At 31.6% G+C, this 72089-nt stretch overlaps 4 protein-coding genes and 1 long non-coding RNA gene across 5 annotated transcripts; 4 read left to right on the top strand and 1 right to left on the bottom strand.

Annotated features, from left to right (window-relative positions):
* The first annotated feature begins 9022 nt into the window (after positions 1-9022).
* On the top strand, positions 9023-12808 carry LOC115712402 (splicing factor-like protein 1). The gene is made up of 2 exons (XM_030640673.2): positions 9023-11562; positions 12437-12808. Exon 1 carries the CDS (start codon positions 9185-9187, stop codon positions 11525-11527), a length of 2343 nt encoding a protein of 780 aa, XP_030496533.2. The 5' UTR covers positions 9023-9184; the 3' UTR covers positions 11528-11562; positions 12437-12808.
* A 7120-nt stretch (positions 12809-19928) lies between these two features.
* On the bottom strand, positions 19929-21595 carry LOC115712393 (uncharacterized). The gene is made up of 2 exons (XM_030640666.2): positions 21141-21595; positions 19929-20318 (listed from the first exon to the last, which is right to left on the bottom strand). The coding sequence occupies exons 1-2, from the start codon at positions 21516-21518 to the stop codon at positions 20106-20108; spliced, it is 591 nt and encodes a 196-aa protein (XP_030496526.2). The 5' UTR covers positions 21519-21595; the 3' UTR covers positions 19929-20105.
* A 1579-nt stretch (positions 21596-23174) lies between these two features.
* Positions 23175-24669, top strand: LOC133032790 (uncharacterized). Its single transcript, XM_061107258.1, has 2 exons — positions 23175-23352; positions 23936-24669. The coding sequence occupies exons 1-2, from the start codon at positions 23175-23177 to the stop codon at positions 24667-24669; spliced, it is 912 nt and encodes a 303-aa protein (XP_060963241.1).
* An 11332-nt stretch (positions 24670-36001) lies between these two features.
* LOC133032794 (uncharacterized) lies at positions 36002-36811 on the top strand. The gene has a single exon (XM_061107262.1). The coding sequence runs from the start codon at positions 36002-36004 to the stop codon at positions 36809-36811; it is 810 nt and encodes a 269-aa protein (XP_060963245.1).
* A 16485-nt stretch (positions 36812-53296) lies between these two features.
* Positions 53297-54067, top strand: LOC133032743 (uncharacterized). Its single transcript, XR_009685327.1, has 3 exons — positions 53297-53376; positions 53495-53704; positions 53780-54067. It is a non-coding gene; the product is annotated as an uncharacterized LOC133032743 (long non-coding RNA).
* The last annotated feature ends 18022 nt before the right edge of the window (positions 54068-72089 follow it).

Genomic DNA, 72089 nt, shown 5'->3' on the forward strand with positions numbered 1-72089 from the left:
ATATTAATAATTATGTGGATGCCCAAATCTTTTATTTATTACCATTCATCTTTTTCTTAGTTTTTCTTTTTCTCAGTTTCTTAATATGTCACTCTTGTATTTGTATAAATAGGGGTTCACCCCATTGGAATAAACAACTCAGAAATTTTCATTCACTTTATCTTTCTCTCTTCATCTTCTTCTTCTTTCTTCTCATCTATTCTATATTATGTTATATTATTTTATAACACGTTATCAGCACGAGTCTCTGCCCAAGCTTCAAGCATGAGTCTCTATCTAAGACCCAATGTAAGTATTTTGTTAAAGTTCTTGAACTGTTTCAAAGTCACGATACACTAAATATATATTTATATATATACTCATCTGACTGAAATAATTTCAAGAATCTTTTTATTTTATTTTATTTTTATCTATATGTATGTATATGCTTTTATATGTTTATTATTGATTTCACATATATATATTATGTTCTTATCACTTATAATATTTACAATATATGTGTGTCAATGATATGATAGAGAAAATCTGTATAAATTATACATATATCCAGAAGATTATGTATCATCGATAAAATATTGCATATATCTTGAAGATTATGCATCATCGATAAAATATTGCATATATCCTGAAGATTATGCATCCTCGATAAAATATTGCATATATCCTGAAGATTATGCGTCCTCAATAAAATCTTGCATATATCCTGAAGATTATGCAAACGTAATATTCATTATATAGTTGATGGATATATAATGAAAGAGATGAATACATATTTATATATATATTTTTGTATTCTTTGAGGATAATGAAAAGTAATCTAATATCGATATAGATTTTGACATACATTTCCTGAAGTAAATGTTTTATATTTATCGAAGAAAAAAATGATTGTATTTATGTGAATACAACTAAAGAATCATTAAAAATGATTATTATTGATGCAATTTTATAGTGGGTTTTGAATACCCAAAAAGAATGTTAAGAAAATTGCATTGAAACATCAAAGTATAAGAATAACAATGAACACTAATGTTATTTAAATACATGAGGCATGTATTTATTGTTCATCATTCCCTGCATAGAATGATACGAATTGAAGTCAATTACTTTTAAAGATTCCTCGTATTAGTCATGTTATTATACATTGTTATTACTTGCAATGTTGGATCTGACATATATTAAAGATTAAATTTTGCATACATCTTGGAGACTATGCAAAAATTGGATTCATATATTCTTTGAAATATCGTAAAAGAAATTGTTGAATAATTTCTTATATTTTTATGGATGAACAAGTAATAAATTTTTAAGAAATTTATAATAATGTTCTACTTGTTCAACTTCATTCCCCAAAGTGAATGTAATGATTTTAAATAATCAATGACATTATTTACTACTCAAAAATTTCTAGAAAAAAGTGGAAACAACCAAAAGATGAGATACCACACACAATCAAAGTGCATAAAATCTATATATCATGTGTGGAATTGAATAATAGTAGTCGCGTACCTGTAGTACGAACACACTTATAATCAAGATAAAAGTATATTTGATTATTGAATAGAATGTAAATTGTACAAATTTATTGTACATTTAGAATATTTAAATATCATTCCCTGAAGAGAATGAATAACATGAAATTCTATTTCAAAGAATACAGATTTTACATATATTGATAATGCCAGAACCAAATTAATATATACATATTTTATTATTTCTTGAAATCAATAGTTTCAAACTATTGTTGGTACATGATATGTATATATAGTTACTATATAATTCAGTTTGCATATTCCCAACAGTGGATATATAATTTACTAATATTTGTTAGTGATCCAATATAATCAAAGTGATAAAGAATCACAAAATGATTATTTGAAAAGCTTCCTGAAGAAGTCTTACATACAATTGCTACTTTGAGTAGTAAAATATATTTGTATATACCTAGATGTATAACTTTTATCTAGTTATGAAAGTGATAATAAATAACTTGTTATATGTACTTATTGTACATTTAAATATATAATATATCAAGTCATGATAATTAGACTGATGAATAGTCTATTAATAAATTAGACGACTTGTTAAAAAGATACCAGGAAAAATGAATGATATATTATGGTTATATCTATTTGACCATTACAATAACATGATGAAGTTATCATGTATCTTTTAAATTATACACATCATTGAATTAATGATAGTGATTCCTGAAGAAATATAAAGTTTGATAAACATAATAGTGTCTCCTGAAGAGTGTATATGTTTTGGAGAATAATATAATTATATTATTCGTGTATATAAAAATGAAACTTGTAATGATTATGTTGTAGTGATTTTACATTACCTTATGAAAGTTTCATTGAAATACAAATTATAGTGAACTTGAAGTTCATGAATTAAATTATTTTTACATGATCAATCATATGCAATAAATTGTCAAAGAATTTGACTAAATTTTATTGAAGAACTAGAAGATTCTTCTCATTGTTAATTTATAAGGCTCAAAAGAAAAATGTGCATATATTTGTGTTGGAAATTATTTTACCAGGATCTTAGATCTACTCACAAGTATGTTGATTAACACCCTAAATATGAACTTTCTAAAACGATGAAATAAACACATATAAAGTTTAGTAAACCTTACATTGGGTGCAACGGAATATAATGACTCCTTCCGTTCAGATATCTAGCTCTTGATTCCTTTCTATAGCAGAGCATTATCAATATCTGAACCTGGATCTCTTTCTCTGATTCTTTAGTGCTGAAACTCCTTCTTGCTGAAAGTCTTTCTTCACGATCTTCCTCACTATGATTGAGGTATCACTTGCTGTGTGTGGGCACTACTCTAACACTAAGTAATTTTCGAAATTGAAGAGGAAGAAGAAAGAGAAAGGGTCGGCCAAAGATAGGGAGAGAGAAAGGCTCAGTTTTTCTGAATGAAAAGTCAGAAGAAAAGTGTGAAATTTAGTGTAAATTTCCTGAAGCCTTCACTATCTATTTATAGCATTCCACTAGGGTTAGGTTTGAATTATTTGGCAATAAAATAATGAAAATATCAGAGGGAAAACCCTACAAAAGTGGCCGGCCATACAAAGTGGATTTGGGCCTCACTTTTGCAATTGTGCAGTTTTATCTTTTCTGTATCTGATTTTCTCAAAAACGCCAATTTTCTAATTCAACCATTTAAATGTCAAATCTAACTATTTAATAACTATAAATAATTATTAAATAATATTGTCATTTATCATATTTATTAATTGAACCATACATAGTATCATAATTAACAAATATGCCCCTAAAACTCTTTCTTTACAATTTCGCCCTTACTTAGTGAAAAATTCACAAATAGACATAGTCTAATTTGAGAATTATAATTGATTAATCAAAACCAATTATATGAGTCTTACAAGCAATATTATCTCAACTAGTGCGGGGACCATGGGTCTATATAACCGAGCTTCCAATAAGCAGATCAAGAATTTATTACTAAAATTCACTAACTTATTAATTCTTCGTTGAATCCACGCATAGAATTTAGAATTGCACTCTCAGTATATATAGAATGCTCTATATGTTCCACCATATAGACACATCATTAGTTATCCATTGTTATAATCCTAATTTGATCAATGATCCTCTATGAATGATCTACACTGTAAAGGGATTAGATTACCGTTACACCCTACAATGTATTTAATCCTTAAAACACTTAACCCCGTATAAATGATATTTCAGCTTACGTGAAATGAGATCTCCACCATTTATTTTCGTTTGGTCAAGCTCGAAGGAGATCATCCTTTACTTACTATTCGCCAGATAGAAGCTATAGATTCCATATTTATGTTAGCGCTCCCACTCAATTGCACTACCGTGTTCCCAAAATGTACGTATCACCCTAACCTAAAAGTAGGCTTAACTAACAAATCAAAGAACACAAATAGCCTCTCGAGATTGAGCCTAATCATAACAGGATTAAGATCATTTGATCTAGGATCAACTAGGCGATATTGACTTGAATAGATATTACGGTAAGTAGTTGGAAATTATTTTACCAAGATCTTAGATCTACTCACAAGTATGTTGATTAACACCCTAAATATGAACTTTCTAAAACGATGAAATAAACACATATAAAGTTTAGTAAACCTTACATTGGGTGCAGCGGAATATAATGACTCCTTCCGCTCAGATATCTAGCCCTTGATTCCTTTCTGTAGCAGAGCATTATCAATATCTGAACCTGGATCTCTTTCTCTGATTCTTTAGTGCTAAAACTCCTTCTTGCTGAAAGTCTTTCTTCACGATCTTCCTCACTATGATTGAGGTATCACTTGCTGTGTGTGGGCACTACTCTAACACTAAGTAATTTTCGAAATTGAAGAGGAAGAAGAAAGAGAAAGGGTCGGCCAAAGATAGGGAGAGAGAAAGGCTCAGTTTTTCTGAATGAAAAGTCAGAAGAAAAGTGTGAAATTTAGTGTAAATTTCCTGAATCCTTCACTATCTATTTATAGCATTCTACTAGGGTTAGGTTTGAATTATTTGGCATTAAAATAATGAAAATATCAGAGGGAAAACCCTACAAAAGTGGCCGGCCATACAAAGTGGATTTGGGCCTCACTTTTGCAATTGTGCAGTTTTATCTTTTCTGCATCTGATTTTCTCAAAAACTCCAATTTTCAAATTCAACCATTTAAATGCCAATTCTAACTATTTAATAACTATAAATAATTATTAAATAATATTGTCATTTATCATATTTATTAATTGAACCATACATAGTATCATAATTAACAAATATGCCCCTAAAACTCTTTCTTTACAATTTTGCCCTTACTTAGTGAAAAATTCACAAATAGACATAGTCTAATTTGAGAATTATAATTGATTAATCAAAACCAATTATATGAGTCTTACAAGCAATATTATATCAACTAGTGCGGGGACCATGGGTCTATATAACCGAGCTTCCAATAAGTAGATCAAGAATTTATTACTAAAATTCACTAACTTATTAATTCTTCGTTGAATCCACGCATAGAACTTAGAATTGCACTCTCAGTATATATAGAATGCTCTATATGTTCCACCATATACACACATCATTAGTTATCCATTGTTATAATCCTAATTTGATCAATGATCCTCTATATGAATGATCTACACTGTAAAGGGATTAGATTACCGTTACATCCTACAATGTATTTAATCCTTAAAACACTTAACCCCGTATAAATGATATTTCAGCTTACGTGAAATGAGATCTCCACCATTTATTTTCGTTTGGTCAAGCTCGAAGGAGATCATCCTTTACTTACTATTCGCCAGATAGAAGCTATAGATTCCATGTTTATGTTAGCGCTCCCACTCAATTGCACTACCGTGTTCCAAAAATGTACGTATCACCCTGACCTAAAAGTAGGCTTAACTAACAAATCAAAGAACACCAATAGCCTCTCGAGATTGAGCCTAATCATAACAGGATTAAGATCATTTGATCTAGGATCAACTAGGCGATATTGACTTGAATAGATATTACGGTAAGTTTAATAAATCTAAGTCAAAGTTCAATATCGGTCCCTTCCAATGCATACTCCATGCATCCAACCTGAGCTTTACTTTAACTAATGCTCTGGAAAGAACATAGCATTTCTCCAAATGCAAGTAAACTCTTGTTGTAGATTATCATATCAGTAAAACCCTGTGTCTGATAAATCTAGGAAACTTTATTCACATAGTCATGTTTACTTTCCAATGTGTTGACATCACAATAAACAGGATCAGGTATGTGAAAAAGGGTTTCAGACGAATTCATACATTATGTACATATAATCATGAAATAAATCATGTGAACCATGCAACATTAAATGTTATTTCTGATCTATATTAATAAGTAAATCTGATTATATTGAAATGAGTTTTATTTAGGGCATAAAACCCAACAATTTGCACATAAAAAATATTTAAATTATATTTCTTTAACAATCTTGAGCCATTGTTAGATTTTTATTGCATAGTTTCTTATCGATGTGATAAGATTATATGATCATTCATTTATAAAAAGTGTAAATTTATGTATTTCTAATTATACACGTATGACTCATTCTTAGAAATGAATTAAGTTCATAAGGGTTGAACTTGAAATTGAAGTTTATTGCACTTAAAGTTCAATGTCATATAGTATATATGAGTTTAAATAAATATTGATTCATTGTGATATATTGAAATCCCTACAGGTATATTAATATTATTAGATATCATAATTTTTAAAAATTCTCTCGATCAGGGGGAGAGAAGCAGTTGGGATCGATGATAATTTTTGAAAAATGATCATTGCACAAAGTATATAAGAACAATATAGTTCAAAATGATGTATACCAACTGCAAATCAATATTATTCAAAGTTGAGTTAGAATGAGTTGAAAACGCCTGAAGCGTAAATGAACAGTATAGAAATTATTAATAAATGTTCATTTGATTTATCCTGAAGTTGTTAAATCTAGAGGTACTCATGGAGATACCTTAATGTTATAAAGTATTGATGATTAAAATGATAACCGTGACTAAAACGGTACTTGAAGAGACTGCCAAGAAAAGTTAGACATAACACATTTGATCATAATTGAATCCCTGAAGAGATTCTATATAGGTACCTATAAATGATAAACATATTTGAAAAATACGTAATTTAAAGAGATCTTTATACGTTATGTCAATATGGGAGGAAATTATCATTTATTGAAATTTTTGTTGACAATAAATATTGAATGTGTGCATATGCAATAAATTAACATGAGATAGTAAGGATCATAGTATTAGATTTGTCGAGAATTATCGACATACATTTTGTTTTTGGCCAAAATATTATGACGCAGTCCAGACAAATTTACTCTCATAAAGTGAAGTAAGAACTGTAGGTTGTGCAAATAAATATTTCTAATGAGAAATTTGCATATATGTATTTGTACATAATGAATTGTTGTACAAAGTTTGCATAGACATGAGATTGATTGAAGTAAGGCTTAAATATTGAGAAAATATAATCATGATTTGATTATAGCCTGGAATATATTTTATGAGAATTTATAAGCGTCACATAAATGTTGCAACAAAAGTTATTCATTTGGAGCTCCTAATATAGTGAGAATTTGAAATAAGTCTTATCTAAAAATTCTAGAAGAATTTAATACATGTCTTAAGTGATATAAATTCTAAGTCACGCGCACTATATGACAAAGATCTTTGCATGAAATAAAGACATGTAAGTAAATTATTGTTTGAAAAATATGTATGGTTGTCTATGCAGTATAAATACGTAAATTATACGTTGTGATAGACTCTTGAAGAGTTTTTGATTAATTGAAGAACAAACTTTTATTTCTTTTGTATTTCGAAAAATATTAATGTATAAAATTTGTTCATTAGTATTGAAGTCTTGAAGTACTTCATATGTATCAAGAATTATAGATATATGATCATTTGATATGGAAATTAAGATCATACAACAAGATGGAATAAATATATGGTCTTGGAGTACCATCATTGTCACAAATAAAAATTTATATTATCATTAATGTGTTATGTTCATATCTACTTGAAATTTTAAATTTTCGTATGAACAAAGTTGTGTACACACATGATGAATGATACAATTAGTTGGATAAAGACTAATGTTCCACGAACCCCTCATCTATAATTTAGAAGTCCATACATACTCTGAAAGAGTTATAGAAAATATATGATCAAAGATTATATATGGTGATATTTTAAAAAGTGATAACAATAATCTTATGAGATTTATTATCACCAAAAGAATTATGGATCATATGTGCATGAGGGGGAGACGTATTTATGTTGCACTCTTTTTCCCTTAGTTCAGGTTTTGTCCCACTGGATTTTCCTGGCAAGGTTTTTAACGAGGCAACTTGCAAATAATTATGAATATGAAATATATATTGTACTCTTTTTCCCTTGCTCAGATTTTGTCCCACTGGGTTTTTCTGGCAAGGTTTTTAACGAGGCAACTATAAATCATGTTAACATACTTGCATTTTGTGAAGCAAGTAGAGAATGTGTGTAAGTGAGATCATTGACATAGCATATTCGGGAAACATATGGATTGCACTCAATAAAAAAGTATCAACCCAAGCAATTCTCTATGGATAATACTGCTTGCATCGCTCAACTAAAAGGAGGTACATTGAAGGAGATAGAGTTAGAACACATTTCACGAAATTCTTCTTTATACGCTTCAAGAAAATGCATATTGGTGTTCAACATATTCAATCAAGTGTCAATCTTACAAACTTATTCACAAAGTTATTACCAACATCAACATTTGAGAAGACGGCAGACAAGATCGAAATTCGTTGATTAGAAATTCTCCACAAATACCTAAATGAGGGAGAGTTAGTTTACACTATACTCTTTTTCCTTTGATCAAATTTTTAGCAAGATTTTTAATAAGGCAGTTATTATGGACATCCATGGGGGAGTGTTATAAATATTAATAATTATGTGGATGCCCAAATCTTTTATTTATTACCATTCATCTTTTTCTTAGTTTCTCTTTTTCTTAATTTCTTAATATGTCACTTTTGTATTTGTATAAATATAAACAACTCAGAAATTCTCATTCATTTTCTCTTTCTCTTTTCATCTTCTTCTTCTTTCTTCTCATCTATTCTATATTATGTTATATTATTTTATAACAAATAAGAGATTTTCTGCTATTCAAAGAGAATATTGAGATAAAAAATAAAAATAGAAAGTATTTTTGGTGTGATATTGAAAACTGATTGAGCACTTAAAATGGAAAAAAAAACTTAAAATAATATAAAAGTAAATAAATGAAAGAATAAAAAAGTAAATAAAAAATAATAAACATAAAATTAAAAATAAAAAGGCAAATTACCGTATAGAAGGTGATTTCCCAAATCTTAATTAACTTTGAAAGAGCTTATTAATCTAAGACACGTGACTAAGGTAGCACGTGCTGATCTTGGAAGTATATAATAGAATAGAATATAACGTGTGAATATTAAACTTTTGAGATCCAAACATTTTTATTAATATCTCTCTTTCGTCTTCGATTTTGGTCGTTTTCTTTCTTTCTTTCCAAATCTCAATTTTAGGGTTTATCTTTACTTTCACTAACATTTTGGGGACAACACACCTCACCGCCATGGGTTTCTTGGACGAAAATCTTCCTGCTCAACCTCCCTTACCTGAAACCCTAGACCAATCCATTGAAAAGACCAATACCGATTCCGTCGCCGATGCGGATAATACCGCTACTGCCGATGCTGATGCTGCTCCTACTGAGCCTGCTCCGGCCGCCGTAAAGCCTTTACCGCCGACTCTGCTTTTAGAGAATGGCCTCGCGCACAGTGGTACAGGTACTGGTAATGGTACTGATAGGGATTGCTCTGGTGGTGAGGAAGAAACGACGAGTAAGCGAAAACGTCGGAGTAGATGGGACCCGCAGCCTGAGATTGATAACCAGACGGCTGCTGCTGCCGGTTCCGGTGCCGGTGGTGATTCAGGTAGCGGACCGCGAAAGAGGAAGTCTCGTTGGGCTGATGATGATCCGAAGCCGGTGATTCAGTTGCCTGATTTTATGGGAGGTATTGAATTTGATCCTGAAATTCAAGCTTTGAATAGTAGACTTCTTGAGATTAGTAGAATGTTGTCTTCTGGTTTGCCTTTAGATGATCGTCCTGAAGGGGCTAGGTCTCCTTCACCTGAACCTATATATGATAATATGGGAATTAGGATTAATACTAGAGAGTATCGTGCTCGTGAGAGATTGAATAAGGAGAGACAGGAAATTATAGCTCAGATTATTAAGCGAAACCCGGCTTTTAAACCACCGGCAGATTATAGGCCACCCAAGCTTCAGAAGAAGCTTTATATTCCCATGAAAGAATACCCGGGTTATAATTTTATTGGGCTCATTATTGGCCCTAGGGGTAATACCCAGAAGAGAATGGAGAAAGAAACCGGTGCGAAAATAGTAATTCGCGGTAAAGGTTCGGTGAAAGAGGGTAGGTTGCAGCAGAAGAGAGATTTAAAACCTGATCCGTCTGAGAATGAGGATTTGCATGTTTTGGTGGAGGCAGACACACAAGATGCGCTTGATGCTGCGGCGGGGATGGTTGAGAAGCTCTTGCAGCCTGTAGATGAGGTTTTGAATGAGCATAAGAGGCAGCAGCTTAGGGAACTTGCAGCCTTGAATGGAACAATAAGGGATGAAGAGTATTGTAGATTGTGTGGTGAGCCAGGTCATCGCCAATATGCTTGTCCTTCGCGCACTTCAACTTTTAAGAGTGATGTTCTTTGTAAAATTTGTGGTGATGGTGGTCATCCGACTATTGATTGTCCGGTGAAGGGTACAACCGGGAAGAAGATGGATGATGAGTACCAGAACTTCTTGGCAGAGTTAGGTGGGACGGTTCCCGAGTCTGCCATCAAGCAAACTGCTACCTTAGCAATTGGACCTGGTAGTACAGGAAGTAATCCTCCGTGGGCTAACAATAATAGCAGTGCTGTTAGTGGTGCTATTACTGTTTCTTCGCATCCAGGTTTGGGGTCATCACCTGTGATGAAGCCTAAGGAATATGATGATACTAATTTGTATATTGGATACTTGCCACCTACTCTTGATGATGATTCTTTAATCCGGTTGTTTTCACCTTTTGGTGATATTGTTATGGCAAAGGTTATAAAGGACCGAATTACCGGATTGAGCAAGGGTTATGGCTTTGTGAAATACTCTGATGTACAAATGGCCAATACCGCGATTACTAGCATGAATGGTTATCGTCTAGAGGGCCGAACTATTGCTGTTAGAGTTGCTGGTAAGCCTCCACAGCCTACTGTGCCTCCTGGACCACCGGCATCAGCACCATCTGCATTTCCTGTTTCTAGTCAGCCTATGGGTGCTTATCCATCCCAGCAATTTGCACCAGGTGGTCCCCTGGGAAATGCACCACCTCCTAGCTATTCTGGTACTCCAGTTCCATGGGGACCCCCTGTTCCATCTCCATATGCTGGTTACCCGCCACCTCCTCCTGGTTCAAATATGTATCCTCCTATGCATGGTCAACCTATGGCCCCTTATGGTGTTCAGTATCCTCCATCAATGCAGGCAGGCCCCCCTGGTGCCCCGCCACAGCCGCCTACTACAAGTGAAGCTCAACAGAGTTACCCTCCAGGTGTGCAATCCGAAAATGGTGCTTCTCAATCTTTACCAAGCAATATGTATGGGAACTCTGTAGCAACAATGCCACCCAATGGTCAACCTGCATACCCCCCTCCAGCTTCTTATGGTTATTCATCTTATTACACCAGCACTCCTCCCCCTCCTCCCGCACCCTTACCCGGTTCTAATACAGACCAATCTCAGAGCATTGGAAATGTTCCTTGGGCCACAAATTCCTCTGTTCCACCTCCTCCTCCTCCAGCAGAGAAGACAGCTTTCGGTGCAGATGCGGAGTATGAGAAGTTTATGGCAGAGATGAAATGATGTGGTTCCCTTTCCGGTTTGTCTTCAAGTGTCAGGTATGTGATTGATCGCAGTTCATTAATTTTAAAGTACGTTCTGTCATTTAAATATATTTGAATTTGACCAGCATTTAGGAATTCTCGAACCTATATAGTTAGAATTTTTTCTTTTCTTGAGTCTTGTTTTGATAATTAGTTCATCATATAAGAGGATTAGAAAGTTGTTGGAAAATTTCAGGAGACATTGTTTACAGAGTTACAACTTACAGCTGCCAGTCGTCACATCGTTTTATAGTTTTATAGAGTTACAACTTACAGACATTTGTCAGTCTGAAAAATCAACTAGAATTTTGAAAGACACGATGAAATTACATGATTAGATATATATAATCATGGCATTCTTGACATTTTTTATAAATGGATACGTACCCATTGATACCATGATTTTTTTTTTTATAATCATATTTGTGTTACATGAGCTGTTTGATTTTATCCTTATCGTTCTACAGTTACTTAAAAAAATATAATATCATAGTTTTTTTTCTTCCCCTTTTTCATTAATGCTTCACTTTACATGATTTCACTTGGTTCTTTTTCATAGTTCTTTTGTATACAGAAAACAGGTGATAAATTGATCAATGTAAGTATGTCTTCTAAAGGAAGTTTTGGTGATATTTATTTGACTGGTCTAATCTTTTTGTTTTCTCACATAATTTTCTTAATGTTTATCTTTTCAAAAATCTTTATATTTAATCACGAGACGATATACCACAGCAACGAGAAAAGAAAGTTTTAACAGTCTTTTATTTTTTTCGTACTTTGAATAAGTTGAAAGATGGTAATGAAATAAGCCATTCACGCGTTATAAAAACATCTTCTTGCTTATACCGTACTTAACCCCTGTTTGTTGAATTATGTATAACTTCTACAGGCCTGATGTTTCTTGGAGCTCTTGCCATGACTTAGTTGGAAGTTTGGGATTCACCTCTTTAACCTTCCTGTACTGTTGTGAACTTTGCAGAAACTCGGGGTGAAAAAGTGCAAGTTGAGACAACATATTATGTTGGAGAAGCAATTTTAAACCACATATTATTGATTATATATTTTTGTTTGATTTCTTTGTTGGACTTATTAATTTTGTCATGTTTTAGACTCACAGTTTCTTATGCTTATACCTTATGATGTGTCTGTCTGGTCCCTAATGTTTTCCTGAACTTTCTATTGTCTGGTTTACTGACACTCTCTTGTTGTGACACTAACTTTTTGTGGGTTGCTCAATTGATTTTGTTTGTTCCTTCTTTAATCTTAAGTCTCTAAATATGATGTTATCATAATCCCAATTTTTACTGTTTGAGGGTTCTAAGATTTCCCAGCCGCATGGTGCTGAAGCTGTGTCGCGGCTGCGGATGCTTTTCCCATGCTGCTTGGAAAGAAAGGCAAATTTGGTAGGTAGGTTAAGAAGACACATTTAACTTGTACCTTTCTTCTAAAGTTGATTATGTTCTCTATTTTTCTCATAATACATTTTATTTTGATGTGTCCTTTTGAGCTGTTTTGGTTGGCAGGTATAGAACTCGTTCATTTATTTGGTAGTCAATGATCTGAAGGGGTCTATCTCTCTCTCTTTGGTTGGCCTTCATTATAAGTTTAATCTACATTTTAATTGGAAATTCAAGAACTCATCATAGTTTTTATATATCACCTATATATTGTCACTGTAATGGGAGTTTATAAAACAAAAATCTATCATAACTCTACTTTTTGTCTTAATTTTCCCTTTAACATCTCTAATGGTTTTTCCCTATGCTTTTCTCCTCCTTAAGGTAGAGGGTAGTACTAGATGATTTGCTATTGTTATTATTATAATAATTATTATTATTGGATTTTGCAGGGAAGGAAATTAATGCTAGGACACTTCAAATTCCACACAAATTATCTGGTATTGAATTTTGACCACTCTTTTGATAAAATTCAAAGTGGGATCAGAATTTTATTACTGAATTTTGAGTGTCCTAGTATTACTAATAAAATGACCAACATAGACTTGGTCCATGAACTATTAGAAAAGTCTTCTTTTAGTTACCTTTTTACTAAATCCTTATTTGAAGTTGTCTAGTGTTTAGTTTAGCCTAGAGGAATGAATTTGGTTGATGTCTCAAATTATAGGAGAAAAATAGTAATATCATAATTTTAACATGGTCTCTAGACTTGTTTTCTGAGTTTTACATTGGGAGAGTGATATTCCAACATGAAAATTTCTCGAGGCTAGTTTAACTTGTGATTATTTAGAAACCCCCCTCCTTTTTATTTTCATTCATATATTTAATTTTTCAGGGCATAAATGAATTTCAAATTAAGTTTTCGATTAAACCTAAACAAAATGTTAATACCAACATCTTCCTCTGTCATTCTTTTGTTCTCACGGATAAAACCTAGTCCTCTTGTCGGTACACCAAAAATATGAACCACCGAGAAGCATTAATGGACCATCGTTTTACGCAGACCCTTCTTTTAATTGTTTAGTGTTTAGTTTCTCTATTGATTTGGTATTATATTCTTTTGTATTTTGTTTATTTTCTCAAATCTATTTTTAGGGTTGCTTGTGTGAGTTTTGAGTTTCTGAAATGGAGTGTTTGGCATTGATTATTATGGTTGTGTTGTGTATTTTGAAATGTTGGTATTTTTTTATACCTAACCACATGCCTATACATTCCTATTTGGTTGGATTCCTCAGTTCATGTTATGCTCTGGACGCAGCAGCACGCTCTTTCCCTAATAGCGGAAAGGAGGATAGAATTAGTGCGCTACCTTCTCCTCCAAGGCCTCCTCGGTCTTCCCCTTTTTTCGGCCTATAAAACCCAATTTGATTTCCACTCCCTAACTTACAATTTTGTTAGCAATTCTGTAGTGAATAAATAATAAATTTGACTTGTGAAAATCAATCAAATCAAAGTAATTGATATGCCAAAGGTGCAAAATTTCAAGTGAGAAGTAAAAAAGAACAGTTCATTGTCAAAAAGATTTGCTAAATCAACTTGTTAAATTAAATACTTAAAACCTAAAACTAACCCTTTTAATAAAATATTAATTCCAATCATCAGTAGTAGTAAATATTTTATGATCCGAATGGCTTTTGATCATATTTTAGTGAAAGTAATAATGTCATTTTGGAAGCTTTATATCTATGCGAGGTGAATTAGAAGCAGAGCAGGAGAAGCTAAAATACTTGGCTATAAGTGTATGGTGACAATGTCAATCTACAACGAGCTTCCCATTTGTTATACTATATATATAGTTATGATTGTATTTGTTATCTCCATACACATAAAAGTTGAAATGAAATTATAATTATTGGGAATAATTAATAAAAAAAAATCGATGAAAAATCAAAGGAGAAGGAAAGGGACAGTAGATGAGCTAAGACATGCCCAACTTAAATCTATTTTTTTTTTTTTATAAAAGATCATTGTTCCATTAACTCAAATCATCCATAACTAAAGAAGAAATATCAGTCGGAAGAAATACCCTACTAAAGTGACAATCAACAATATGAAGAGAAGTTTGTGCTAAGACATGCATCAAAAAATGAAATAAAAGAAATGTCTCACAATAAAACTTTACAATCCAAAATCACAACACCATATGGAGAAACTATATCATTTATTAAGGGTCCGTTTGGTTGGAGGTAATGAAAACAAGTGAAAATTACACAGAATATGGGTTGTTAAAACTTTATTACAAAAATATGGTAAATTTAGGTTTGACCACTTTGTATGGCATATTTTTATTTTTAGACTTTTTTATGGTATTTACTATACCATATATATGTAAACTTATTTTTCAAACCCCATATTTATTATTTAGATTTACCATCTCTTTCTTTCTTTCCCGTACCTTACCTCCCTCTCGCTCTTGCTTTTGTGCGGCACCCCTGTCCAGGCTCCGATGAGCCATTTTTGGTCGGCGATGGTCCAAACGGACCTCACCACCGTGCTTGCAGTCCCTGGAAACCCCTAAACATGAAGTGCTAATCTCTCCTGCTCCTCCTTCCTTCCTCTCTTTGGTCTCCCATTTCTTGGCAAAGCCACGACGGGCCCCAATCACCATGGACTACCACTGTTTGCGAGAACGGATACCATGGCTAAACTCAAAGAACCCCGAAACCCAACCCCTATTTTCCCAAAGTTTCTTTCTCTCTCTGTCAATATATATATTTATATATATATCTTCACGATGACCACGCCAAGCCCGACGGGCTTCCTCCCAACGGTGGTCGCCAATAAGTTTGAAACTCCGAGCCCTAAGATTTTTGAAGCTTCCCTCGGCGTTCGTTTTCCATTTAGGGCGTGTCGGAGTTAAAACTCTTGACTCCGATCTAGTGCTTAATGAAACTGGTTTTTTATATTTATTTTATACTTAAGTGAAATTGTTTTTTATCTGTATATTTTGTATTCATTTATATAGACAAAAATTGAAACTGGTTTTTATACAGATAAAAATCAGTTTCACTTTAAGTATCACACTTTTAAATTTTGGTTGTACATTGTATATTATTTTTATTATATTTGTGAGTTTTTTGTTTTGTGTGTGCTTTTTTTTTTCTTATTTGTTTCACTAATGAAATTGGTTTTAGCTATTTTTACTGTTTATTATTTATGTTTTGTTATAATTTTTATAGGATTGAAACTGAAATTATAGATTTATTGGTTTTCATTATTATTTTAATTGATTGTTTGATATAACTGGTTACTTGTTCAATTGTTTAATTTTATAAGGTACTTCTTAATTTTTTTATGGTATGTCTTAGTGTTTTTTTTTATAATATATATATTTATTTTAAGTTTGTCATATTTTATTTATTTTTTATATGAGGAAAAATATATATATTTTTTTGTATTTTGTCATAATTTATTTATTTTAAGTTTGTCATATTGTATGAGTTCACAAATTTATTTTTATAGTTTCACAAGTTTTGTTATGATTTTTCATAGAGTCAAAACTGGTTTCATAGGGTTAATAAGTTCGAAACTGATTTTTACATTTATATTATGTTCTTAAATTATTGTTATGTGTTGTTTTTTATTATTTTTGTAAGTTTTTTTTTCTAAATTATTGTTCGAAACTGGTTTACATATTTTGAGAGTAATGTAATGGGGTTGCTCTATTTTATAATGTTATTACAATTTTTTTATTTTAAGTTACTTTTTTATTATTTTATTTATAGGTTCGAAACTTACACTTATATTTTATTTTCAAATTATTGGTATGCATTGTGTATTGTTTTAATTATATTTGTGATTAGTATTTTTTTTTTGTATTTTTGTATGTGTTTTTTTTTTCTTTTTTATTTAATTTTTTGATGAAACTGGTTTCAGTTGACTTTATTATTTAACATTTATTATTTTTTGTGATTTTTTATAGCATCAAAACTGATTTCACAGGGTCGAAACTGGTTTCACAGGTTTTAACTATTCTGTAATGGATTGCTCCATTTTTATGATGTAATTGTATATTTTTTAGTTTGTATAAAATCAGTTTTATTATTGTATAATATTTGAACAACAATTTTTATTTTATTTTAAATAACCAGTTTCTGATACACATATTATTTTATAATTTTTATAACTTGTTTTTTTAAGTAACTAGTTTTCATAACTGATTTTTTTTTTATTATTGTTCATAATTGAGTTTTAAGTTTCACTTTTTTTATTTGATTATTTTAAGAAACTGGTTTTTATTTGTTTATTTTTATTTTGATTGTTTTACTAACTGATTTCTCACATTCCACTATTTTTTTTGTTATTCTTTTATGGTTTTTATTGTATTTTTGTCTCTTTAATTTTCTTTGTTTCTTTTTTTCTTTTTGATTTTAATTTTTGATTCTCTTTGTTACATTTGCTGCATATATTGTATGCTTAAATCAATTCTAGTTTTCGAGCAAGCAAATAATAAATTAAATGCCAAAATAAAGAATTGAGTTAGAAATTTGGTTATTACGTATTGATAAAAAATTTATATTTTTGAAACTGGTTTTTTGATGAGATTGTTTTTTTTTTTTTTGCCTCTTTTAATTAAATAATTAGTTTCTTTTAATATTGATAAAACTTGTTTTTAAAATTAGCATCATTTTTTAAATTATAATTTTTTTCATTATCTTGTATGAAACAATTTTTTTTTATTCTTTTAATAAAATTATTAGTTTCTTTCACTGTTGATTTTTTTAAAGTTTGTATTATTTTTAGAGTATAATTTTTTATATTATTTTTTTTCCTAAATGATGTTGATGAAACTGGTTTTTTTTTTTCCCGCTGCTTCTAATGAAATAATTAGCTTGTAACAAACAAAAAACAAATAGTAGTTTAAATAATAATAATAAAAAAAAAAACAAGTTTAATTTCTGAAGAAAAAAAAACAGCATCTATAGTTGAGATTAATTTTTATTTATTTTAGTGTTTTATTTTTTTAAAAAAGGAAAAAAAAAAAAAAGGAACACAAATTTAAAGTGTTTTATGGCATTCCTAATGACTTTTTCCCATATTTGTAAGTTTTTTTTAAAAAATGCCATATTTAGTATAATTAAGTATTTATGCCATATATATCAAAACTTATCTTCATTTTCCCATATTTTTGTAAATAGCCCTGAAAACAATGGAATGCTAATCAGGCCCATTAGTATTCCATTCCATTTCTTTCTGGCCCATTACCATCAACCAAACGAGCCCTAAATTAAGGTAATGAAAAGTTTTATTTGTATCTCATAGCATTCTAATAATAAAAAATTATTAACTTAAATTAATTTTTAAAAATTATTTATTTTATTTTTTCACATTATTTTCATTCAATATCAATAATTAGTTTTATTTTATTTTCACAACTTTTATTTTTCTAAAATCATGTATGATTTTTTATAATAAAATTTCATATAATTTTTTATTTTAATTTTTGTCGTAAAATTTAAAATATATTTTATTTTTATTTTATAAGAATATTTTTTAGTAATATGACAAGGAAGAAAAAATTAAAAAAAAAAATAGTATCAATTAAAGATATATATTTTATATAAAATAAAAATTATTGAAATGGGATGTACTTATAACTTTACGGGTGCAAATAAAATTTCCCTAAGGAAATCCATCTCTAACATCACATCTCTCCACCCTTTATCCAACTCAAGGCTTCTTGAGTCCTACAACCTCTGCCATAATAACATTAACTATTCAAGGTCGACTCTTTTGTAAGACTTCATGAACAAAATGAGTTGACATCCAAATATGTTGTCCCTTGCTTTGAGAAAAATGTGCGGATATTTCGTTGATGTGTGAAATGTGTCGTGGAGGAGCTGAGTCTATTATTCATATCATGGTTAAATATCTGTTTGCTTCACTTTGCTGGCAACAGTTTGATGTTTCAGTTCTTAGGACATCGTATTTTGATTTTTTTAGCTAATCTTCTAATGTTCTGACTGTTTCTCAAAGAATAAGGCTAGTCTGGTGACAATAATTTGTTGAAATTTGTAGCGTGCTCGTAGTGGGTTAATTTGGCAAGGGAAGAGTTCCGTTGTTAATGGAGTTGTTTCATCTGTTATTGCTTATTTTAATTAATAGAAGGATGCTCAAAAAATATGACACTAATGTAGGAGAATTTACTTCTTCCTTTGCTGTTAGTAGCGAGCATTGAATTTTACTTGTTGAACATATGATTAAGATTTACAATCAATGTTGATGCTTCTGTTGTTAGTGGAAATGATAGCTTTAGGATTGGTTGGGTAACCCGTGACCATGGGGGAAATGTTAGCTCATTCAAAGTTATTGCCTGGGTGTGTTCAATCAACTATGGTAGAAGTTGTGGGAATCAAAGAGGTTCTTAGCTAGATCAAGCGTCAGAATTTTTCTCAAATTGTTATTAAAATTGATTGTCAAGTAGTTGTTCATGCAATCCGTGATACTCATCAAATGTCTTCGGCTGATTATTTCTGGTTGTCAATGTCTACTTTCTTCTTTTAAACAATATCTCTATTATCTTTGTTAAATAATCTATGAACAAGAAAATCAATTGTGTGGCTCTTGCTACTTGTTCTTTTTTAGGTCGTCGAATCTGTGGAGCTAATCTTCATACTATTTTATTAGCAGATTTACACTTTTAATTAATAATACAACGAAATTTCAGTAAAAAAAAATTGTCGTCCCTTGTATAATTAAATAAATTACAAGACTTGTCATGCAATGTACTCCAAGTTGTAAAACAAGTGGTAAATTGTTGCTAAAAGTGAGATACGGCAAGGGAGATCATAACAATGGGCAGCTTTGATTATTCTTAAGTTTGACCCATTTTAACTTTAAATATTACATTTAAACCCTTACAAAATACACAAAATTGAGTAAATTAATATTTTATAGAAAACGAAATAAAAGTACTTCAAAAACTAACGAAAATAAACTAAAATTAATATATTTTTTTCAAAATTAAATACAACTAATTGAAATTCACTAAAATAAATTAAAAAACCTTGTGAACAAAACCGATTTTCACATAGTAAACAGTATATAAGAAACTGAATTATTCCCTCTCAAAATCTGAAATGGCATTTGTTCATTGTTCACTCACCAGCCATGCTTGTTTAGCAAATCCTTGGTTCTCTTCCTCATGCGTGTGAAAACTATAACCACACAAGCAAGAATCCATGGCGGGAAATTTACACCCGTAACATTAAACTTCTTCATCCATTGCGGGGTTTCTTTTAAAACGAATGTTATCAAAAGGGTTATTAATGCTACCCCAAGCAAGATCTTAGTCACTGGTTTCAATAATGAATCCTGCAATTCAAAATCACATGGTAATTGATTTAGTTATATGGCTAATACAAATTACAATACAGTTCAACCATCATCACATATTCACACTCACATACCCCAAATGACAAAATTGAATGAATATCTAAAATACCAACTTTGAATTATGTAAGCCACAATGTTGTTAGTTTGAACTTCCACAGAATTGACACAAAAGTTTACAGCTTTTATAGAATAGTGAAAGTGGATTTACTTCAGAGAAAATGGTATGGAGGCATAAGACCACTATATATATAAATATATAAATATATATAAGACCTTACAAGCCTAATCCACTGGCACTACCCAAGGAGAAGTCTTCATAGCCTAACCCCATATTTGATTTCTAGCTCTAAACAAATACCAGTTATAATTATCTATCAAAAAACTTGTACACATTAGTGGTAAATAATCAGTTCTTGGTGTTCTTCAATTTTTTTAAATACTCAAAATAACTATATACATTGACAGAACCTGTTAATATGCAAAAATGGAAACTAAATAACAGCTAGATAAAATTAACATCAGTAACAATTGATCTAAAATTTATACAACACTCTCAGTTTTAATTTTTCTAAAAATTGAATTCTTTGATTTATAGATTCAATTCAATCCAAACATAAACAAAAATTGAATCTTTTGAAACAAAGCCTAAATTAACATCAGTTGTTATCAGTTCATTCATAGAGTTCTCTTCTTAAAAAAAAAGTCAACTAGGGCTAACGATGACAATCAAAATCCAATCTCCAAAATTTCTCTGTTATCTATGATTCTATCTATATAATTATGTATGTATGAAGAAGGTACCTTGGGCTCGCCATCAACGTAAATTACAGATCCATCTTTATAAGGGAGCAAAGACCTTCCATTCCTAGCATGAAACCTAATCGGAACTCCACGACCAGTTTGGGTACTGAAAGCGAAGAGAGATTTGAAGCCATATTTATCGAGAATATTCCTAACCTCCAATTGATCCTGGTCCCAACCACCAAGACTCGACTTGAAGACATCGATCGGACCTTTTCCGGTACGGTATAGATGGACCTCAACCTCCGGAACTTTAGTTCTCACCGATTTGGGACTGGGATTATTATTCCGATTGGGATTCGAATCAAAGATTGGTGGTTCTTCTTCTTGGATTTCCCCAATTAAGCTCTCTTTTTCATGATCACTCGTATTCTCCATTTTTCTCTCCTCTGACTCTAACTCTGTTTCGATTTCGATAAAACTTTTGTAATGGTGTTTTTTTTTTCTTTCTTTCTTTTATAGGACTAGTTTGTTATTCAGTATTTTATTGTATTTTGTTAATTTATATTGTATTGTATTAGTATTATTTAATACCATATTATGTTTGGTATTGAATTATTAATAGATTGTGTACAGTTATAACTAGTAAACAACCAGTGCTTTACGGGTATTTAAGAAATTTTAAATTATGTATATTTAATATAATTAATTAATAAAATTATATCAAATTATAATGTTAATAATATAAGAAATTATTATACTAAATTTTTGCTTTTAATTCTAATTTTTTCATGATTAAATAAAATTATAAGATGAAGAAAAATGTTCATTATTAAAAGGAAAAAAAACCTAAATTCTAAAAAAAAAAATATTATTTATGTAGATATCTAAACTAAAAAAAAGTAAAAAAAAAAACTATCTATATCTAAAATATAATATAATATATAGTATTATATTATATTATAATATATATATATTATATTATAAAAAAATTTAAAGAAAGATGATAATAAAAAAACTAAAAGAAAAATATATATATATATATATAAAAAAAAAATCTTCTGCAACACGCAGAAAAAATATAAAAAAAAATGGCAAAAAATTAAAAATCTGAAAGTTTTATGAAATTAAGATAATAAGTGTTCCAACTCTATTTATTTCATATTTTTTAGTTAATATTATTTAATAAACATATTAAAAGAACAAAAATCAAAATATCACTAAGTAACATTTTATTTTTTATAATTTATTAGGAGATAAATTAATAATATCACTCACTAACTAAACCGTATAAATTCTTATTAGATATATCATATAATTATAAAATCTATATATTAAAACTAACACATCTATAAATATATAACTTATTTTAAAAGAGAAAATGATAAAAATTAAAAATTTTAAAATTAATATTTAGTTGAAATAACAATAAAAAAAATCATATAAAATACATCATTGATATAATACTGCAAATATATCATTCAAAGAAAATTTAAAATTATAACTCGTTTGTTAGATAAAAGAAAAAAGTTGTAAAATTAACCTGAAAGTTTTATGAAACTAAGATAATTGTTCCAATTTATTTAATTATTTGTCGAAAGTCTTTGAAATCAAGAAAATTGTTCCAATTCATTTAATTATTTGTCGAAATTAAGCCTTTTCCGCAATAGATTATGCTAGGACTCGATAGGAGAGAGATCCATATTAAGTTTCCAATTCTGTCTTTCTACTGCTTATCTCTGCTTGTATTACCTTGACTGATTCTTCTTAGTGTTAAGTCAGGTCTTTCTCTTTTCGGTTATTTGTGTCAGTAGTTAGTTAGGTTGTTAAGTTGGTTAATGTTAGTTTAGGCGGTTGTGTGTTTTTCATCTGTTCTCTTGTGTATATATACCCCCAGTCATTCTGTAATTAATTAACACCGATTAATACAATCAAACACTTTCTTTCATTCCGCATTATGGTATCAGAGCGGGAAAGCTTTCCTTTCCCTGATCGATCCTAATCTCCTTCTCCGGCAACGGTATCGCGTTTCACCTGCTTCTCCGATACCCCGTTCTGCTGCGTTTCTTTTCTCTGTTCTTCTGTTCCTCAATTATGTCGAGCGAAAACCAAGCTGAAACTCAAATGGAGGGTGAAGATCAAACACCTAGAACTGCAAGAAGTCCTTCAGCTTCAATTGGAAATGGGAATCAAGAATTACAGTTCATCAACTCAAAGAATCCCCTTGAAGATCCAACGAACCCATACTATATTCATCACAGAGATAATCCAGGTAACATTCTTGTCTCTCAACTTCTTACTGGTCAAGACAATTATGTTTCTTGGAGTAGAGCTATGTAGCTCTCTATCTCTGTTAAGAATAAATTGGGATTTCTTGATGGATCCATTTAAAAACCTTCTCCTTCCGATTATACTCTGTAGGGGTGTTCATAAAAACCGAAAAACTGAAACCGACCATCAAACCGACCAGACCGTAACCGAATTTTCGGTTCCACGTCATCACCGAATTTGGCGGTCGGTTTCGGTTCTTTTTGCTGACACTGATCGGTTTCGGTTCTTGAAATAAAAAAATAGTTTAACCAAAAAACCGTCAAAACCGCCAAAAACCGCCCAAAACCGCCAAAAACCGCCTAAAACCGCCAAACCGAAAACCGCCAAAAACCGTACGGTCGGTTTTATACGGTTATAATTTCTAAACGGTCGGTTACGGTTTTCGTAAAATAAAAACCGTAACCGACCGGTCGGTTATAAAATTTTAAAAACCGACCATAACCGACCGATTTTCACCCCTAATACTCTGTATAATGCCTGGACCAGAAACAATAACATCGTGATCTCCTGGATTCTAAATTCAGTGTCCAAAGAGATCTCTTCTAGCATCCTATACGATGAATCGGCTGCCAACATCTGGACTGATCTCAAAGTGCGTTTCCATCAAAGAAATGGGCCACATATCTACAACCTAAGGAAGAATCTAATGAATCTTAAACAAGAAACTCTCACCATTGGTATGTACTTTACCAAGTTAAAAACTGTTTGGGAAGAATTAGCAAATTACAGACCAAGCTGTACCTGCAATGGTTGTACCTGTGGAGGAGTTAAGAAACTCCAAGATCATCACCACATGGAGTATATTATGTCCTTCTTAATGGGACTGTCTGATAAATTCTCTCAGGTTCGTGGAAGTATACTCTTGATGGATCCTCTACCAGAAATCAATCGGGTTTTCCACCTGGTTACTCAAGAAGAAAATCAAAAAGGAAATGTTGCAGCAGAAAATAACCCGAACACCAGCCATGCCTTTGCTTTCCAAGGTGACAAGAACAATAAATCAGATCATCAAAAGTCTCAAGCACCGAAGAAAGGGAGGCCCTTCTGTACTCATTGTAACATCCACGGTCATACTATAGAGAGATGTTACAAGATTCATGGATATCCTCCAGGGTACAATAAAAATAAATCAAAAGATGCAGTGGCAAACCAGATCCAATCTAATGAAGAAACCAGTGTCAAGAATAAGGATTCCCACACTCTTTTGCCTCAACTAAGTGCCATCCAATATCAGCAACTCCTCAATTTTCCTTGCTAATCAACACAACAAAATGCCTGTGACAGATCCAAACACTTCCACAGACAATTCTGGTATAATCCTTACTTACACTTCATCTGAATTTTTTGATACTTCTTGGATTGTTGACTCTGGTGCTACTAGGCATATATGCAACAACATTAAACTTTTTCAAAGTATCTGTAGTGTGCCTGCCACTAGGCTTACTCTACCTAATCATGAATCATTATTAGTAAAACGAAGTGGTACTGTTCTTATCTCAAAACATCTAATTCTTGAAAATGTTCTCTATGTACCAAATTTCAAGTTCAACATAATTTCTGTAAGTAACCTCACGAACAATGAATCGGTTGAAGTTAAATTCTATACTAACAATTTTGTTATCTAGGAAAAACGGCTCCAGATGGTGATTGGCAGAGGTAAAGAGAAGAATGGTTTGTATGTTTTGGATGACATTCGTACTGCTGCCTGCAATACCACTGTGACAGCAGATGTTTGGCACTCTCGAATGGGACATCCCTCACACAAACTTCTTACTTTACTTTGCGATAAAATCGATTGTAACATTGATGATTTTCATAAAAACAATCCCTGCTTTGTTTGTCCTTTGGCAAAACAGAAAAGACTTCCTTTTCCCAAACATTCTAGTTTTGCTAAAAATAAATTTGACATGATTCATTGTGATACTTGGGGTCCTTACCACATTCCTTCTCATTCCAATCACAAATACTTTCTCACTTTGGTTGATGATAAAACTAGATTTACATGGATTTTTTTAATGAAGCAAAAATCTGATGCCATTCACATAATTCCTGATTTTTTATCTTATGTTCAAACACAATTTCATTGCACTTTTAAATGCTTTAGATCAGACAATGCTCCTGAATTAATCTTCAAAGATCTATTTGCAAAATTTGGGATAATGCATGAATTTACTTGTGTGGAAACCCCTGAACAGAATGCAATTGCTGAAAGGAAGCACCAACACCTTTTAAATGTGGCAAGAGCTCTTTACTTTCAGGCCAAACTCCCTATTCGGTTTTGGAGTGAGTGTGTGATGACTGTTGCATATCTTATCAATCGCACACCTACTCCCAATCTACACAATAAATGCCCTTATGAATTGTTGTTTGATGAACTCCCAAAATATGAACATCTCAGAAATTTTGGTTGCTTGGCTTTTGCTAACACTCTTACTGCTCACAGGAACAAATTCACACCTCGGGCTAGAACTTGTGTATTTATGGGATATCCAAAAGGGATCAAAGGTTACAAGTTGTATGACATCAATAATCAAGAATTTTTCATTTCTAGGAATGTTGTCTTCCATGAAAAAATATATCCTTTTCATAAACTTAACACCACTAAGGACCTTATCGATCATTTTTTTAATATTGTTCTGCCCTCTCAAAGCATACCTCACACACATGTTCAAGATTTTCCCACTGTTATTCATAAAGATAAATGCACTAACAACTCTTCTCAGGTTGATAATACTCACCAGGGTACTACTGTAGAGGTAGAACACACGGCTCAAGAAAGTCCTCCCACAAACAGCAACAATACAACCTCTATGGCCGATACTGCTATGGATAATGGCACTGCTGAATCTACAGATGCCACTCAAATTAATCTCAGACGCACAAGCAGGATTATTAAGCCTCCTGCCTACTTACGTGATTATGAATGTCATTCAGTCATTCAAGACAAAACATCTACTCCTCACATTCTTCAAAATTTTATATCCTATGACAAACTTTCTGCATCTCATAAAGCTTTTATATCTGTTGTTACAGCACTATATGAACCAACGAATTACAACCAGGCTTCGCAACACAAGATTTGGAACCAAGCTATGAACAATGAATTGTTTGCCTTACTCAAAAACAAGACTTGGACATATGTCAAGCTGCCACCCAACAAGAAAGCCATAGGATGTCGTTGGGTATACAAGATCAAACTCAACAGTGATGGCTCCATTGAAAGACACAAGGCTCGGCTCGTTGCACAAGGATACACACAACACGAAGGATTAGATTTCTTTGACACATTCTCCCCAGTTGCAAAAATGGTTACCTTCAAGCTACTATTGGCCATTTCTACTATCAAAAAATGGCACACTTTGCAACTCGATGTAAACAACGGTTTCCTAAATGGAGATCTCCATGAGGAGGTTTATATGCAACTTCCTAAAGGCCTAACTCTACCAACTGAATTTGCAAACAGTCCTGACATTGTATGCAAATTAAACAAATCAATCTATGGGCTCAAACAATCATCTCGATAGTGGTACAAGAAACTTTCAGATGCATTAATTGAAGAAGGCTTCAACCAATCACAAGCCGATTATACCTTGTTCACCAAAGGTTCTGAGGAAAATTTTATTGCTCTCCTAGTTTACGTCGATGACATCATCATTACTGGACCAAACTTGGACTTACTCACTCAGCTACAAACATCTCTACACAACAAGTTCTCTCTCAAAGCACTTGGAACTCTAAAGTACTTTCTTGGTTTTGAAATAGCACGTGCACCAGAAGGTTTAGTTCTTTCTCAAAGAAAATACACCATACAACTACTCGAAGACACCGACTATATTGGCAGCAAGCCAACAAAGACACCTATGGATCCTTGGATCAAACTTGATGATCAACAAGGAGAAGCTCTTGAAGACCCTTCCTCATATCGACAAATTGTTGGCAAGTTACTCTATCTCACCCTGTCAAGGCCAGATATCACCTTCGCTGTCAATATTCTCAGCCAATTTATGTCTTCCCCACGTACTCCTCATATGCAAGCCGCACACCACCTGCTTCGTTACCTCAAAGGGAGCCCAGGCCAAGGCCTTTTATACTCTACATCTTCATCATTACAACTGAGAGGTTTTTCTGATTCAGATTGGGCTTCCTGCCCGACCACGAGACGATCTACAACTGGTTTCTGCATCTTCCTTGGGGATTGTTTGATATCTTGGAAAACTAAAAGGCAACCTACTATCTCTAGAAGCTCCGCTGAAGCAGAATATAGAGCTTTAGCTGCCACTGGAAGTGAGATTACTTGGCTACAATACCTCCTTCAAGACTTACACATTCCTCAAAACCAACCGGCATTCATCTTTTGTGACAATCGATCAGCCATCCACATTGCAAACAACCCCACCTTTCATGAACGTAAAAAACATATTGAATTAGACTGCCATTTCATTCGAGATAAAATCAACCGCTCTCAAATCAGATTGAGCCCTGTCAACACCACTATGCAACTAGCTGATGTCTTTACTAAACCCCTTGCTTCAACAACTTTACACGCACATATTCGCAAAATGTCTGTTCACGATGTGTACAGTCCATCTTGAGGGGGGGGGGGGTATTAAGTTTCCAATTCTGTCTTTCTACTGCTTATCTCTGCTTGTATTACCTTGACTGATTCTTCTTAGTGTTAAGTCAGGTCTTTCTCTTTTCGGTTATTTGTGTCAGTAGTTAGTTAGGTTGTTAAGTTGGTTAATGTTAGTTTAGGCGGTTGTGTGTTTTTCATCTGTTCTCTTGTGTATATATACCCCAGTCATTCTGTAATTAATTAACACCGATTAATACAATCAAACACTTTCTTTCATTCCGCATTAATCCATTAGAGAGAGATTGCTACAATATATTTGATTAAGAACTTCAACATGTACCTACAAATCAATCAATCATCAATCATCAATATATATATATAAAGGAAAAATATGAGGCGACGCTCTAAAATTACTCTAAATACATCTATTTGTTCTCTCCTCAATTCTCTCATTATTCTAATTTTTTATTAAGTTTGTAAATATTCACTCTAAATATCTATGCCAAAATTATATCAAATACGTATGCATATCAATAAAATACGTGTATCAATATTCTCTCAATAGCTTCTTAAACTTAGAAACTAAATTTTTTCGTATTGTTGCATTTTCCTGTAGGATAAATGGTAGATACATTGAGTATTTAATAATTGATAAATAATTAAATAAAAGTAATAGAGGGAAAATATGAATAAAATAATAATCATCTTCTCATCAATAAAAATCATATCAAGACTTATCAATTCTCCATTTTTTTAGTATTAAGAGACTCCCATATTCTACAAACTCTAATCTTTATGCTCCAACTATCTGTATGAGTATTTAAGTCACTAAGAAAAGAACACTCCATCATGAGAGAAGAAGAGAGAATATAAGAGAAAAGAGAGAAGGTAAGTAGTAAATTGAAATATGAAATTAAGAGAAATAAGTTAGAATATATATAGAGATTTGTGATAGAAAAAAAAATTTATAAAAATAAAGTAAAAAAATCTTTTTTCAATTTAGAGTTATGATGATATTTTTAAAATATATTTTTTTTTTTTAAAAAAAATAATAAAATAGTAAGAAAATAGAACAATAGGTGTATGATATTTTTAAATATCACTTTTTAAAAAAATAATGAAAAAGAAAACCAATACCACGTGTAGTGTGATATCAATATGAGAAAAATTAAATAATGAATTTTATATTATGTTGAAGATTGTATGATATCAGCATGTGTAGTGTATGATATTTCTCATATTTAATTTTATATGAGAAAAATTAAATAGTTGAAGATTTTTTTATTTTTCTTTTTTATTTTTGAACAATATTATAAAAAGAAGAATAAATATCAATTTAAAAAAAATAAAAAAAATAATGACTACTCACGTATTAAATCCTTTTTTATAGAAGAATAAATATCAATTTAAAAAAAATAATGAGTACTCACGTATTATATCCTTTTTTATAGAAGAATAAATATCAATTTAAAAAATAAAAAAAAATAATGAGTACTCACGTAAAAGAATAAAAAAGTAGAAAAATATATATATATATATATAAAAAAATACTTATATGAGAAAAATTAAATAGTTGAAGATTTTTTTTTAATTAAAGAATATTAATTTATAGATTTAAGCTCTAATAAAATATTCAAAAAATGAGAGAATGAAGGAAAGAAGAGAATGATGCATTTAGAGTGATATTAAAATGCCACATCACCGCTTCATACTTCTCCTTTATATATATAGATAGATATATTTTTAATACACTCGACTCAACACCAATTACGGATTGGGTCTGGGTCTAGGTTCACGTCCGGATCTAGGTTGGAGATTGGTATTGACTCCGAATCCTTTGTAAATATTATTATACAAACTAATATGTACAATTTGTTATGTATTAAATAATACAACATATATTGTATTAAAAAATTGGTCAGAATAATTAATACAATACATTATTTTATCCAAATATAGTGTTATTTATTATTTAAAATACAACTCTTATGCGGCATACCAAACAAGCTTATAATGTTTTCTTCATTTGAAAAACTATGCCTTAAAATATTTTTATTAGGAGCACTGTTATTAGTCACGGGTGCCTAATACTTTTTAGACGTGTCGCTTTACGATTAGCTAGTAACACTCTTTAAAAATAATTATATTAAACTATATGAGACCTGATACTTAGTTGGATCAATAACGACATTGACACGCAAGAGTGTGTTAGACACTAATAATACTTTTTAGCATTTCTCTTCAATTAGTGATGAAAATGTGTACGGGGTCGGCCCTGAATATACGCGGGCTATGTCTATGCCTAGGGTCCACGTAACCCAGGGGCCAAAAAAGAAAAAAAATTCCCTTTAAAATTATACATTTTTGTTTTATTGATTTTGAAAAATATCAATTTTTTTTTTTTTTAAAAAATAAGGGTCTAAAAATATTTTGTTTCTTATGGCCCACTATAATTCTAGGCTGTAGAGTGTAATTTTATATTCTTGGAAGGGTTCAAAGTGGGGGCGGGGCAGGATCGAGGGTGATACTAGTCACCCCATATTGGACTCAAATATATAGTGTTTTAATTATTACGTATTAAAATTATTAACTATACTTATAAAGGTTACTATAAATTTTCCTTAATTTACTGAGTAATAAAGGCTTTTTAAAAGGTAGAGTGTTTATTTATTTTAAAGTCAATATCTTATTTTTTATTTTCATTTTAAATTACATTACATTATTTTCTTTTTATTATTATTGTTTTAATCTTAATGGGAATCCAATAGGAATTCCCCTACCCCGAATCCATCGGGGATTAAGCGGGGCGAGGGCGGGCATGGGGTCATAAACGGAAAACAAGGATAGGGTTGGGAGGTGCATTACCCGCATATTACCTACCTAATTTCCATCCATAATTTCCACATATAAATTACATACAAACATAACAATTATGTGACAAGTTACTTTTGATAAGTGAAACTCATCTTAAAGAAGGATGATTGGTTGCAATTACTTAACACATAACATGTTTGTATGTGCATATATCATTACTCTACAACTAAGAGCACTCCCAAATAGTTTTACTTTATCATTTACGAGAAATGTTATAAGACACCAGTAGTGCTTAGTGTCACGAGGCGACTATTTGGACACCCCCAAATAGGCAGAACGTGCGGCACTTGCTAACACAACGAGCTAGCAAGTCAGCCTAAATGCGCTTGCAGGCAAACAAGTTCAAAGGTTAGGCACGATACATGTCTCACACATGTTGAGTGCAAACAAGAAGCATAAGCAAGCAAACACAAAGCGTCCCTAAGGACCAATCTCACACAACCCACAAGCAAACATATAGACAAATGGCACGCAGTGGCCCAACAAAGGCAACAAACAGGCATCACAAAGACCATATAGAAGCATACACAAGAAGCATGGATATGTTGGGTTTTATGCCCTAAATAAAACTCATTTCAATATAATCAGATTTACTTATTAAAAAAGATCAGAAATAACATTTAATGTTGCATGGTTCACATGATTTATTTCATGATTATATATTTATAATGTATGAATTCTATTTAAGTCCAGAACATATGAATTTGTTAATGATTATAGTGTTGTCAACACAGTGGAATATAATCTTAATTATATGTTCGAAAGTTTATTCCCTGATTTGTCAGTTCACTGGATTTAGACTGACATGATAATCAGCGATAGGTATTCTTACACCTTGGATAAGTGTTATGTCCTTTCCAGGGCATTGGCAAAGTTTACCAGTATCGGATGTATGGAGTATACATCGGAAGGGACCGATATTGAACTTTGATTAGATATATTAAAATTTACTGTAATATCTATTCAATTCAATATCACCCGTTGATCCTAGATCAAATGATCTTAATCCTGATATGGTTAGGTTCGATCTCAAGAGTATTATACATGTTCTTTGATTTGTTAGTTAAGCCTACTTTTGGGTCAGGGTGATACGTACATTTTGGGAAATGATAGTATAATTGAGTGGGAGCACTACCATCAATATGGAATCTATAACTTCTATAGGAATTTAGAAGTGAAACGATGATATCCTTCGAGCTTGGCTAAACAGAGATAAATGGTGGAGATCTCATTTCACTTCGCTGAAATATCATTTATACGGAGCTAAGTGTTTTAAGGATAAAATACATTGAAGGTGTAACGGTAACTTAGTGATTATTCAATGTAGATCATCTATTAGAGGATCATTGATCAAATTAGGATTATAACAATGGATAACTAATGACGTATCTATATCGTGGAACATATAGAGCGTTCTATATACTGAGAGTGCAATTCTAAGTTCTATGCGTGGATTCAACGAAGAATTAATAAGTCAGTGAATTTAAGATAAAAATTCTTGATCTGCTTATTGGAAGCTCGGATATATAGACCCATGGCCCCCATACTAGTTGAGACCATACTACTTGTAAGACTCAGTTAATTGATTTTGATTAATCAATTATAATTCTAAAGTTAGACTATGTCTAGTTTATGAATTTTTACTAAGCAAGGGCGAAATTGTAAAGAAAAGAGATTCTAGGTTTATTTATTAATTAAGAGACTTTATATGTCTAATTAATAAATATATTAAATGATAATATTATTTAATAATTAATTTTTAGTTATTAAATAATTAGAATTGGCATTTAAATGGTTGAATTTGAAAATTGGTGTTTTTGAGAAAATGAGATGCAGAAATGATAAAACAGCAAAATTGCATAAGTGAGGCCCATTATCCAAAGCCCAGGCCGACCACTATTGTAGGCTTTTATCATTTATTTTTTCATTATTTTAATGCCAAATAATTCTAACTTAAACCTAGGTGGTTACCTATAAATAGATAGTGATGGCTCTCAATCACACTTAACTCTGTCAGATGAAAGTTGAGCCTCCTATTCTATACATAGCCGCCACTTCCCTTCTCTCTTTTTTTCCTCTTCAATTTCGAACCTTGAGTGAATGAGTGAGTGCCCACACACATCAAGTGGTATCTCAATCATAGTGTGTAAGACTGTGGGAAATCAACCAACTAGAAGGAGAATCAACATCAAAGGAAGGAGAGAAAGAGATCCAGGTTCAGATCTTGGTGATGCTCTGCTACAGAAAGGAATCAAGGGCTAGAGATCTGAACGGAAGGAGTCATTATATTCCGCTGCACCCAATGTAAGGTTTTCTTAAACTCTTATGTGTTTATTTTATTGTTTTAGAATTCATATTAGGATGTTAATGAAACATACTTGTTAGTAAATCTAGATCCTGGTAAAATATATCCAACATGATAAACATCATTTTATTATTATATGGCCTTGATAGGGCAAGGGAGTACACAGCTGGGCCCTAATCATGCTGGCGACAAGGTGCTTCATGAGTCACCAGGTCATCCCCCCTAAAGAGCTTATTGGAGTTTAAGGGATTTCTAGGAACATACATGATTCTAGCTCTCTATACATGTTTTAATGGAAATACAAAAGAAAGAAAGCTAATCAACAAAGTCTCCCCACCCCAATGAGGTGCTTGGTGCAAGACTTGACTAATGATCAAGCACCAAGGCATGCTCATGTTACAAAATGGCCCCATTGTGGATGTGCCATGGGGCAACACGCCACATTCTCCCCCACTTAATTGTTCGGCGTCCTCGACGAACCTGCTGCATGATCTTCAGTCCTCTCCATAAACTGTTGCAAGTCCTCCGCCTTCTCCCAGCTGATCTCGGCATCAGCAAGGCCCTTCCATTTGACCAGGTACTCTTTTCTCTTCTTTCTCTTCGCACGAACAGTTCTTTCGGCAAGGATTTCTTCTGGTTCTCTGCTACTGCATCGTTGAATGCTGATGTCGTCCCTGGTAGACTGGTTACGCGCTGGATCTTCTGAATCATCCCACTTGACCTTCCCCTAGAGGTGTGGGATTGCACAACTTACCCGGTATTTCCCCTTACAGATCACATGACTACTAACTGTCACAATCACCCCTTTACGGGATCCGACGTTCTCGTCGACCCCACTTCTGGCTGGGTCAAGACTCTGATACTATTTGTAACGTCCCCACTTCAAGCTTCCATTGGGCCCTTACACCCACAAAATGATGGCTCTTATACACAAGTACGTCACTTTGACTGCTTCATGGAATATCGACTGACCCTATAAATAAACATGAGTGTTTCCAACGTGCTTTGTCCTCACTCACACGCTTCTTGGGAAAACTTCTCAGGAGATCACCTATCCTGAAATTACCCCAAGTCAAGCACGCTTAACCGTGGAGTTCTTTTGTGATGGGCTACCGAAAAACAAGATGCACCTTGTTGATATATGTAGTACCACTCAATCCATTTAAGCTCTCTTTAATTGTGTAGTTTCATACCTACACAGTCTCAGAATCATCCCACTTAATCTTCCCCAAGTGGTGTGGGATTGCACAACTTACCCGGTATTTTTCCTTACAGATCACGGAACTACTGACTGTCACAGTTGAAACTACTAGTTGTGTGGTTAGAACATTGCAATGATAAGTTCATTCTTAGACACTAAGCTAAACATATGAGACTTGAAATCCTTAAGACTTAAGAACATTTCTAGAGTTTTTCTAAGTGTCCATGAGTGGGAGAAATGACTTTTAGAACAAAGATCCTTAAACCTTGATCAAGCCTATTGTGTGTTCTTGAGTATTTTTTTTTCTTCTACTTCCTAAATTATTTTGTAATCTTGATGTAATATATTTTTTTACATATTTATGTATTTGATTATAATCCTCCATATTTTCTTTTGCAATGAGAAAATATTCAATGGTAATAAAATATAGGGAAATTTACATGGTATACTAACTTTTGCTATTTTTTTTACAAAAATACTATCATGCGGTATTTTTTACTTTTTTATTGTATTTTTTATAAGTTTTATACTGCAGTATACTGTGTTAAGTTTTCACTGGTGTTGTATTGGTATTTTTTTGTTGTTCTACTGTTGTTTTGAGTTACTATGCTTTGTGTTTTACTAGTGTTTTATAAAAACACAGTATTTTTGAAAAAAATTCTGTGTAACAGTATTTTTATAAAAGTTAACCCAAACTTCAGTATTTTTGTAAGTTTCCCTAAAATATAAACTAATACACAATTTAGGCTATTATATATTAATGATTTTTATAAATTAAAATACATTTTTAATAATTTGCAAAAAATTATTTGGGTAATAAAAGTAAAACAATATTTGCCGTAAAAAACTAATTATTTAAATATTATAGTTTTAACTTTTAAGTAGTTTTACTGTAAATATTTTAAATAATAATAATAATAATAATAATAATAATAATAATAATAATAATAATAATAATAAATGTGAAAGTGGAAAAAATAAATAAATTGGAAAAGAGTCTTGTAAGAAAAGAGAGATACAAACAAGTAATTATATTTGAAATATATAAACTTAAAAAAAAAATCTTAAAAAGAAAAAAAACTTAAAAAACAGTATCTAAGTAAAACACAAATGGAAAAACATAATTTTTTTGTAAAATTTTCATTAATTACAAAGGAGAGAAATGTTTAAAGAAAAAAAAGTGCCATTAACATATGGAAATGTTGATACATTTGAGAGATAATTACTAGGTCTCATTTTTTTTCATGAAAAAAAAAAGTTATACTTATTTTTTTTTAGCAAAGTGAAAAAAAAAAGTGTACTTATTAAAAGAAAAAAAACCTATCATATTAGTACATTCAAAATCTATGCATATCCTTTTTCTAAAAATAAAAAATCTAATGCATGCTATCTCATTAATTATATAGAAAGAATAGCAAAAACATTTGTTTTTCATTATTATTTTTACTATGGTAGATTTTTTAAAATCACAAAACGAGAAATATATTATAAATATTAATACTCTTGTAATTTTTATTTTTTTTTTGGACCTCTATCAACATAGCTCACTACCTATAAATACACATGTTTTCCAATCAACATTATAAGAAGTGAAAAAAAGCAATTGTGTGTAAACATAATAGAAGAGAAAAACAAAAATGGATTCTTATTTTAAGATCTATTTGGTCACGATAGCAATCACTCTTTTGTTCGTGTCTTCTTTGGAAGCTCGCGAAAGTGATGCTCAGAGTTTTAGACAAATATCTGAGTCAAAAAGAGTTGGTCTAAGATGGGGCCGAAAACATACTGTTCCGAGCGGTCCAGATCCTAAACACCATGGTGGAATCCCACCAAGTTCTTGGTCAAAATGGAGCCAAAAACATACTGTTCCGAGCGGTCCAGATCCTAAACACCATGGTGGAACCCCACCAAGTTCTTGGTCAAAATGGAGCCAAAAACATACTGTTCCGAGCGGTCCAGATCCTAAACACCATGGTGGAACCCCACCAAGTTCTTGGTCAAAATGGAGCCAAAAACATACTGTTCCGAGCGGTCCAGATCCTAAACACCATGGTGGAACCCCACCAAGTTCTTGGTCAAAATGGAGCCAAAAACATAGTGGTCCAAGCGGTCCAGATCCTAGACACCATGGTGGACCTCCACCAAGTTCTTGGTCAAAATGGAGCCAAAAACATACTAGTCCAAGCGGTCCAGATCCTGAACACCATGGTGGACCTCCACCAAGTTCTTGGTCAAAATGGAGCCAAAAACATACTGTTCCGAGCGGTCCAGATCCTAAACACCATGGTGGAACCCCACCAAGTTCTTGGTCCAAATGGAGCCAAAAACATACTGTTCCGAGTGGTCCAGATCCTAAACACCATGGTGGAATCCCACCAAATTCTTGGTTGAAATGGAGCCAAAAACATCCTGTTCCGAGCGGTCCAGACCCTAAACATCATCAATGATGTTCTACCAAATTCTTAGTGAAGATGGGACCAAAAGTCAACTGTTCCAAATGGTCAAACCCTACACATCATGATGATACTTCACCAAATTCTCAACCTTAAATAATTAAGATTTGGTTCGTGTAATTTAATTCTTCTATATTATGATGTAAAAATTATAATGGAATAAAGTTTGATTATGTTTCTTAGTCTATTTATTTTTTTAATTATTAACCTTCTTTTTATGCTTTCGAAATTTCTAAAAAATCAAAATATGATTTTTAAAAGAAAAACTCCAATTAATTAAAAAAGTTTATAATTCTGCTTCAACTAAACTTTACACACATAGATATTTAGTCTATTAATTATAGATTACTAACAACATTGCTTAGGAGATTTTTTTGGATTCAAAATGCTCGAAGTATACATTTCTGTTTTTATTTATATAATAAACAATTTATTGTTTAAATTTTTAGTACAATTGTGCTTCATATTCATCCCTTAACAATTGATTAGTCATTCCATTTTGATCTAGTGGCTGCAACCATCTTTGAATTTGAAATAATGTGGCACATTGTTTTAACAACAATAAAAAAAATATTTATTAATAATTAGAAAAAGAAAAAAAATAGTATTTGATGTGAAAAATTATCTGGTTTTACATAATGAATAGTATGAAATCCATAATCTAAAATTAATTAATTTAATATATATTGATTATTGTATTTTTAAGTTTGATTTGAATATGTAAATGGATTATAGTAGTAATTTTCAAATGCAATTGGTTCATTTAAGTTAAATGGATGTTATTGTATGTATATTTTGTCTCTTAACTAATAACAAAAAAAATATATATATACATACATATATAATGAAAAATAAAATAAAAATGGACTTCAAACCATTGTTCCTCATATACATTTCACGGGCTAAAATTAATGAAAAGCTTGCCGAAAAATAAAAAGATAATTACATAAAAATATAAATATTTGTAAACTTTTTATATTTTTACGTTTAATTTTTTATATATATATATTTTTACAGTATTTTATAAAAATACAAAAAAATAACATTAAGATAACAACAAAATAATATACATATAACAAAAAATCAATAATAAAATAATAAGAGTACAACCAAAAAAATATAGTAAAATACCGTATTTTATGTAAATAAAATCTAAAAAACTTTAAAAAAAAAAATATTGAAAATTTCGTACATACTGTATTTCTGTAATTTTTTTTGTTGTTTTTGTATTTTTTTTTTAAATTATCCCAAAAATAAATATATTCTAATGAGCATAAAAGAATAAAAAAACATAATTTGAAAAAGAAAAAGAAAACAAAGTAAATAAATATAATCAAATTTATTTTTTATTCGTAGTAATTAAAGAATAATAAAGATTACAAATAGTTAATTAAGATGAAAGCTTGGTGGGGTTCGCGGATTCGGCCCAGATGGAACTTTTGCTTTTTGGCTCCATCCTAGTGGGTTTGAATCGAAACTTGGTGGAGTTTTCGGGTTGTGTAAAGGATCTGGACCAGTTGGAACAATTATTTTTTGGTTCCATCCCAGTGAGTTCGAATTAGAACTTGGTGGGTTTCGCGGATTTGGACCAGATGGAACTTTCGCTTTTTGGCCCCATCCTAATGGGTTTGAATCGAAACTTGGTGGAACTTTCGGATTGTGTAAAGGGTCTGGACCAGTTGGAACAATTATCTTTTGGTTCCATCCAAATGAGTTTGAATGAGAACTTGGCGGGTTTCGCGGATTCGGACCAGATGGAACTTTTGCTTTTTGGCTCCATCCTAGTAGGTATGAAACAGAACTTGGTGGATTTCGCGGATTTGGACCAGATGGAACTTTTGCTTTTTGGGCCCATCTTAGTGGATTTTCTTTATCGTGTAAAAGGCTCGAACTTGAACTTGGTGGAGTTTGTGGATTGGGACCGGATGGAACTTTTGCTTTTTGGCCAACTTCCTTAGACTCTAATTTGGGATCAACATTCTCAACTCCAATTCGGTGAGCTTCTAAAGTAAAAGACACTGATAAAAGAGTGAGTACTACTGTAACTAATGAAATCTTGAAATAAGATCCCATTTTTTTTTCTTCTTCTATGGGTTTGTGAAGTTGATTGATCAAAACATGTGTATTTATAGGTAGTGTATATGTTAATAATGATCAAAATCAAAATCAGCATAATATGTTTTATTGTTTTGCCAAATTATTATAAATCTAGGTTATTCTTTCTTTATAACACTAATGAGATATTCCATATATTAGTATGATATGATATGATATGATATGATATGATATGATATGCATCAATTTTTGACATGAAATGATTTTTAACCAATTAATACTCATAAAATGAGACCTTATAAATAGAAACATATTTTTGTGTGAAAATTGGTGCATGTACACATATCTGTATCCTCAGTACAACGAACATTTCTGTTTCTTTTTTTTGTAAAAAAAAATTATATAAATTTATTTATATATAGTAAATTACACCTACAAGATCATGAATATGATATTAAACTAAAAATAATGCCTGAATTATATATAATTGCTGATTTATTCAAGTAAAAATTGGTACGGATTAGAGATGGAAATTGAGCGGTTAATGTACGGGGAATGCAATTCCCGCACCCAACCCCACTACCTATTTATACCCCCATCCCCGCCCCATCCCCGTCTAATAACCAACAGATTCGGGGTAGGGGAATACCCATCAGTTATGGGAAACCCATCGGGTATCCATTAAGGTAAAATGAAAAAAAAAATTAAAATTATTGGAAAAAATAAATCAAACCAATATTCTCACAAATATTTATTATGCATTCATAATTCATAGAAGATAAAAGATAAACCTACCTAAAAAAAAGCATAACCTGGTAGAAAATAAAAACTAAATATGTCTCAAAGTTTGAAAAAAAAAGACAAAAAAATTATAACCCAAGTATAGGATCATAGTCTCATACCTCTCAAGCCTCCCAACAAATTAAAAAATAAACAAAGATGAAATTAAGAATCGAGAATAAAATATCTTTACACATGTAATCCACAATGATCATCAATTTACTATCGTCATTAGATTTTCATAATTTAAGCATATGATATATAATTTTGATTATCAATCATATCTTTATATATTAAAAGTGCCTATTTAACGGCATTTCTTGGTTTAACAGAATATATTTAAAAATAAAAGAATATTCTGTTAAATTTAACGATTAAGTTTGATTTCCCGTTAACAAATAACCCCAATAATTAAACCCAAAAAATTAAATAATCTTTTAAATATTAATAATCTCTTTTTAAATTAAAAAAAAATCATCTTAGCCACATATCTCTCTAACAAACCTATCTTGGGAGAATATTAATAATTTTTTTTATTTATTTTTTAAAAAAGAAAAATCTTTATATATTAAAGTTAACCTCACGTTATCTAATGTTTTCTCTGGATAAGCCTAGGAAGCAGAAATACCACTTCTATCTTTGTGTGATTGCAGATATACCACTTAAATCATTATCTACTTTTTAGCTTTATAAATGGAGATGTTCATATAATATTAACACTTTACAGAATATTTATAGATATAAACTTACATTATAATGCTATGTTAAAAAAAAGAACTAAATAGAATAATCTACTACTCCAATAATAAATTTATTTACAATTTTATAATTACACTAATATTATTTTTAATACATTATTAAATAATATTTCAAATATAAATATTTAATTTTTTCAAACAAAAAATTTGCAATCTTTAAAAATAAAATACATTCAAAATCTTAAAAAGACCAAAATCTTAAATGAAACTAGCAATACGTGGCTCGGCACGTACATTCACCTAGTATATACTATATATATGTTAAGAATAAAAAGGAAATTATATATATCTATATCGGGGTCGGATATGGTGCGGATACTATTATCCCCGCCCCCGTCCCATCCCCGCTTCGGGTATTGAAATTGTCCCCCACCACAGCCCCATTAACCACCAAGACGAGAAATCCCCACCCCATTAGGGGCAGGTACCTGCAGTTACCCATCCCCGCAATATAAATTTCCATCTCTAGTACGGATACAATACCATGTCTTGGTTCGATCTATCCATATAAGTTAATTAAGTCTTTGTTTTAAAAAATAGAATAATAATTGAATCTAATATTTATTGAATCATATTAAATGTAATGTTTTATTTTTCGAGAGAAAATATTAAATGCAATATAAGATTTTGTGGTTAAAAATCTAAAATCAACAACTTTTTTCAGGTATATATATATAAAAAAAAAATTAAATTACGATAGGCCGGCCCATTAAATATTTATACATCACACAAATTAAAGGGATTATTTCACAAATACACAAAAACAACAAAAAAAATTACAAAAATACGATTTCACGGAATTTTAAACATTTTTATGATTTTTTTTTTATTTTATTTACAGAAAATACGGTCTTTTTATGTTGTACTTTTGTTAATTTGTTGTTGATTTTTTGTTATTTGTATGTTATTTTTTGTTGTTGTTTTGATGTTATTTTCATGTTACTTTATATAGTTTTCTTGTTGTTTTCGTGTTATTTTTATGAAAAACCTTAAAAATGTAAAAAAAATAAATATATATTTAAACGTAAAAATATAATTTTTTTACAAAAAAAATGGTGCTTCATGTAATTATGTACAAATTAAATAAGATTATTTACACCACATACTGGAAATGTTAATTTTTTTTTTTTTACTTTTTTACTGTGGGGTAGAATTTTTTTCAAAAATACTATTTTTTTTAAAAATATTATGTACTGGATTAAGTTTTTAATGTTGTTCTACGATTATTTTTAGTTGTTTTGTTTTGTGTTCCACTATTGTTTTATAAAATTACAGTATTTTTGAAAAAAAATTCCGTGTGATAGTATTTTTGTAAAAATTAACCCAAATTTAAGGATTTTTGTAAGTTTCCCAATCAAATATTATAATTACATTTTTTTTTTTCTAAATCTTCAGCCGCACAAACCAAAAACCTCACCAACACAAGCTTCGATCGATCAATTCAGCAAGACAACCTAAACGAAACTAAACCATGCGAAATACCACCATTAATTCCGGCTAATTCACCTGAGAAGAAGACTGGAATTAATTCAAAAAAATATAGTTTCGTATTGATGAAAGAAAGAGCAGAAAAAACTGGTTCGAAACTAAAATTCAACCTTGAATTTCAATTTAATTTGCAAAGAGCTGATCCTCCTAATATCAATTAATTTTCAGATTCATAAAATGTAAATCTCTAACAAATAGATTTGGAGCTCTCAATCAATCCAAATCAGGTATAATCCAAAAAAAACATAAAAAAAAATACATCAATACTATAGCTAATGTTTATCCCATTGCATTGACGTTGTTTTGTAGATTTCCAATGGTAAATTTGTTCATATTAAATCACGAATAGAATTGTGAATTCACATATAGATAGAGTCACGTACTTGAAAATACTATTCTAATTTTTTATGTTTTAGAAAATTTGCATCACAGTTGAATAAGGGTTTCGCTAATGCTCTGAAACTTGACATATCAATTATTACAAACTAATAACATAATAATGGTGTTTATCAAATTTGTAGGTGTTTAATATTGTCAGTACTAGACAAATCTCTTTTGAGAAACTTCTATAACATGGTTAGTTATATGAAAATATTAAATTGGTTGATATTTAAGTTGGTTTATAGATATCTTAGAGTTGTTTCTCCATATATTGCTATTACTGTACAATTGATTGTTGGTAAATAGAAAAAAAAAATAGAAAAAAGTTTCTTCAAGTTTCCCATTTACAAATCCTTAGTTGCATTTCAGTTGCATATTAGTTTTTTTTTTTATAAACTAGTTACATAATAGTTGAGCAACAAAAATAACAACGTATAATAAATACAATAATGACTTGAACAAAGGAAAGACATCAATAGTAAGTTTCTTTTCTATTGCATACAATTTTTTTTTTTTGAGTTTTTATGATAAGTGGCTGGCAGCATATACAACAGTTGCATTACAGCTTTATTACAGTTTTCCACAAGTTAACTTACAATAATTAAACTTTTATACTCTCAGGAAAAAGACAAAATTCTATTCCTCATCTTTTGCGACGAACAGTTTGATAATGGAATGGATTATGAAAATTACGAAGCTAGTGGACAATTCATATCAATTGATTGTAAATATGATGAACTCATACACAAGCTAAAAGAATTGCTAGAATGCAACCAAGAAAATACTAACCTGCAACTGAAATACCAAGTGAAAGAAGGATATTAACCATTGAGGATAAATGACGATCAAAACCTATACTTCTACATACAACTAAAACTAAAGGAACTTGACTTCACAACGTATCCATTGTGTGTGTGTGTGAATGTGGTCAGCAACACAACAACTAACAATCCATCATTCTTGGAAATGAGCAACTCATTAGTTACACAAACAAATGTAATAACAACAATGGTAGACAATGCACCACTAACAGAAGAATCAACAACTCAACAACAAACAATGCAAGGTACAATGTAGAAGATGGTGAAACAATATTCGACTTCATGGACTATGCAAAACTAATGGCTGAGGAAATAGTTGAGCAACAAGAAAATAACCCATACAGAGGGCTGAAATCACTAATTATGATGAACTACTAATCACAAATCCTCAACATCCTGAAATAGAAGAAGCACAAATTTACAAGGAGAAAGAAACACTACAAAGTGTGCTTAGTTTATATGCAATTAGAAACAACTCTAATAAAAGGTCAAAAAGTCTTGCGCAAAAATATACAAAATTTGTTGCTTGAATCCAAAATGCAAGTGGGCACTAATGGCATTAAGAAACGGACCAACCAAGTTTTATAATCCAAGAATATGACAAAAAAGTGATACACACTTGTGATCTCAACATAAAATTTGCAGACAAGCGACATCTTACAAATTGATTGGAAACTACATCAAGCCAAGGTTCACAAACATAAAAATAACTCAAAAGCCACAAGACATCAGAGGAGAATCGAATGATAAGTATGGCGTAAAAATAAACTACATGATAGCATGGAGAAGTAAAGAGCACGCACATCAAGAATTACGTGGAAAAACAAAAGAATCATATCACCTACTACCAAGTTTTTTGCACATGCGGCATAAAACTAATCCAGGAACCATAGTACACATGCAAATTAAAGGAGATAACAACTTCATGTACTTGTTTGTAGCACTAGATGCTTCAATAAAATGATAGAACAAGTGTAAATCCATAATCGTGGTTGATGGAACTTTCTTAAAATCAACATATGGAGGGACATTACTTTCAACCTGTACACAAGATGCAAATGGACACATTTTCCCCATAGCATTCTCTGTTGTGAATTCAGAAAATAACAACTCATGGGAATAGTTTTTTTTTACAAAATTGAGGGAAGCATATGGGGTCAGAGAAGAGCAGTACTTGATCTCAGACAGACATGAGAGCATAATTAAGGCTGATGCTCATGTATTTCTAGACATAACTCATGGCTACTATGTATACCACCTATTAAGCAACCTTAAAGAAGAATACTAGCAAACTCGATAAACCATTCGTTGCAGCAGCAAAAGCACACACAGAGAAGAAATTTGAATACCATATGAGCGAGTTTGGTGGTTTGGACAAGCGTGTTAGATCCTATTTACAATAAGTTAGATACCGCAAATAGTCAAGGTACCACATCAAACACAACAGGTATACAACTATGACTTCTAACATTGCCGAATATCTAAACTTAACAAACTTAGCAGCTAGAGAACTACCAGTCACTACACTAATGGATCATTGAGAGCTTTGATACAATAATGGACATACACAAACAAAAAAAAAAGTACAAAATATCACAACAATTTTGACGCCTATTGCCTAAGAAGTTAATCAATAACTTTGTGGACTTATTGACAAAAAATGTAAGAGTTCATTAAACTTAAAGTTGCATAACAGTTGCGTTGTAGTTTATTTTTTATTTTTCTAACATTCAATACATTGATTATTGTTACCAAATCTACTGGTGAAACCAATAAACGACAACATATTTGAGGTAGTACAACAAACAAGGTCATGGATGGTCAATCTAAAAGAAAAAAAAATGCAGTTGCAACAGATTCTAACAAGACGAATTTCCATGTACTCATGCTCTTGCTGTGATGAGAGGGATAAACTTAAATGTTTACAAAAACTGTTCACAGTATTACACAACCAAAACATGGCTTGAAACATATAGTGGGTCAATATATCCTGTACACAATCACACAACATGGGATGTACCTCAAAACATCAAATATATCATTGTTCTGCCACCAAACCAGAAAGTGAGATCTGAAAAACCAAGGAAAAGAAGATTTATAGGCGGATGGGAAAAAAAAATAGAATAGGTGCAGCAAATGTGGCCAAAAAAGTCACAACCGAAAGACATGCCACAACTAAACAATAAAATAGAGACATGATATTTATTTGAATTCTTTAAATTTTTATGTGAACTGTTACTGCATGTAAAGTTACCTTGATAGATTGCTATTACTTTCCCATACGAAAATTACTTTTTTTAAGGTTGCATAACAGTTTTAAGACAATTGTGTGCCATGTTAAAAATATATTGCTATTAAAATTCCAACCATATTAGTTTTTAAAAAGTTGCATAATAATTTTTTAAGCTGTATTCAAATACAATATATTTAAAACGTTCATAGTAAGTTCAAAACACTTTTGGTGTTAAGATTAAGAAGCTTTTCCATATTGAAATAATTTTTTTAACATTGCATAGTAGTTGCTAGATAGATGTGTGGCGTGTTAAAAATACATTGCTATTAAGATTCCAACCATATTGGTTTTTTAAAGTTGCATAATAGTTTTTTAAGTTGTATGGCAAATACAATAAATTTAGAACGATCATAATAAGTTCAAAACACTTTTGGTGTTAAGATTAAAAAGAATTCCTATACTGGAATAGTTTTTTTGACATAGCATAACAGTTGCTACACAATTGTGAGCTATGAAAAAAATACATTGTCATTTAAAAACTTACACTAACAACAAAAGCATTTAGACTCTAATTACAAAAAAAATAAAAAGAACAACTATTGTCTAAAAAAAGATTATGATCAGTCATACAGAAATTAAACTATAATATAAAAGAAGAAATAAAAACAAAAGCATCCATAAAAAAAGATTTATCATTTAACATTTAAAAATCAAACTACTTCATAAAATTATTTCCCAACAGAAGACCCTACTTCTTGTCTTTAGCACCCTTAGAAGACTTGTTGAGCTTCTCATCCTTACTGTCAATATTTTTATAATTTTTCCTCTGACCATAGGCAAACAAGAGGGCAGCAAGCCGAGTGCGATAAATTTCAATGTCAAAGTCTTTAGGAACATCTTTGTCATGGATGAAAAACTCAGCAAAAGTAGCAACAAAGGCGTCACAATTACTGCTTGACAAAAAAAAAATACAACATTTAATCAACTATTATGCAACACAATAACAACTAAAAAGAAACAACACAAAAATAACAACTCACTTTTTCTCCTAAACTGGAAGACTAGCAATCTCCACCATTCTTAGTGGAGCTTTACAATCAGAACCCAAGTCAAGACAGTGGACTTATTTTTCCACAAACCAAGAAGATCAAAGAATAAGGGGAGCATAATATAATACACTTTCACGACGTTCTTTGCAATAGTGTTCATCTTGGCAGTCGTCAATGAATTATAAGGAAATAAAATACCCTTGTTCAAATCAAGACGACCAAAAATCTAATGGCTTTCTTTCCTAAGATTGATAATGAACAAAATATGGTCAGCTTCATGCCAAGGCTTAGAACAAGAGATTCTCAAACTTTTTGATATAATGGGCAATAGGATGAGCAACATAAACATGAGACATCTTGATTTTTAGAGATTTTGTCTAGCAAAATTTATGGTACATAGATTGCATGGAATCATCAAATAGGTAGTCTGTTGTTGTGAAATTCTCAGGTACCGTGTATGAATACTTTCCTTTCTTTCTTAGATAGTAGAAAATAGTATTCATATTTTGAAGCAAACACAAAAAAAAAAGTAAGAGCATCAACACACATTCCAAGATCAACAAAATAGATGCAAAACTGAAAAACAAGAAACAACTATATATAAACTATAAAATGTTCGACTGCATAAGAAGATATTACCGAATCATTAATGAACATGTCACAGCAAGAAATATGATAAAACCAAATTTTATCATCAACAAAGTCAACACCCAATTTGAAACCAGGAGAGATTTTTTTTAGCCCCATACTCGTAGACATTAAAAGACCTTTATACAAAACAAATGAATATGAACAAAACTTAATATAAAAGAATTGACAGAAAAAAACTAATACAATACAATACATAAATAGAATATACAAACATTATCTAGGATATTTAAGCAATCCTTTGCTAATCTATTCATCAAACATTGCCTTGAGTTTAGGAGAAACAAGACCAGAAAAAATATCATCAAGAGCATAATGATCCTTGACATATGTGACAATCTTGAAACTCCGCTCATCTCCTGCTAATTGAGAACCTGAAGACATAAACTCCACTGCGAAAATAAGTTTACAGTACTGAAAACAAGTTTCAAAAAATTACTTACTACATACATAAGAAAAAACAAGTTGCGAATGCAAAAATATTTTAACTTTATTTTTTGATATTATAATTATTTAGAATTTTCTAAAAATTTACAAGTGCGCTTAAATAATTATAACGTATACGATTATAAAAAAACTTGGATTAAAAAGTTTTTCTGAATACCGAAATAAATAGAAAGTCTACCGAAATACCTTTTTAAGGGATGTACTTTACCTGTTAGTACAAACGAACATAAAAATAAGGTGGGGAGTGAATGTAAAAATTAGTAATATGACCAATTTATTGTAAAATGAGATTAATGTAGCATTAGTTATCTTTCAATGCTTTATTTACTTTGCTTAAAAACAAGAAAAGACAAAAAAAGAAGGAGAAAAAGAATATAAAAGTGAATATAAATAAGTAATGATAAAGAAAGAGAAAAGAATATAAAAAGTAATTATTTCACAAATACACAAAAATAATAAAAATATTATAAAATATGGTTTAACGGAATTTTATATATTTTTTTTTAAATCAGCAATGTATTATTATTCACAAAACATTTACAATCTAAGAGCATCTCTTTTTGGTTAAGAGACCTCAAATATTTTTCTAAGTATTACAAGGTTTGGTACCATTCTTTTTTTGACTCACTTTTTTTTTGGCCAAAGTGAATCAATTCTGTGTTTGACACTATACTGAATTTTCTTTACAATTACATCTACATTTTCAGTCTTGTTATTCCATGTGTTTATCATTCCTTATATGCCATATCGAGTAGACCAATCCTGCCATAGCTGCTGCCATGATTTTCTTTTTAAAATTTTAATTATTTTTACAATTTTTATGATTTTATTTATAGATAATACGATCTTTTGATGAATTTTTATGCTATTGTTAATTTGTTATTGATTTTTTGTTAACAATTTTTTTTAATTGTTTTGATATTGTTTGGATGTTATTTTTCGGTTACTTTTATGTAGTTTTTTTTGTTATTTTCACATTATTTTTATAGAATACCGTAAAAATATATAAAAAAAAATTTAAACGTAAAAATATAAATTTTTTACAAAAAAAATATTTTATGTAATTATCTCATGTAAAAATGTGCTCTATTCCACAACCCACGATAAAAAGACCACTAAAATTGAAAGCCAAAAAGATTTTGGTATTATGGGTACGAGGGCTGGCTTAAGGGTGGGGCTGCATAAATTCATACCCAAGGCCCCATCTAAGTCTAAAAAATTCTTTAACAAAAGACTATAAATTTATTTTTCAAAAATACTATATTTTATAAATATATAATTATTTTTTAAAAAAGATACCTAATTTATTTTTTAAGAAAATATGCTTAATTATATTTTTAAAATACTGTATTTTAGAATTTTACCATTATATATACAAAAAAGACATAAATTTTTTAATATAAAAGATCTCAATTATATCTTTGAGCTCAAGGCCTTCAATTAGCTTGAGACGACCTGATGATTGGCACACAAACCAAATCATCAAGGGGTGCACCCTAAAAATTTCCAAAAGTATATACACATATATTGAACAAGACATAAAATTAGCACGAGCCCGGAAGGCCCACGAGCACGACTAGGTAGGAAAAAATTATATGTTTAGGTACGACACAACATGATGTTATAAATTGGCATAACACGACATGAAAAATATGTCATTAAGCACGACATGGTACGAGAAACACGAAAGGTACAACACGTAAGTATAAATAGACTAGCCCGAAAGTACGAAACACGACAAGCTTTAAAAGTACATCACGACATATTAAAAAACCTTATAATTTATTATTAATAATAATAAGATATGAATTTATCAATTATAAATAAGTCAAAAAAATAATAAAATTTAAATATAATATTGAATATTATAATTCTATAATTAAAATTATTAAAATATGAGAAATTAAGATTATATATTAATTTATTTATAGGATATGATATAAAAATTTGAATATTTATAAGTAAACATTCAAATTCTAATGATATTATCAATTTTTTTTTATATAATTATCTGTAAAATATTATTCGAAAGTTATATAAATAGAACTATAGCTTTTAAATATATATAATTTAGTAATTGTAAAAAAATAATATGAAAAAGTAAAGCACGAATTCAAACTCAGATATAAAAATGGACTGACCTGTTTAAAAAATACAGACAGACACGAGCAAAGCACGACACGAAAAATACCGGGCCTTCGGGCTGTGCCAGGCCTACCCTTTAAAAATATTAGCACGACACGACACGACCTATATTTTTATGTAGCACGACACGACACGACCTATTTTTTAAAAAATACGAATAAATACAGACCAAACCAACACAACACGCACCAATTTACAACACTACTTTTGTATTAGTACAATTAATTTTTTGTTTTTAATTGCATTTAACATTCTAAAGTTACATTGCGTTAGTAAAATTGATTTTTTTTAAAAAAACTACAAAATCTAATATTGCATTTAATATTCTCTCTTTAATTCACTCAAAAAAAAAATATTCTCTCTTTAAAAAAAATTACATTTAATACGATTGGGAACCCTAAAAAAAACGTATATTGACCGTTAATATTAGATTTAATTATTATTCTATTTTTTTTTAAAAAAAGAAAGACTTAATTAACTTATATGGATCGAATCCAGACATGTTATTGTATCCATATCAAATTTTACTTAATAAATCAGCAATTATATTTATAATTCAGGCATTATTTTTAATTTAATATCATATTCATGATCTTGTAGGTGTATTTTGGTATATATACATAAATTTTTATCAAATTTTCTTAATGTTCAATGTTCTGAGGATACAGATATGTGTACATGCACCAATTTTCACACAATAATATGTTTCTATTTTATAAGGTCTCATTTTATGAGTATTAATTGGTTAAAAATCATTTCATGTCAAAAATTGATGCATATCATATCATACTAATACATGGAATATCTCATTTGTGTTATAAAAAAGGAATAACCTAGATTTATAATAATTTGGCAAAACAATAAAACACATTAATATGAATGCTATGCTGATTTTATTTTGATCATTGTTAACACACATACTACCTATAAATACACATGTTTTCATCCTTCAACATCACAAACCCATAGAAGAAAGAAAAAAAATGGGGTCTTATTTTAAGATTTCTATGATTGCAGTTGTACTCACTCTTTTGTCGGTGTCTTTTACTTTGGAAGGTCACCGAATTGGAGTTGAGAATGTTGGTTCCAAATTAGAGTCTAAAGAAGTTGGCCAAAAAGCAAAAGTTCCATCCGGTCCCAACCCACGAACCCCACCAAGTTCTAGTTCGAATCTTTTACACGATAAAGAAAATTCATTAAGATGGGCCCAAAAAGCAAAAGTTCCATCCGGTCCCAATCCACGAACCCCACCAAGTTCTAGTTCGAGCCTTTTGCACGATAAAGAAAATTCATTAAGATGGGCCCAAAAAGCAAAAGTTCCATCTGGTCCAAACCCGCGAAATCCACCAAGTTCTGTTTCATACCCACTAGGATGGAGCCAAAAAGCAAAAGTTCCATCTGGTCCAAACCCGCGAAATCCACCAAGTTCTGTTTCATACCCACTAGGATGGAGCCAAAAAGCAAAAGTTCCATCTGGTCCGAATCCGCGAAACCCACCAAGTTCTAATTCAAACTCATTGGGATGGAACCAAAAGATAATTGTTCCAACTGGTCCAGATCCTTTACACAATCCGAAAGTTCCACCAAGTTTCGATTCAAACCCACTAGGATGGGGCCAAAAAGCGAAAGTTCCATCTGGTCCAAATCCGCGAGGCCCACCAAGTTCTAATTCAAACTTACTCGGGTGGAACCAAAAGATAATTGTTCCAACTGGTCCAGATCCTTTACACAATCCGAAAGTTCCACCAAGTTTCGATTCAAACCCACTAGGATGGGGCCAAAAAGCGAAAGTTCCATCTGGTCCAAATCCGCGAGGCCCACCAAGTTCTAATTCAAACTCACTCGGGTGGAACCAAAAAATAATTGTTCCAACTGGTCCAGACCCTTTACACAACCCGAAAAGTCCACCAAATTTCGATTCAAACCCACTAGGATGGGGCCAAAAAGCGAAAGTTCCATCTGGACCAAATCCACGAACCCCACCAAGTTTTCATCTTAATTAACTATTTGTAATCTTTATTATTTTTTAATTATTATGAATAAAAATAAAGAAATAAAGTTCAATTATATTTATTTATTTTGTTTTTTTTTCAAAATTTTTTTTTTTATTCTTTTATGCTCATTAGAATATATTTATTTTTCATTAATATTAGCCCATGAAATGTATATGAGGAACAGTGGTTTGAAGTCTATTTTTATTTTATTTTTCATTATATATATGTATATGTATATATATACTAGAAAAAAAAATTACGTGTTTTATGTTAGATATGTTTTATTTCATTTAATACAATAAATAATTGAAGAAAAAATATTGTTAATTATTATTTAAAATTATTTTTTAAACAATTTTATTATTATTATTACGGAAGTTAGATGGTGTGCTGAGCTTCCCCTCAAAGAATAATAATTATTAAAAAAATTATAAATTCAAAATTATAAACTATGATATAATGTAGTGCACAATATTGAATGACTCAACCAGTACGTCAGATATGATTGATTCTTGGGTGATTATTTTACTCGAGCATCTCAGTGAATAAAACCTTGATTGATGCCTAACACCCAAAACCCCAATTACATTAGTACGTGCATCAACTTTCAAAGCTAATCAAATTTCTAAAATGGCTCTTCCAAAGAAATCCACATCCAATATTCCCACCAAAATGCCTATCTTCGCCTATAAATATATGCTGAATTTAATAAATTAACTATATTACTCTAATAATAACATTTTAATTATATATATGCTTAATTACATTTATACCCTCAGACCTCATCTTTGGGTGAGCATAAAGAAGAAACAAGAAAACCTAAATGGTCTCAATAAAAATGCCAAAACCATTTGACAGTGGCCAAAAGCACTTCTCTTGGCTTGGTCAAACCGTAGTGAGTCCATAATAATGAGTTTAGCAGTGTACAAATGTATGGAATGCTCTCAAATTCCTCTGTCGAACTATTTTTTACAATTCTCCAAATGTCGTGCACATATATATATATAATTAATCTTCATGAATTAATTTATACAATATATATAGAACTTACGCACAAACATTAGCACAAATGATGCACACACTAATTAATCCAAAATGATGAATTGGACTTCTGTTTCCTATGTGGTACTGCCATTGGCAGAGAATAAATTGATGATGAGAGGGGCTTTCCAACACAATGAAAGCATGGCTCCTCTAGCGTGTTTTTCTAACTTTGGTAGCTTAACGATCGTGATGACTGCGGACTTACGAGAGTTGAAGGCAAAAATTGCAAAATAAAGCCAAAAATTAGTCTGCCGAAGTTTGTGCTTTTATCGTTAAAACAATAAATATATAATAAATTGAGATTCTGTTAACCTCAACAAAAAAAATTATTATTTTTGATAATTTTTTTTTTTTTTTAAAAAAATAGTCACCCAATAATTTCTCATAAACCAAATTATATTTTATAGTCACATTTTATATAGAACAGATATATCTATTTTATATAAAGTATACCTATATAACTGAAATTCTTGTTTTTTAGAATTTTATGGGTGACTTTTAATTTTTATTTAATAAAATAATAAAATATTATTTATCTATAATAAAATAATAATAAATATCCTAAATTAAATATTTGAATTTCAAGTGATATTAACAATCACCTCAATTAAATATCCTAAAACAATTGAATCACCTCTACCACAATCGAAAACAGCCACGATCTACCACCTCCGATCCCCACCGCCGTCGACAGCCACAACCCCGCCGCCGAAAGGGTACTCTCTTTATCTCTCTCTCTGTAAATGTTATCTACCAAATTCGAGTACTGAGAAGAATTTTGTGGTAAATCGATTAATCCAGTTTTCCGGTTGATTTGATTTTTTTTGAGAAAAGGGTTGGATTTAGATTCAGACGTGATGGGTTTTTTGGTTACAATCCTAATTTTTGTATAAGGGAGTTTCTTCTCCGTCTCCTCAGACAGATACCATACGAGATAGTAAATAAAATCTCAGAGTACCATAAAGTCATGACCTTTACTCACTGAACACTCTCTTCATTAGAAACCTCAACACCCTAATCATGGCTTCCAAAGTTCTTCCCCAGGTACTACTCTCCTCTCTCTCTCTCTCTATCGAATGTTGAGTGTGTTTTTAAATTGAATGTTTTTCGATTATACAGGTGCTAATTACAATTCCGAGTGAATCAAGATCCTACTTAAAAGGAAAACTTCTGATACAATTAAATGCAGGATCAAGGGAAATCAAGAAAAACTCTGAGATTTGAAATTTGGGCGAATGTGCTGGTCTGACCAATGTACTTTCTCCATTTGATTACTTAGTTTGAATGTGATATATTCTAAATTTCAAAGACAGTGTCTAAATTATGTACTGTAATTTAATTTATAATGGTATGTTTTGTGGTTTACAGGGACTTTTTTCCCACCCATTTAGTTACTCTTATTTTGTTTTGGTTATATACTATAATTTTGTTATATTCTTTAATTAATGTATAAGTAAAACAAAAATTTTATTTTCTAATTTTTTAATCACAAAATGAAAATAAATTTTTGTTTTTGAAAAACAAAAATGCGTTCTGCAACTACTTTTATTTTTCAATTTTAAAAACAAAAAACAAAAGTGTGTTCTGTAAAGTTCATTTTTACTTTCATTTTTTTAATTTTATTTAAGTCGGGTCTAGGTCCAGGGTCGAATTCGAATCCAGGTCAGATGTCGGGTTCAGCACAAGGGCCGTGGGAGAAGATTTGGGTTCGGGTCTTGTCAAAGTTCAAAATATTGATTAAGAAAAAAAAAATATTAAAAGTGATTTTTTTTTATTTTTAAAATTTTGATTCTCAATTAAAAAATTGAAAAACAAAAACAGTTTTATAGATCATGTTTTTAAAAAATATTTTCACTTCTCTAATTTTAAAAACAAAAAATTGATTAAAAAAGTGTTATCAAACGCCACCTAAACTATTCTTTTTTTTTTTTTTTGCTCTTCAAACTCTTCACAATGCTTAAAACCTCATAAAACTCAAGCTAAAATTCTTCACAAGAAGAAGAATAGTTATTATCTTGCAGAATTGACTAAGATTAATGGAATATAATGCAATAGTTTTAAAAAAATAAAATAGTTTTACTAGCCTTTCAAAAATAGATTTTTTTAATTAAATGAATTATGCACACCATGGCTTTAATCAAATTTAAGAACAATAATTTACTTTTAATTGTAAAAATTATAACTTATATTGTTTAGACTTTAGATACACATAATAATAATCTTACCTTATAACTAATAATATTTTTTCTTTAATTCTTGATAGTATCACTTTTAAATAATGTAGAAAAAAACTAGCTTAAAATTTAGTTTACGTGTCTCGCACGTAGCTTTTCACTAGTATATATATATACTAGTAAAAATTTACGTGTGAGGCACGTATACTAATTTTATGTTAGGTATATCTAAATAATGTAATTTATAATTTTGACAATTAAAAATAAATACTGGATGTAATATATTATAGTGTTTAAGAAAACTTTATAATTTAAGTGTAATATGTTCTTAAGATAATCTAAAAATAAACTAAAAATTCATGTTCAAATACTAAAGAAAACACAACTTAAATGTGTGTGAAATTTATTCAAAAAAAAAAAATGTGTGTGAAATAAAAAAAAAATTAAATCAATCTCTAAATTATTGACAATTGAAGATAACATCTATCTAAAAGTTGTAGATAAAAAATCTCTTTTTCACAAATTATAATGTGAAATGTTTTAGTTAAAATACTTTATATATATATATATATGGAACACTTCTAAATGGGTAATACCCATAGATGGGCACTAAAAAAAATTAATAAGGTAACAATCTAATAATCTTTTATGGCAAGTTTCTAATAATTATTTTTTTAAAAAAAATTATATTTATTTTTTATAAAATTGGAAATAATAATTATAACCAATATTTTGAAAAAATTATAAATTATTTTTAAAAATTAATTGAAATTACTACTTTATAATTTTATGAAATTGTGAGTTTATTAATAATTTATTATTGTAAAACTAAGAATCATTTACATGTATATTAATGTGTTTTTTTTAATAGGAGAATAAGAGCTTGATTGTGGAATCCAATTGTCTTAATATTATTCATGCTCTTAAAAATAAAACGCTACAATACTTCTTAGTTCTTACTTAGGGTATCATTGTTAGAGAAATATTATTATCATCTAATGATTTTTTTGACATTACCATGCATCATTCTCCTAGAATAACTAATGAGGTGTTGTTCATTATTTATATTATTAGGATTGGAAGATCATGATAATCTTGTCTAGGGGTCAAGTATAATTTTTTGTGCTGAAATTCTTCTGTTGGCAATTGCCATTATTCAATAATGTTTATGACACTTTTTTTCTTCGTTCATTTTTTTTGTTAATATTTTCTTCATTGGTTTTGTTCTTATAGATTTTGGTAAGCTCGAGTATTTTTTAAAAAATAAAAACAGATAAATGATTGTTAATTATTATGAAATTAAAAATTTTAGGTTTAGAAAAAATCTTATACATTTTATATGTATTACAGCTTAAAGCTTAAAATTATTTTTTTTTTGTTCTCAGTAATGCAATTTAGAATTCTAGTTTAAAGAAATTTTAATAAAAAGATAAATAATATCAGTTCAAATATTAATAGCTATATAATCAAAACTTACCTATATTAATTTAGAGAGTCCATAGTTTGATCATATATTTTTTTTTAAAAGAAAAAAGATTAAAAAGACGTAGCTAGCTATAGACAATTTAAAGAAAAAACTATGCTCATTGTCATATTGAACAATTAATTTTTCCATAAATGATAATATATTTGTCCGATTTAATTTAATTATTTGATATATAGCTGCCAAAAGAACAAATTAATTAAATAAATGATATTAATTTATATCAAGTAATTAATATATTAATTAAGTACGTGAATATTATAACATTAATATATTTGTTCCTCATTATAACATTTTGGTCGTAATACATACATGAACAGATTGGTAAGTTATTTATCCGCTGTCGTGGAGGAGTAAGTCACTCACCCGCAGAGCATGTATTGGATGATGATGTTTGGGCATCTGGTTTGGCACTCTTGTCATTCATAGAAACTCAGTTGTAAAATAGAAATATTTAGCAACACTGTACAGTAGCATCTCAATAATGTTCAGTTATATGTATGTTGTTTCTCAATTGTACATCTCTCACTGTAGACTTTGGCCAATGCCATTATTTAAATACGTACCTATTTATGATAGAGGGTTGTGACTCTCGAATAATTAGCATTAAATATCAGTTCAAATATTAGTGAGATTTGTTTTATTTTTATTTTATTATATATAAATAATATTTTATTATTTTATTAATTATAAATAAAAAGTCACATATGAATTTATCATAAACCAAGAAATTCAGTTATATAGGCACACTTTATATAGAATAGATATATATATATTTACTAGGTGATTGTTACGTGCCAAGCCACGCAGTGTTAGTTTTATTTAATATTTTAGTTTTTTATTTTAATTAATAATTAAAATAGTATAATTATTTGAACGATTTGTTTTATAAAAATAAAATATGTGTCAGTATATTTAGTAAGTAAAACATAGTTGTGTTATAATAATTTATATTATTAATAGTAAAATGTACATTAATCTTCTAATTGAAAAAAGTTATATTATCTCATTTCATATCTAATAATAGCTACACAACTATATATTTATAGACTTTCACATTCTTTGCAAATTACTAATAAGCACCAATAATATTTTCATATTCTAATATTCCTTCTCCTCTTGGTGGTAAAATTAAAAATAAAACTAAAAATAAGCACAAACAGGTAAATACTAATTACAGCCCATTTCATCTTTTTTTTTATTATTTTTTTAAGCCCAAGCCCAAAAATCTCTAAGCCAACACAATCAATCTTCTTTTATATTATCTTTTCTACATATTTTATCTATATTTTTCTTTTTTAAAAAATAAATAAAAAAATTATTAATATTCTCCCAAGATAGGTTTGTTAGAGAGATATGTGGCTAAGATGATTTTTTTAATTTAAAAAGAGATTATTAATATTTAAAAGATTGTTTATTTAAAAGATTGTTTAATTTTTGGGTTTAATTATTGGGTTTATTTTTTAACGGGAGATCAAACTTAATCGTTAAATTTAACAGAATATTCTTTTATTTTTAAGTATATTCTGTTAAACCAAAATGTTAAACCAAGAAATGCCGTTAGATAGGCACTTTTAATATATAAAGATATTGTTATCAGTTAAATTAAGAGACAAAATATGAATACAAAATCCCTTAAATGAAATTGCATTTGAAAATTACTACTATTATTTACTGATTCAAATCAAATTTCAAAATACAATAATCAATATATATTAAATTAATTAATTTTAGATAATGAATTTCATACTATTAATTATGTAAAACCATATAATTTTTCACATCAAATACTATTTTTTTTCTTTTCCTAATATATTTTTTTTTATTATTGTTACAACAATATCACATTATTTCAAATTCAAAGATGATTGCAGCCACTAGATCAAAATTAAATGATAAATCAATTATTAAGAGATCAATATGAAGCACAAATGGTTTTGGGTAAATGGAAAAAAATACAACAGAGCGAGAGGACACAACTGAGGTACTAATAGCCAACAAATTTGCTATTCTAGACCCAGAATATGTGGATAATGAAAGGTCAAACTTGAATGACACATGAAGGGAGAGAGATCCCTCAAGCCCGAATGGATAGAATATTAGTTTGGAATGTTTGGGGGATTCATAGCTAGCAAAAACATAGCAAAGTCAAGCGGTTGATCAACTCAAAAAATATTAGTTTGGTTAGTCTCCTTGAAACTAAAATAAAGAATAAAAATATGGGTACGTTATACATGAACTTACTTTCGGGTTGGTGTTTTACCAATAATAATCCTTGGTTAGATAAATGAAGAATAATTATGGCTTGAAATCCTTCTATGTTCTCCTTGGACATAAGGATTTGTACAAGTCAATTGATACATTGTATTGCTCAAAATCATCGAAATTCAACAAAGTTCCATATTACTTTTGTTTATGGATTTAATGAGAAAGCAAGACGAGAGATATTATGGAGAAACATATTGAAAATTGCAGAAGGGATTGACTTGCCATTGATGGTGATTGGGAATTTTAATGAAATCTTGAACAATGATGAACGAGTAGAGAGAAGGGCCCACAAGAGACCATCCGAGAGTTTTCGAGATTGTATTATGCAGTGTGGTTTGGAAGACCTGAAGTACTCATGATGCTTCTTCACCTGGAATAACAAGCAGTAGATAGATGACAAAGTTTTCTCTAAAATAAATCTCGCTTTTGTGAACTCGAGGTGGTCTAATATATTCTCTAATTTAGAAGTTGTGTTCTTTCCGGAAGGTAATTTTGATCATAGTCTTATATTAATATCATTTTACATTGAAATCACTTTGAAGAAGAAACCATTCAGGTATTATGATATGTGGAGAATGGTCCCGGACTATGCTGAAAAAGTTAAAAGGAAGTTGGTAATCCCCAATTTGTGGCACTTGTATGTATCAATTAGTTGAGAAATTAAAAAGGTTCAAGCTGGTGTTGAAATGTATCAACAGAGATGGGTTCAATGAAGTCCACATTGCAGAAGAAAAAGCTCGATTGAACATGCTCAAAATCCAAGAGAAATTGCAATAGAATTCGATGGATGCTGAATTACTGCTGCAGGAACAAAAGGCACAGGAAGAGTGTGCATTACCATAAAGCCCATAGTTTATTTCTTGCTCAAAAAGCAAAAATAAATTGGGTAAAAAGTGGTCGTGAGAATACAACCTTTTGTCGGGAATATTTTACTATGATCTAGATTTACTAATAAGTATGTTGAATTAACATCCTAAATATGAATGTCTTTAAAACAATGAAATTAAACACATAAAGAGTTTAAAAACTTTACATTGATTGCAGGAATACTATGACTTCTTCTGCTCAGATCTCTAACCCTTGTTCCTTTCTGTCGCAGAGTATTATCAAGATTCGAGCCTGATTCTCTTTCCCTCTTTCGGGTTGGTTACCACCGTCTTACCCACTATGATTGAGTACTTGACTTGCTATGTGTGGGCATGACACTCTATCACTATAGTCCGACTATGAAGAACGATGAAGGAGGCTTGAAAACTCTATAGAAGGTATCTCTCATCTACTAGTTGTCTAATAGAGAAAATTAGATTTAATTTGGTTGAATGTAATAGTTCAGTTGGATGAGATGAAAGCATCATGTTCCTTTTATAGTGTTTCAACTAGGGATTATGGTTGAATTATATGGATTGAAAAAGAATAAAATATTGGGCAAAAATCACTAGAGTGGCCGGCCACTAAAAGGACCAATCACTAGTTACAATTTTACCACTTATTCTTCTTTCAATAATACCATATTTTCCAATTCAATCCTATAAATGCCAAAATTATTTATTTAATAATTATAATTAATTATCAAATAAAATTGCCATTTATGTTATTTATTAATTAGACCATACAAAGTTTCTCAATTAATAAATTAATCCCAAAACTTCTTTTCTTCACAATTAAGCCCTTGCTTAGTGAAAATTCATAAATAAGACATAATCTAATTTTAGAATTATAATTGATTAATTAAAATCAATTGACTAAGTCTGCAAGCAGTATTATCTCAACTAGTGAGAGGACCATGGGCCTATATAACCGGGCTTCCAATAAGTAGATCTAGAATTTACCAAATAAATTCCCTAACTTATTAATTTCTCCTTGCGCCTCTATAGATTCGGAATTTAATAGCACTCTCAATTATATTGAACGCTCTATATGTATCAAGATATAGATACGTTATGATTATCCATTGTTACAATCCTAATTGTCAAAGATCCTTTATAGATGATCTACACCGAATAGGGATAAATTTACCGTTCTATCCTTTAATGTATTTTATTCTCAAAACACTTAGCTACCTATAAATGATATCTCTAAAAACTAATATAATTACTGATATGATGTTTCAATCATTTATCTCTATTAAACCAAGCTCGAAGAAAATCATCGTTTTACTTCTAAATACTTATAGAAGCTATAGATTTCATATCTACGATTAGCGCTCCGACTCAATTGAACTACCATGCTCTCAAGATGTAAATATTTGCGAGAGCCATTGGTTAGCTTTCACGAGCAACTTAAATAATATAAATAATACAACTAAGTTGAACCTAACCATATCAAGATTAAGATCCATAGACCTAAGATCAACTAGTGATAATAATTTAGAAATATATAACGATAAGTTTATGATATCTTATCTAAGAACAATATCGGACAAGACACTGATGCACACGCGTGAAGGGGGACAATTTGTGTCTGAGCTCGGTCATGCTTGGGCTTCAGATACGAGTGACACTAGAACTCGTGCACATGGAGGCTTCAAATACCGTGTTTTGCCGCACACGGGACCCTGCAGAAGGCTCCTTCATCCCAGGGGGACGATTTTTATTAGTTAAATGCCAAGTTAGAATGTCCATGTGTACACCCCATATATACATGGTACATTTATATTGGTCCAAATCATTTAATTATTTAATTATTATAAAAAATTATTTTAATATTTAAAATAAATAATTTTAAAAAATCTAAACATATTCTTTCTCCCTCTTCTCTCTGACTCTCTTTTTTCATTTCATTTTAACTCTTTTTTTTGGGTTCTATCTTAGTCTTCTTCCCTTCATCTTCTACATCAATACATTCCACCACCACCACAAACATTAATCCATATACATAAAAATTATTAAAATTAAACACAAATATCATTACAGATCAATATAACATGCAAAAAATTGAAAGCTAAAAAACAAGTTCAGCAACTTTGGGAGTATTAAATAGGAGCTTTGTCGATTCCAGCAACTCTTTCTCGGCTTTTGACATGTTATTTCGATTGGATGATATTTTCATGGAGGCCAGAAGCTCGACATGACCCAAACCAATCCAAGAAAATAGTCTTAACACCTCAGATAATGTGGGATTGCACAACTTACTCGGTATTTCTCCTTACAGATTTCAGGACTACCGACTGTCACAAAAACACAAGGTACTAAATGAGTATATTTCATATAAATAATAAATATTCAGAGCTTAGTTGATTGAAGTGTATGACATATTACACAATGGTGTGCAGGAGTGTTCGTGGTGCGAGTGGTACGGTTTTTAACCATTTTTTCAAACCGACCCGCACATGCAGTTTTTCTAATTTCCCAAACCGCACCCACACCGCGAAACTAAAAAATCACAGAAATCGCACCGCAAAAAATGGTGTGGTGCAGTGTAGTTTTTACAGTTTCTACAATTTGGACTATCACCTAATAATTAAACTATCACAAACACCACAAAACTTGAGCAACACTTGTCAAAAATACTATAAAACTTGAAAATAAATATGAAAAAAAAAATTAAGTTTCAACAATATAATAATTAGTGGGCTTTGGGCGAGACATTCACATATTGGACTTAAATAAATATTAAAATTGGTATTTGTATAATGTTCAGTACGGTGCGGTTTGAACCGCATATTAATAATTTAAAACCTCAAACCGCACCGCACTGCGCGATTTAAAAAAAAAATGAAATCGCGATCGCACCGCAAAGAATTTCAAACCGCATTTTTATTGTGGTACGGTGTAGTGCGGATAGTTTGAGCGGTTTGAGCAGTTTGATAAACACCCCTATCAGTGTGGATTCGAATCTCATAATAATCTTTTAGTTTTGGAGCCAATTTGCAAAGGGAAATTTCATTATTTGCCCTTAATAATATAACTCATATCAAAATTTATACCCTTTTATAATTTGTACAAATTGATTCCTCTAATTTTAAAAGATTCCTAAAATACCCCTAAATTAAACTTTCCCTCTCTCTCGTTCCCCCTCTCTCTCAGACGTTCCCTCTCTCTCTCTGTCCTCCTCTCTTCACGCAATCCTCACGAGTCGAACCAGTCGACCCTCCCTCTTCACCAACCTTCGCCACCACCAATCTCCAGCCGACCTCACTCCTCACGAACCCACGAACCCACGAACCGGCCTCACCCCACGAACCCACGAACCGACGAACCCACGAAACCAAAGGCGACCGACGACGACGAAGAGGACGAAGAGAACCACGTTGATCCATGACGACCCACGGCGACCCACGACCACGACCACGACCACGAACCACTGATCCAATCCAATCCAATGGTAAGTTTTTTTCTTTTTAAAATTTAGAAATTTCATAGATTTTGGATGCGAATTTGTGTACGTTCTTCAGATAACATTGTTTTAGATTGTATATGTGAATCTGGATGTCAATTATTGCATGTTGTATATGTTGGATATGTTTCAATGGTGTTTGTGTGTTTTTACAGGGTTATCGATGAAATGTCGATAGGATATCGATATATGTGTTTTTCTGTTTGTGTGTTTGAACATTATTGTCGACAGGTTGTCGATATCATGTCGACAATTTGTCGATGGTTTCACCTTGTTTGTTGTTATGTAGTTTTGACATGCAATGTCGACAATTTGTCGACTGTATGTCGATAGGTTGTCGATAATAAGTTGTAGTGGATTCTTATGGTAGTTAATTGTGATTATGTCGACAATTTGTCGACTGTATGTCGATAGGTTGTCGATAATAAGTTGTAGTGAATTCTTATGGTAGTTAATTGTGATTATGTCGACAATTTGTCGACTATATGTCGATAGGTTGTCGATAATAAGTTTTACTGGACTCTATGGTAGTTCATTTTGGTAATGTCGACATTATGTCGACCTTTTGTCGATGTTGGTCGTTTGTTACTGCTTTTATGATAATGTCGATAGCATGTCGATAGTATATCGACGTTTTGTCGACCAATTAGGTGGTCACCAAATGTTTGATAATGTCGACGGAATATCGACATGATGTCGATGTTTTGTCGACCTTTCTTAACTTTATTGACATTAACATTTTTTTGGTTTTTATTTTTTCAGATGGCTCCCAGACTCATAATTTCAGCACCCGAGCACTTTACTGGCCGCGTCACATATAGAGGCACCGAAATTTTTGCAAAAATCAAAGCTCGGTTTGAGGAGTTCAATCTGAATAACACGGCGAAGGAAAGCCGTTTCGGCAACTTTTGGAATGCCGTACCGTTGACATTCTCGTCGGTGTTATTTCACCAGTTGATGCTCCACAAAATGAAAGTTGATGCTCAGGAGGAGTTGAGGATGCGGTTTTACGTTGGTCGGAAGGAGGTCAGATTCGGAGTGCTGGAGTTTGCACTCATTACAGGCCTGGACTTCTCCTCGGGGCCAACAGAAGAGGAGAAGGCTGCGCAGGTTGCTCGCTCAGGGTAAAACCGATGGATTAACAAATATTTCAAGCGGTCTGATAGTGTGAAGACAGAAGCACTCCAAGATAGGTTCACAAACTGTCAGAACCCGGAAGACTTGTACAAGCTTGGCTTGTGCTTGTTTGTGGAGTCAGTGCTTCTGGGTCGCGAGGCAAACGCGCTGATTACGCCTCACATACTTAGATATGTCGAAGACCTCGAGTTCTTCTTCCGGATTCCTTGGGGGAAGTACTCATTCGCCAGACTCATGCACTCGCTTCAAAAAGACATGTTGAAACAGAAGGCCAACTACGAGAAGAAGCTGAGTTCGGATGTTCAGCATGAGTGCAAATACACAGCTTATGGCTTCGCACCTGCAGTACAATATTGGGCGTATGAGGCCATTTTGGAGGTTGGGAAGAGGTATGGCACGAATCACGGGATTCGGTTTCCCAGAATGCTTAGCTGGACGAGCAAGGACGATATTGAGAAGAAAGACGTCAGCGCATTATTTTCTAGACGGGTATGAATTTCACTTATGTTCAGAATAATTATTTAACATAAATGCTTGTAATAAATGCTAAATGGTTCTATTTTGATATTTTTTGAACCATAAACAGAATCTTGAAGTGGTGAAGGGGCTACTTCCACGGACAGAGGAGGAGGCATTTGTGAGGACCATATCTTACGATGGTGTGGAGAACCTAGTTGATGATGGTGTGGATGACACAGAGGCTGAGGCAGGTAGTCAGGTACCAAAGACTCAGGTACCAGACACTCAGGAAACAGACACTCAGGTACCAATTTTTGGAACTTTTTTTTTATGTCTTGATTTTTTATTGTTTTTGTTTTGTGATATTTGTTACATTGTGGAATTATCGTATGCTTACCGTATTTTTTTGGTATATATTTTTTCAGGCCACTGGTTCAGAACCTCAGCCCAGTGCATCATCTTCATCAGGCGTTCGTGGTGCCGAGTTCACTGATTTAGTGGCGAGGTTGGATAGGATCGAGGCTGACACTCAGGGTCTGTATACTGCTCATGTCGAGCTGAAGAAGGCATACGAGACCAGCCATGTAGAGCTGAAGGGTGGTCAGAACGTAATTATGGAGCAGCTGAGAGACATATTGGCCATGTTGAATCGTCCGCCAACGACAGCTTCAGCACCGGAGGCCCCAGCAGATCCATCTACCCCACCACCAGCTGCATCACCCCCAGTAGAAGAGGAGGAGGTCTTCCCCGACGGGTACGATCCTTATGAGGGAGCTCCAGCGACTCCCATCGATACAGGTGTTATCCATGTACATGACACCGAGTCGTAGGGTGAGATTCTGTCGATAAAGGCACAACCTGCAGTGGTTAAGAGTCAGAAGAGGAAGAGAAATCCTTCTATATGGTTCGGTGACTACACGGAGATGAAGAGGAGACATAGGCCATCTTCGATGTTTGATCCCCTGGATCCACCGGATGAGAAATTGTTAGTTACTTTCCGAAAGTGGTGTGTTGAACTCATTCCGAACCACCGACTTCGGGATTTGAGAAGTGGTGATTACGGTCCATCATTCTTTTGGATAATGCTCACACCAAAGGAATGGCTTACAGATGACGTAAGTAAAGTATTTTATAATATTACTTCACTTTACAACTTTATGTGCAATTAATATATTTTTTTGTCTAACTGACATTTCCCTTTATATGCAGCATATAGATGCAGCAATGCATATGCTGAGGAGGCGACGCACCGACTATCCACTGACATTTCCTCAAAAGGGTATCATTTTCTCCACATTCGTGACCACCATGATCAGCAGTGCATGGACGAACCACAGGGGTCCGAGGAGAAACTTTGTGTGGGAGGATTATATCCTGGACTACTGCAGAGGGGTTCATAAGGTATTGTTTTAGTAAGATTTTAAATGTTGAACTATGATTATAACTTCGATTGTTAATTGTTTGGGAGAATTAGTATGGTTTGTTAATTGTTTCGTTGTTCTCCGTAATTACAGTCCCAAGTCTTTGAGAGATGGATGGGTAACGAGTATATTTACTTCATTCTGTATCTTCTCGAGGCAAGGCACTGGGTCACACTTGAAGTTGACATAGAGCTGTGGAAAATTAATGTCTACGACTGTGATTCCAGCGTCTGTCATTGGACCGCCATGGAACCCATCCTGAAGACTTGGGAAGAACTGCTGCCCTCGCTAATCCTTGCAACCGGGGAATTTCCACGTAACAACCAGATCATGGCGTTAACTAACAGGGACATCACGGTGCTTCCAAAAATGCATTCGACTCGAGCCACTCACGACTTAGTTTCGAAGGCAACAACCAGGTACATAGCGATAAAAAAGTACTATAGTATTAAAAATATGTTTTCCGTTAGACTGACTTTACATTTTATTTTGCATTTAGTGGTGATTGTGGCGTCTATTGCATTGAGTATGTGGAGCATCTCATGATGCAATGTGGATTGACCGATGTGACGCCAGGCCGGATAGTTATGTTGGAATTATATTTATCCAGGATCTTAGATCTACTCACAATTATGTTGATTTAACAACCTAATATTGAACTTCTAAAACGATGAACTAAACACATAAAAGTTAAGAATAACTTACAGTGATTGCAGCGGAATTAATGTCTCCTTCCACTCAGATCTCTAACCCTTGATTCCTGTCTGTAGCAGAGTATAATCAAGATCTGAGCCCGAAAGTTCTTCAGTTGGATGTGATCCTTCACAGTCTTCCAAATTATAATGAGGTACTGAGTGATGTGTGTGGGCACTTCTCTCTCACTAGGAATTTCGAAATTTCTCTCTTGTTTTCTCTCTTGATTTCGTGTGACACTATGCAAAACAAAAGCTTGTCCAAGCCTTTTCAAGAGTAGAGAGAGGGGCGGCTATAAATAGGAAAAGGGAAGAGCACAACTTTTCTAAATAAACAGTTTCCTCTTTTACTGTGTAATTGAATAACTGCCTTATTTAGTGTGATCCACCACTTTCCTATTTAGGCTAGGCTTTGATTAGCAATTATATGCCAATTTAAATTGAAAATAATAATTGGGAAACATGCAAGCATGTGGCCGACCATGGTGTGTATGGGCCTCACATGGATTTTGCAGTTTCCTCAATTTTATTTCTATTTCTCCAAAAATACCATTTTTCCAATTCTAATTATTTAAATGCCAAAACTAATTATTTAATAACTATAATAGATTATTAAATAATATTGCCATTTAAAATAATTATTAATTTAGACATGCAAAGTCTCATAATTAATAATTAAACCTAGAAACCCTTTTATTTACAATTTCATCCTTAAACTGTGAGAATTCACAAATTAGACATAGTCTAACTTTTAGAATTATAATTGATTAATCATAAATCAATTATAGAGTCTTACAAATAGTATAGTCTCAACTAGAATGGGGACCATGGATCTATATACTGAGCTTCCAATAAGTTGAACCGATTTACCAAGTAAATCCCTAACTTATTAATTCCTCGTTGAATCCACTCTTAGAACTTGGAATTGCACTCTCAGACTTATATAGAGCATATCATATGTTTCACGATATCAATATGCTATCTCATTTAACTATTGTTATAATCTTAATGTGATTTAGAGATCCTCTATATAGATGATTTACATCGAGATGGGACCAATTTACCGTTTACACCCCTCAATGTATTTTGCCCCTTTGAACACTTAGTTACCTGTAAATGATGTTTTAGTGATCTGATATTACAGTCACTGAAACAAGAGCTCATCCATTTACTTCTATTTAACTAAGCTCAAAAGGAATCATCACTTTACTTCTATACACCAGTAGAAGCTATAGATTTCCATATTTATGTTCAGCACTCCCATTCAGTTATGCTATCATGTTCCCAAAATATATGTATTATCCTGACCCAAAGGTAGGCTTAACTAATAAATCAAAGAACAAGAATAGCACTCCTGAGATTGAGCCTAAGCATATCAGGATTTAGATTCTCTTAATCTAAGATCAACTTCTGATATTGACTTGGACAGATACAACGGTAAGTTTACAATATCTTTGACCAAGTTCAATATCGGTCCAGTCCAATGCATACTCCATACATTCGAAACCAGTATACTTTGCCAATGTTCTGGAAAGAACATAACACTTACTCCAAGTGTAAGTATACTTCATCGCTGATTATCACATCAGTGTAAATCCAAAACACTGATGAACAGGGACCAAATCTTTTGAATCATATAATCACAATCACATTCCACTGTATTGACAATACTGTAATTGTGAATAACTATATGTTCTGGATTTAACTGATTTTGTGCATATATCAAGTATATATATATTAAACCATAAACATGTATCATACATGTAATCATAATTCACTTCAAAATTCTAAATTGATAACTAATCAGATTGTAATGGGTTTTATTTAGGGCATAAAACCCAACAAGTTATGTTTCGTCAACGGTGGTGTGTTGATTTATTTTACCAAAATGTCGGCTGATTATATGTGTAATTATTGGGACATTGTATATTTTGTGTAATTAACATTACAGTTATGTATATATAGACTTTCTCTTCGTTCAAATTTTGATAATTATTTGTGGTTTCAAATATAAAATATCGATATTATTCAACAAAAATAACTATTAAACCTAAAAATAATTAAAATATTAAAAAAATATTCAACATCGACATTATTTTAAAGCAGTTTCGAACCTGAAATAGAAAACATGTTATTACAACGAATAAGTACAGGACGCCTCAAATGCGGGCTTTGCATGTTGCTCTGTTGTGGCCTGTGTTGGGTTTTATGCCCTAAATAAAACTCTTTACAATCTGATTAGTTATCAATGTAAGAAATTTGAAGTGATTGATGTTTGCATGAATTTTACATGCTAATGGTTTAATATGTTTAATATGTTTATTACATTCATACACACAAAATCAGTTAAATCCAGATCATATGTTTATTCACAATTACAGTATCGTCAACACAGTGGAATGTGATTGTGATCATATGAATCAAAAGTTTTAGTCCCTGTTTCATCAGTGTTATTGGATTTACACTAATGTGATAATCAGCGATGATGTGTACTTACACTTGGAGTAAGTGTTATGTTCTTTCCAGGACATTAGTAAAGTATACTAGTTTCGAATGTATGGAGTATACATTGGACTGGACTGATATTGCAACTAAGTTAAGATATTACAAACTTACCGTTATACATATCTTTCCAAGTCAATATCAGTAGTTGATCTTAAGATTAAAAGAATCTAAATCCTGATATGCTTGGGCTCAACTCAGGAGTGCTATTCATGTTCTTTGATTTATTAGTTAAGCCTACTTTTGGGTCAGGGTGATACGTATATTTTGGGAACATGATAGTATGATTGAGTGGGAGTGCTGAACATAAATATGGAATCTATAGCTTCTACTGGTGTATAGAAGTTAAGTGATGATTCCCTTCGAGCTTAGCAAATAGAAGTAAATGGATGAGCTCTTGTTTAACTGACTAATTATTAGATCACTAAACACCATTTACAGGTAGCTAAGTGTTTTAAGGGGCAAAATACATTGAGGGGTGAGAACGGTAAAGAAATCCCATCTCGATGTAAATCATCTATATAGAGGATCTTTAAATCACAATAAGATTATAACAATGGTTAAATGAGATAGTATATTGGTATCGTGAAACATACAATATGCTCTATATAAGTCTGAGAGTGCAATTCTAAGTTCTAAGAGTGGATTCAACGAAGAATTAATAAGTAGGAATTTACTTGGTAAATTTGGTTCACTTATTGGAAGCTCAGCATATAGATCCATGGTCCCCATTCTAGTTGAGAACATTCTGCTTGTAAGACTCATTAATTGATTCGTGATTGATTAAAGTTAGACTATGTCTAATTTTATGAATTTTCACTAAGCAGGGGTGAAATTGTAAGGAAAAGAGTTTTCTAGGTTTATTTATTTATTAATAGACTTTATATGTCTAATTAATAATTAAATTAAATGACAATATTATTTAATAATCTATTTTAGTTATTAAATAATTAGTTTTGGCATTTAAAAGGTTAGAATTGGAAAATTGGCGTTTTTGAGAAAATAGAGATAAAATTTGATAAAATTGCAAAATTAAGTGAGGCCCATTAACACCATATGGCCGGCCATTAAAAGGCTTTTTCAAATTAATATTTTCATTATTTTAATGTCAAATAATTCTAAACCTAGACCTAGTAGTTGCCTATAAATAGAAAGTGATGGCTCAGTCAAAACACAAGTTTTCAGATTAGCTTTCTGACAGAAATTTCTCTCTTCAGAAAAACTGAGCCTTCCCACTTTCTACCTTGGCCGAAATACCTCTCTCTCTTTTCCCTTCATCTTTTTCGTGACCCTAGTGAAAGAGTAAGTGCCCACACACAGCAAGCAGTAACTCAATCATAGATTGGAAGACTGTGAAGGATCAAAGCTTGAAGAAGAAGGAGATTCAGGCTCAGATCTTGATTATACTCTGCTACAGAAAGGAATCAAGGGTTAGAGATCTGAGTGGAAGGAGACATTTATTCCGCTGCATCAATGTAAGGTTTTCTTAACTTTATATGTGTTTATTTTATCGTTTTAGAAAGTTCATATTTAGGGTGTTAATAAACATACTTGTGAGTAGATCTAAGATCCTGGTAAAATAATTCCCAACAGCCTGAACTGCCACAGCGGCTGCAGTTTCGTGGTACAGAACCTTTTTTATCACCAGACGGGAAACGGTTCTCCCGTCTTCTTCCAGCGTTGCTTTTTCTTGGACGACCTACAGGCTTCTTTTCCACAGGTACCCCAACTTTCATATTCTTGATGTGTTCTGGGAGAACCCAATCATCCTCGTCACCAGCAAGATTGATGGTATCATCGTAAATCTTCCTCCATGTTTCTTTTGAATAATAAGGTGAGCAAAGCGTGTACACACTTGTGTTCGTTTTCAATGCCGCGGCACATGCATGAAGGCAAGGGAGTTTCAATAACGTGAACACGCCGCAGGTGCATGTTCTTTCAACTAGATTCACATCACCACCTCTTTCACCGTTAGGTCCCCTACAAACGTTATACAAATTGGCTCCATTTCGTTGGACGCGCCTGTTCCTTGCATTTTCATGAATTTTTGCCAAGTTTTTTTCAAAGAACGTGGCCAAAGGGGTGGTACATTTGTCAGCATTTTCGAGGCGATCAGCGAACCACGATTGGAGTGTGAACCTGATAAATTCAACCAAAGTAGTTATTGGATATTTCCTAAACTCTTCTGTGACACTATTGAAGCTTTCAGTAGCGTTGCTCGTCATGATGTTGTATTTATCGCCCAAACAATAAGGGTGAGCCCACTTCTCAAACCCTATACTCTCCACATATGCAGCAATGGTCGGATTCATCTTTCTAAGCTTCTCGAACTCTCTATCACATTCAGTCTTCGACCATGCGTAAGCAACATTATATATTTGGTTGTGAAAAGCATCAGTCTTGAATTTGACGTTCACGTTAATAACAATGTGGTGATAGCATGCACAGTGGACTGCTTTGGGAAAAACGAGTTCAACAGCATGATCAATGCTTTGATGCCTATCTGACACAAACACTAAGTTCTCAACCACGCCAATTGTTACCCTCAACTTCTGTAAGAAATACGTCCAGGAGTCGTTATTCTCACTGTCAACGATACCATAAGCAACCGGCAACAATTGGTTGTTCGCATCGTATGCCACAGCAACTAACATTATACCGCCGTACTTCGTCTTCAAGAAGGTGCCATCGATACTCAAAACAGGACGACAAAAAGAAAAGCCCCTTCTACATGCACCGAGTGATATAAAACAGTACTTGAACCGCTCATCCTCTAAGTACAAGTCAGTAATGGTACCTGGATTCTTCGTTCCGGCATGTACAAGTACCCGGGAAGCTTCATGTATGAAAACTCGGTGCGTACCCCTAGCATACGTAAGTCCCATCTCCCTGCACCTCCACGCCTTCACATAACTCATACTGATACCATAGTTGTCAAACATGTCCCTCTGTATGTCT

The sequence above is a fragment of the Cannabis sativa genome, chromosome X, assembly GCF_029168945.1.
Source record: "Cannabis sativa cultivar Pink pepper isolate KNU-18-1 chromosome X, ASM2916894v1, whole genome shotgun sequence".
Classification (NCBI taxonomy): Eukaryota; Viridiplantae; Streptophyta; class Magnoliopsida; order Rosales; family Cannabaceae; genus Cannabis; species Cannabis sativa.

Excerpts from the sequence above, each read along its gene's own strand:
- LOC133032790 (XM_061107258.1), top strand. The coding sequence starts at position 23,175 with ATGTCGAGCGAAAACCAAGCTGAAACTCAAATGGAGGGTGAAGATCAA. Across the intron at positions 23,353-23,935 it reads TCATCACAGAGATAATCCAG|TGTCCAAAGAGATCTCTTCT; the intron begins GTAACATTCTTG and ends TTCTAAATTCAG.
- LOC115712402 (XM_030640673.2), top strand. The coding sequence starts at position 9,185 with ATGGGTTTCTTGGACGAAAATCTTCCTGCTCAACCTCCCTTACCTGAA.
- LOC115712393 (XM_030640666.2), bottom strand. The coding sequence starts at position 21,518 with ATGGAGAATACGAGTGATCATGAAAAAGAGAGCTTAATTGGGGAAATC. Across the intron at positions 20,319-21,140 it reads ACGTTGATGGCGAGCCCAAG|GATTCATTATTGAAACCAGT; the intron begins GTACCTTCTTCA and ends TTTGAATTGCAG.
- LOC133032794 (XM_061107262.1), top strand. The coding sequence starts at position 36,002 with ATGGATTCTTATTTTAAGATCTATTTGGTCACGATAGCAATCACTCTT.